The sequence below is a fragment of the Helianthus annuus genome, chromosome 2, assembly GCF_002127325.2.
Source record: "Helianthus annuus cultivar XRQ/B chromosome 2, HanXRQr2.0-SUNRISE, whole genome shotgun sequence".
In the NCBI taxonomy this organism is placed as follows: Eukaryota; Viridiplantae; Streptophyta; class Magnoliopsida; order Asterales; family Asteraceae; genus Helianthus; species Helianthus annuus.
Genome location: NC_035434.2, coordinates 110,989,600 through 111,061,688, shown reverse-complemented (window position 1 = coordinate 111,061,688; position 72,089 = coordinate 110,989,600). Strand labels below are relative to the sequence as shown.

The following is a 72,089-nucleotide window of genomic DNA, read 5'->3' as shown; positions in this document are numbered from 1 at the left end:
GTGTTGAAAACGACGTAAGAACTCTCTGTAGACGTCGACCTATAGCAAGAACAGTCCCATACCACACACTAATATCGAAACGCTACCGCAAAACAGGGTAATAACTCGATCGCTATTATGATTCATTTTCCGACTGATCAATATATCCAATGGATGTTTAAGTGCCGCCCACATAGGGTTATACTTTGTTGTTCGTCGTTAAATCGATGAATGTTTAAGTATCGCACTTTGTCGTTCGTTGTGAGAATTTGATCTCGTGAGTTATCGTAACTGCTGTATTGATCACTAACCCGGTTTTGTGTGCATTATTATTTAAATTAGGTTCACAAGGATAAAACCATATTCTGTCCGTGTTAAATCTGCAATGTGAGTCATTCTCTTTTTATCAAATGTTTTACAATACTCCAAATTATTTTCAGAATTATAATTACAGTGATTAAGTTTATGTAATCACCAAATTACAGCCGGTATGTGGGGTATTGTGCACATTACTACTGTTTTAATCACATTAGGTGGGCGAACCTAAAATTAAGTGATATACGTCATTCATTGGGGCAGCCAATGGTGATATGACCACAGTCACAGATCCGGTCGAGTGACAAATACTGTGGGTAGTTGGTAGATATCAGAAACATATGTAAAAACTCTTAATACTGTAAATTATAATAAATGAGTCATTTTAGTAAACTGAATGATTCACTCAGTATTTCCCCGCTGACAAAACCTTTTTCAAACATGTTTCAGGTGATCTATTGTAATTCAGGAAAAGTGCTGGGGAGCATTTCAAGCTTAAGATAGTGGCTCATTATAAAATAAAGAATTATGTTTTGTAAAAATAAAAGATTTCTCAGTAAAACCTTATTATTGTAAATTATCGGGGTTTTATCCCGAATTGTGAAATAAAATAATCGGGAAAAGTTTTTAGCTTTAAAACGATCCTGATGATAAAAATTCCGCTGCTAAAATCACATAAATAAATATCATGGGATTTCTGTCCCGCGGCTCCTGAAACGGGTCAAACCGGGTCGGGGGCCGTGACATAATACATTGATATTACAAACAATGGTTGAAATATAATTATCTTTATGCTTCCGCTGTGCATTCATATATTGTGTGGTTTGACTATATTGTTGCTAACTACGTCACGGTAATCCCCCACCGGTCCCACCGGTGAGACACGTGGAAATCGGGGTGTGACATTCTTTAATTGCATCAACAAGCTTAAGTTGAAGGAGAATATTGCGTGACCGAAATTATACCCTTGCCATGGTGCATATCACGATCTCAACTTGTTTGACAGCATCCACTAGACTTTGATGATCAGAAAACAAACCCTCAACTATCACCGTGTTCCTTAAGTAAAAATACAGTGTCATGTCAGTTTGTTTAACATAAAACTGAAATTATTGCGGGAAGTGTTGGTGAAGGGCAGCTTTTATTTTGGGATCTGGTGGATGCATCCGATGGTTTCAAGTTTTCGTGCTCACTCTTTAGTGGTAACAAGCGTTAGATATCACCCAAAAGATAACTATGGTTCTTGGAAGTTGTTGATCTTGGAAACTGTTGTTTTGAGGGTAGTTGGAGAAACCCTAACTTGGGTTTGCTTTCCTGGTGAGATCATTCCTTGATTTATTTTATGAATTTTAAGTCTTGCATTTTGGATTCTGTTGCCGGGGTAGTTGGACCGGTTTTGTGAATTTGGGATACAGGAAGGGTACATCCTGTTGCATTCTTGTTTATATTTGTTTGATTCCTGTTCTGATTGCTTCTTATTATTGTGTTAGATATACTTTGTGTTATATGTTGATGTTGTTTATCTTTGTTGTTTTTAGTATGTGTCTAGGTCTAATAGGCTTCCTCGATAAGGCTTGCAAAGGCACCTTTGAGTGATGAACCTCTGATCTGGTCCCTGGCGAGGTTTCGCCATTGTTGCTTACTGTTTTTATTGTTGATCCGATCGTTTAGGTCTGTGAAGTTTTTTGTGAAAAGTATAAAATTTTTTGATTGATGAAATCGTTTGAGTTTACAAATTTGACTATTGATGATTACTTATGTTTCCGTGTTGATTTACATTGATTTGATTGCATCTTTATGATTCTATATTATTTGTTATTGGCACATGGTTATTATGTTTCCAAATGATATGTTCATACATGTTGGGTCATGATTAATATGTTCTTTGATTCTAAGAATGCGGTTCTTGTAGATGCTTCTTAGTTGGTTATTGTTGTTCGATACTCGTGTTTACAAGTCTTGTCTTAGTACAAAAAGTCTTGTGACTTTATATGTTATCAGATGTGTATGTGATGATTCTCGAACAATCATGTATTCCTTCGGTTATTCGAATTGTCGTGTGATTGTGTTTCTTGTAAAGGTTATGCTATCTTAAAGATGTGGTCTTCGATAGTGTTTGCCTTTATCTCACTGGTCTAGGACTCTTCGTGGTTTGAGTCCGACTGTAGTGAGGTTTGTGTAGGATCATTATGTTGGTGATCTTATTTGTCTCTTTGAGACTTCATCGCCGATCGTAGTGTTGTTAGTTCACTGATCTAGGTGATGCTTTTTTTTTCACACTGGTCTAGGGTCGTTTGTAGATTCTTCGTGTTGTTGAGTCTAGCCCCTTTAGATCGTAGTGTTAGTTTCTATCTGTTCTTAGTATTGTCTAAAGTCTTCTTATTTGGTTAGTCGAACCGTTTGGTTCATGTGTCTAGACCAGTAATGTTGTGAAGATTATTCTCGAATATGTGTTACAGTCCTGTTTATTTCTCTGGTTGGTGGGATTTTTTTAGTTGAAAACATTCTTTGTTTTTATTCAACCGAGTGTGTTTAGCTGTAATTTGTTATCAGGTTTGTTTTATTTGAATCGTGTGATTCAAAAGGTTCAGACTTGGTTCTGGTTTTAAAAAAGGTCATGTGACTTTTCATGTTGTTGAATCGTGTGATTTAAAAGGTTCAGACTTGGTTCTGGTTTTAAAAAAAAGGTCGTGTGATTTTTCATGTTGTTGAATCATGTGATTCAAGTTTTCAGACGTTGTTCTGTAGTTGCACTGGTTTAGAGCTATCGTTAGTTTCTTGTATTGATCGAATCTAAGCTCTTATGATCATAGTGTCGATTTGTATCAGAATTTTTTATCTGATTTTATCTGCATGAATTGTTGTCCGTGGTAGAGTCACGTGGATCTCGTTTTATCGGACTTTTTTTGCTGATTGTAGAACTGTGTGTGTCGTGAATTTGACCGTATCTTGATGGGTTTTTTGTTTATCAGATCGTATCATGATGGTTTGTTTGACCTGTATCATGATGGTTTGTTTAGCTCGTATCATGATGGTGTATTTGATCCGTATGTTCTGTTTCCTAAAATGTTGTCAAGATTATTCTTGATCGTTATGACAGCCTTGTATATTTTCTCTCGTGTGAGATGGTTTTGTTTTTTGTTGCAAATTCATGTGGTTTGTATATCAAAAAAGGTTTTTGGCTGTGTGTTTGTTTTCTGATGTAGAATTTTGTAATTCTTGTTTCGTCAGATTTACTTTGAATTATGTGATTCAGTATTTTGTGATTCATGGGTTTGTGAAGTCATAACAGTTTTGGATTTACTGAAATGAATCTTGAAGTCGTTATAATGCTTTGACATGAATCTAATATTTTCCTCTTCAGGAAAATACTTTCCGTACTTGAGACTAATTAGTTTTGAGTTTTTTTAGATTTTTTTACTCTTCATTGCATCACATATGTTTGTGATATATGTGTTGGTGTTTTCAGATATTTTCACTTTGTCTCTCTCTCTTGTTTGTTATCACAGTTGGATCTAGAGTTTGTTACGTTGCGGTAATCTCCTGTTAGATCATAGTGTTGTGAGTTAGAATAGATCGTCTAATTGATGATCTAACTAGGGCGAGTGAGAGTGTTCGTATCGTGAGTTGTTATCTGTTGTAGTCTTGGGTTTGTTATAATGAGGTTTCTTGAATTGTGTTTGGTATGTTGAAAGTGTGTTTTATTTTATTTGCTATTTTTTTGCATAATACACTTCATTAAAGTTGGGTTGTTTCGAAGATGGGCTAAATGCTTGTTGCTACTAGACTGAAGCGCGGATATTGGTTCGCTTGCCAGGACACGGCCCGACACATCTATCAAGTGGTCATGGTTCAAGTTTGTTTATAGGGTTTCTATCCGGATTTATATAAAAGATGTTGGTTTTAAGTCAGAGAACCAACAGGCTGTTAAGTCGAAGAATCAACAAGCTGACATTTAAAACATAAAAGGTTTGTTTGATGTTTGGTAATACAACTGAGGGGGGTGTTGAAAGTATGCACTTTTATTCTCCAGTTATATTACAAACTATTTATTTTATGTTGTTTTAATATAATTTCTTTTATTTTGTATGTTACTAGGCCTGCTGTTGATGGACCGCTCAAGAGTTATTTTGGGCTTATAAGACTAAATGGACTGTCAAGCAGCAGATTGGACTGAGTGGGCCGGGCCCTCCGGAGTAAAGACTTGAAGCAGTGTGGAGCTCCGAATCGATCGAGTCTTGGACCAGCTATAAAAGGGTTTTTGATATCAAAGCTCATTATCGGTCAAGATACTTGAGTCCAGATATTTTCTTTTCATCTGTGTCACTCTAATTATTATCTCTCTGTAATCTTCTTACTCACTTAGGGTTTCTTAGATCTAGTTGATTCTTGTGATCTCGTGTTGAGATCTGCTATTCGTTTCTTAGATCAGAAAGTGCAGAACATCGTGTGAGTCGAGAGATTTTAGTTATGTGTATTTTCTTCACTTCTGTTCATCTTTCGATTCTTACTCATTACAGTTTGAAATAAAAGTTTCTTGGTATAGATCTATGTATTTTGACAGCCACCTAGGATTATGAACCTTGCTTTATTGTATAGGAAGATATAGATATGAAACAAACAAAGCTTATTTTCTTATAGTAAAAAGTGTTTTAAAGTTGAACGGTTGAACCCAAGACTATTCCCTTTAGAACCTGGTCAAGTCGTATACCATTAAATGGTTGCAAAGCTGCATTTTTTTTGAACGGCGGCTGCAAAGTTTTAAAATAATAATGCATTAATACTATTTCAAGTCTCACTCTCAATATTTTGAAGCAAGAGATCACTTATAATCTATCATTCTTGTTTGCAAATCATTGCATTAAGGTTATCACTTTAAATCCTTGACTAAGCCATAAGTTATTAGTCAGAGCCGGCACTGGGAATTCGTGTACCCTGTTCGAGCTTGAAAAAATGTGCTCTTAGGCCTTAACAAAATTGGATATTTGGCTCACTAAAGTTCTAAAGCTAATGCCAAAGGAGTTAATAATATTAGTGATCCTGTCTACAAGGTAAATAGAGAAAAGTTAGTGATGTCCACGGTCTATCACCCTTTTATCAATCTTTCTTTAAATGTTATTTTCATTGTTTTAGCCCATTTATATTTTATGTTCCGTCATGTAAATCACATAATTATATCAAAGTACCAAGTATTTTTCAAGAAATAAACGCGACGTTTGTAATAAAAAAAGGGAAGTGTGACAACATTAGTCTCCCATACTTGAGCTGGATTGCTAAAGAAAGTTAGAAATTTGATAAGAGCATCATTAACGGGGTCCACCAAAACTCTTGGAAGACCTTTGTCGACATGAAAAAGAGAGAGGCATGCCCATACCTACATACCATCCTTGGAAATGAAGGTGATCGACTTGAGAGGAAAGGCAAGAGAAGAGTGGGCCCGGTCCGTGAGGGTTATTGGGTCATTGGTGTTTTTGTTAGACCACCCGTAGTGGGGCGTGATTTTTAAAAAAAAATTGCAAAAAAACGCCCGGAAACGCCCACACCCCCATTACGGCCTGTGACACCCCAGGAAAACCAGTGAACGATACAACTTACCTAGCTTCCTCAGTGAGTGCGTACCAAATTTCGGGACGAAATTTCTTTCAAGTTGGGGATAATGTGACAACTCGAGTTTGGCTTAACCTTTTGCTTCTTTGTTAAGTGTGTTTTATACATTTGGGTGCACTATATTTGAATGTATGATAATAATTTCATTTGTGAATTTAATTATGTGTTTGTGAAATTAATAAACAACAAAACCCCCCATAGCCGAAAACACCCATTTGAAAACCCCTCCCCTGCGAAATCATTCTTGGTGAAAACACCTTTGTGTTTTCGTCCAACATATGCCCAACGAAAACAAAATGGGCTTTGGCCCAGTATTGATCTATTATATGTGTTAATATTTACCCTTACGCAAGAACGATATTCGGCAAGCAAACCCTAACCACCTCTCGCATCCTCCCTCTACCCTTGAACCTGACGGCAACCTTGCATTCCCCGAATCTCTCCGGATCGATCCAATCATTTATCCGTTCATCGCGGTTAGTGTTAATCCTTATGAGATTAGTTGATCACAAATTACTTTTGATTTATTTGTGGATAGTATGATGTAACTGCTATGTGTTGTGCTTGTGAACGGAATGATGATTTTGCTTAATGTTCGATTGAATTATGTGAAACAACGATATGTTAACATGTAATACATATTAGGGATAATGATTATAAGAATAAATCTGAGGATTTTTAGGCCACTGATCTGATCATGCTAGTTAATGTTTGAGAATTTTGTTAATTGAGTATTGAATGTTTATGTATTGCTCTTTCGTAAATACATCGATGATATGATTTCTAGTATTGGTTGTAACTGTTGTTGAGGATGATGATGTTGCCAGGCGAAAACACACAACTGGACGAAAACACTATAGTGTTTTCGTCATACTTCTAACCAACGAAAATCAAAGGGAGTTCGGCCCATATAGTGTTTTCGCCAACCAACTGGTTTTCGACCCAAGTATGTCTTCGCCAGCAATGGATTTCGGCCCAAGCTTGGTGTTTTCGGGCCCAAGTGTTTCCATCACCCTTATCCAAACGAAATCCCTTATTCAACGAAAACACATTAGTGTTTTCGGCAACAAGTGTTTTCGGCCCACAGTTGGTGTTCGGCCCAAAGGTGATTTCGGCCCATTAGTGTTTTTTTCGCCCAAGAGTGATTTCGGCCTAGTGATTTGTAACTTTGTATCTAGCATGTTAAATTGTTACAACCCTGTTATATGTAGTAATTTAGTTAAACGGGTTAACTCTGCTATGCATGTTTAGAATGTAAACTCAGTTAAGACTATTAACTCTGGTTGGTTTAAGTACCCAGTTAAACTTGTTTACCATGCTACGTCTTTAACTCGGTTAAGAGTGTTATTAGATAATATGCTAGGATAAACTGTGAAAGGCTGCTATGTGAAACACGAATTGTGTACATGTAATTAATTGTGATAGATGCATGATGTTAACTGCCTGACACACTCTGTGGTATTGATTGTACATGAAATCTTGAAAACATAAACTGATGATATACACGTGCGTACTATAGGTCGTGATTGATTAATTGTGAGCGTGTAACCCTTTCTAGCATACCGAGCAAACCAAGGTGAGTTCACACAGCCAAGGCATGGGTTCCCGGGTGGGAATGGGGTTGATGGATTATTGTGTATACTTAGCTGATAGAACGTATCGAATGCAAACCGACTAGACTAGTAACACCTATTGAACTGATCTTCGCACACCTGCCAAGGGTTGGCCGCGATATTATGACTGACTTCGCACACCTGCCTTTGGAAGGCCGCGAACTAAACTTGCTAACCTCTTCGCACACCTGCCTTTGGAAGGCCGCGATACAAGTAAACCTAGTCTAGAATACTCGGGATGAATATCCCCTAATATCTTCGCACACCTGCCTGGGAGGCCGCGATGGAAATATGATACATGATATAAACGAACGAACATACTATTACTCATACCATACTATTACTGAACTGTTAACTGTGAACTCGCTCAACTAGTTGTTGACTCTCTGTTGCATGCCTTGCAGGATCTTAGGTACTTATGGAGCTTGCACTGGAGGAGCGGATCGTTGTGGGACTCGGATCGCAAACATTATGTTAAACAATTGAACTTATAACTTTACTTTGGATTTTCATTATTACGCTTCCGCTATTGATACTATGTTGGTTTGGAACATCAGTCGTATTGATTTGGGTTTTACAAACTATATTAATTATATTATGCTATGTTCAATATGATTGATGGCTTAATCCTGGTCGCGTCACGCCTCCAAGCGGTGGTACTCCGCGTGTGGATTTTGGGGGTGTGACAGATTGGTATCAGAGCCATTGGTTATAGAGAACTTGGTTTTAATATGAGAAAACGTTTTTATTAAAACCAGACTATAACCAGAACAGTGCTCTCAACGATCCACAACGACGCTTCGCTCCACGTGCAAGACTCGACATACTAGGTAATAAGGTTTATGTTTATTACCTGCTTGCTAGAACAGCTTAGAACTTTGCTCGTAGTATGCTTACCTTACTTTTGCTCACTACTTGTTACTGCCTAAGAACCTCTATGTGCTTACACTCTTCTGTCATCGCACTACTCGCGAACCATTCATACTTATGATACCTTTACTGCTCGATCATGTCTGGACGTGTTAACATGACTCAAGCCCAGTTGACGGCTCTCATTAGCGAACAAGTTGCTGCGGCGCTTGCAGCCGCACACGCAGGAGGTATAACCTGCTATTCCAGACCCATCCTAGGACGTTAGATCCTACTCTCGTGACCCAACTCTCGCGCTTAACCTTGACCTATCTTTCTCGCGCACCGGGTCAGAACGCACAGCAACCTGTCTGCACATTCAAGAACTTCATGGACTGTCGTCCAAGCACATTCAGTGGCACAGAAGGAGCAGTGGGACTACTCCATTGGGTTGGGGAGCTCGAGTCTGCATTCGAGATGTGTGAATGCCCTGAGGCTCGCAGGGTCAAGAACGCCACAGGTACATTGGAAGGAATCGCGCTAACATGGTGGAATGCGCAAGTACAGATACTAGGGTTGGCAGCTGCTAACGCCACCCCTTGGAACGATTTTAAGGAACTCATTAAAAAGGGAATACTACACGCGTGATGACATCCACAAGTTGGAAGTGGAGCTTTACCATTTGAAAATGACGGGGTCAGAAATTGAAACTTATACGAAACGGTCGAACGAACTGGCCATCTTGTGTCCAACCATGGTGGACCCTCCAAGCAAACGTATCGAATTGTACCTCAAGGGGGTAGCCTCAGAGATTCAGAGCCATGCTACATCGGCTAACCTCGACAATATCCAAGACATTCAGCGTCTTGCTCATCGCCTCACGGATCAGGCAGTGGAACAGAACAGGCTACCTAGTTGTATCAGCACTATTACTACCGCTATCACTTCTACTACTCCCGCTACTCCTAGTGACAGCAACCGGAAATGGGATGGGTATTCCAGCAAGGGTTCAGCTACTGTTCGGTCTCAAGCACAGCAGCAGCGCAAGAATAGTGATCACCAGAGCCGAGTCAGCCAACTTTTGGTGGTCAAGGGCAGGGTGGATATCGGAGAAATCACCCAACGTGTAACTAATGCAACAGACACCACGGTGGTTAGTGCAACGAGGGACGTTTCCAGAGGTGTCTCAAGATGGGCCATGAAGCTTAGGATTCAGGAGTCCACGGCCTGCAAATCGGAATCGCCAGCAGCAACAGCAAGCAGAAATCCTATGCAAAGAAAAGATTGTTCGCATTCCTCGTTCTGGTCAAGAACCTCTCGAAGTTCAAGGCGACAAGAGTGGTGCTGTGGTTGGCATCACCTCTTTCTTGAAGGCTCAGAAATGTTCGCGGATGGGCCACACCGCAATTTTGGCTCTCATTACTAACGCATCAGCGAAAGAAAAGAAGTTGGAAGACCATCCAGTTGTACGCGACTTTTCTCAGGTGTTTCCTAAAGATTTACCTAGTCTACCGCCTCATCGTCAGGTCGAATTTCAAATCGAGCTCGCTCCAGGAGCAGCACCCATAGCTCGAGCATCGTATCGCTTAGCTCCACCAGAATCGGAAGAACTATCGACGCAGCTACAAGAAATCTTGGATAAGGGATTTATCCGACCTATCTCTTCGCCTTGGGAAGCTACAAGAACTATTGGATACCAATTATCGGTGAAAAAGAAGGATGGCACCTTCAGGATGTGAAATTGATTACCGTGAAGTGAACAAGGTCACAGTGAAGAACCGTTATCCTCTTCCACGCATTGACGACTTATTCGACCAGTTGCAAAGGTCGAGTTACTACTCCAAGATAGACTTGAGGTCAGGGTATCATCAGCTGAGAGTCCGGGATGAGGACGTCTCCAAAACCGCATTCAGAACTCGTTACGGCCACTACGAGTTTCTTGTCATGCCATTCGGGTTAACGAACGCGCCTGCCGTATTTATGGATCTTATGAACAGGGTGTGTAAACCCTATCTTGACAAGTTCGTCATTGTCTTCATCGACGACATCCTGATTTACTCCAAGAGTCAAGAGGAGCACGAGCAACACCTACGATTGATCTTGGAACTTCTTAGAAAAGAGCAATTGTACGCCAAGTTTTCCAAATGCGACTTCTGGCTTCGTGAAGTCCACTTCTTAGGCCATGTGGTGAACAGGGATGGGATTCATGTCGATCCATCCAAGGTAGATTCGATCAGAAACTGGCCTGCACCGCGTACACCAACGGAAATACGCCAATTCTTGGGTTTGGCGGGTTATTACAGGCGATTTATTAAAGACTTCTCCAAGATCGCTCAGCCGCTCACTATGCTGACACAGAAGGGTGTCACCTACCGTTGGGGAGATTCTCAGGAAACGGCTTTTCAGTACCTAAAGGATAGGCTTTGCAGCGCGCCTATTCTCTCATTGCCAGAGGGCACGGAAGATTTCGTGGTCTATTGTGATGCATCGATACAGGGGCTTGGTTGTGTATTGATGCAGCGGGATAAAGTTATTGCCTACGCTTCGCGACAACTCAAAGTTCATGAACGGAATTATACGACGCACGATTTAGAGCTGGGAGCTGTTGTTTTCGCGCTTAAGATATGGCGACACTACCTGTACGGTACCAGGTGCACAATTTACACCGATCACAGGAGTCTCGAGCATATTCTTAAGCAAAAGGATTTGAACATGCGTCAACGGAGATGGGTTGAACTACTGAACGACTACGAATGCGCCATCAAGTATCATCCAGGCAAGGCCAATGTTGTGGCTGACGCCCTCAGTCGGAAAGACACTCTACCTAAGCGCGTGCAAGCGCTACAGCTTACTATTCAGTCCAGTCTTCCTGCACAGATACGAGCTGCTCAGATAGAAGCATTGAAACCCGAAAACGTCATGGCTGAAGCCTTACGCGGCTCAAGGCAACGAATGGAACAAAAGGAAGATGGCGCCTACTATGTAACGGGGCGTATTTGGGTCCCACTTTATGGCGGTATACGCGAGCTGGTAATGGAGGAAGCTCACAAGTCACGCTACTCGGTACATCCAGGGTCGGATAAAATGTACCACGACATCAAGACAACATATTGGTGGCCTAGCATGAAAGCCCACATCGCAACGTACGTCGGCAAATGTTTGACTTGTGCGAGAGTCAAGGTCGAGTACCAGAAACCAGCGGGCCTACTTCAGCAACCCAAGATACCACAATGGAAATGGGAAGAAATTTCCATGGATTTCGTTACAGGCCTACCCAGATCCCAGCGTGGGAATGATACCATATGGGTGATCGTGGATCGACTCACCAAGTCTGCACACTTCCTGGCTATAAAGGAAACAGATAAGTTCTCCACTCTCGCAGACGTTTATCTCAAAGAAGTTGTTTCGAGGCACGGGGTGCCCACCTCCATCATTTCGGATCGCGATGCACGATTCACGTCGAAGTTATGGCAAGCGATGCACAAATCTTTCGGCTCACGGTTAGATATGAGCACAGCATATCATCCTCAGACGGATGGGCAGTCTGAGCGAACGATCCAGACTCTTGAAGACATGCTTCGAGCATGTGTCATCGATTTCGGCAACGGCTGGGAAAAGCACCTCCCTTTGGTGGAGTTCTCATACAATAACAGCTATCACACCAGCATACAAGCCGCTCCATTCGAGGCATTGTACGGGCGTAAATGCCGGTCACCTCTCTGTTGGGCAGAGGTGGGGGATAGTCAGATTACGGGTCCAGAGATTGTAGTGGACGCCACGGAAAAGATTGCACAAATACGACAACGCATGGCGGCAGCACGCGACCGTCAGAAAGCATACGCGGATAAGCGTAGGAAACCGTTGGAATTTCAGGTCGGGGACCGGGTTTTACTTAAAGTCTCACCCTGGAAGGGTGTGGTTCGTTTTGGCAAACGGGGCAAACTAAATCCGCGGTACGTCGGACCGTTCGAGATCATTGAGAAAATAGGCAAAGTGGCCTACAAGCTAAACCTACCAGCTGAACTCGGTGCAGTTCACAACGTATTCCACGTGTCGAATCTGAAGAAATGTCTGTCAGATGAGACCCTCATAGTTCCTTTTAAGGAACTCACTATCGACGAGCGGTTGCAGTTCGTCGAGGAGCCAGTTGAAATCACGGACCGGGATGTTAAGGTCCTCAAAAACAAGAGAATCCCTCTTGTTTGAGTTCGTTGGAACTCCCGACGTGGCCCAGAGTACACCTGGGAACGCGAAGACCAAATGAAAGAAAAGTATCCCCAGTTATTCAAAAAAACCATGCAACCACTGCTGAGGCTGAAGCTACTACTACAGAATTTCGGGACGAAATTCCAAATCAACGGGGGGATGATGTGACACCCCAGGAAAACCAGTGAACGATACAACTTACCTAGCTTCCTCAGTGAGTGCGTACCAAATTTCGGGACGAAATTTCTTTCAAGTTGGGGATAATGTGACAACTCGAGTTTGGCTTAACCTTTTGCTTCTTTGTTAAGTGTGTTTTATACATTTGGGTGCACTATATTTGAATGTATGATAATAATTTCATTTGTGAATTTAATTATGTGTTTGTGAAATTAATAAACAACAAAACCCCCCATAGCCGAAAACACCCATTTGAAAACCCCTCCCCTGCGAAATCATTCTTGGTGAAAACACCTTTGTGTTTTCGTCCAACATATGCCCAACGAAAACAAAATGGGCTTTGGCCCAGTATTGATCTATTATATGTGTTAATATTTACCCTTACGCAAGAACGATATTCGGCAAGCAAACCCTAACCACCTCTCGCATCCTCCCTCTACCCTTGAACCTGACGGCAACCTTGCATTCCCCGAATCTCTCCGGATCGATCCAATCATTTATCCGTTCATCGCGGTTAGTGTTAATCCTTATGAGATTAGTTGATCACAAATTACTTTTGATTTATTTGTGGATAGTATGATGTAACTGCTATGTGTTGTGCTTGTGAACGGAATGATGATTTTGCTTAATGTTCGATTGAATTATGTGAAACAACGATATGTTAACATGTAATACATATTAGGGATAATGATTATAAGAATAAATCTGAGGATTTTTAGGCCACTGATCTGATCATGCTAGTTAATGTTTGAGAATTTTGTTAATTGAGTATTGAATGTTTATGTATTGCTCTTTCGTAAATACATCGATGATATGATTTCTAGTATTGGTTGTAACTGTTGTTGAGGATGATGATGTTGCCAGGCGAGAACACACAACTGGACGAAAACACTATAGTGTTTTCGTCATACTTCTAACCAACGAAAATCAAAGGGAGTTCGGCCCATATAGTGTTTTCGCCAACCAACTGGTTTTCGACCCAAGTATGTCTTCGCCAGCAATGGATTTCGGCCCAAGCTTGGTGTTTTCGGGCCCAAGTGTTTCCATCACCCTTATCCAAACGAAATCCCTTATTCAACGAAAACACATTAGTGTTTTCGGCAACAAGTGTTTTCGGCCCACAGTTGGTGTTCGGCCCAAAGGTGATTTCGGCCCATTAGTGTTTTTTTCGCCCAAGAGTGATTTCGGCCTAGTGATTTGTAACTTTGTATCTAGCATGTTAAATTGTTACAACCCTGTTATATGTAGTAATTTAGTTAAACGGGTTAACTCTGCTATGCATGTTTAGAATGTAAACTCAGTTAAGACTATTAACTCTGGTTGGTTTAAGTACCCAGTTAAACTTGTTTACCATGCTACGTCTTTAACTCGGTTAAGAGTGTTATTAGATAATATGCTAGGATAAACTGTGAAAGGCTGCTATGTGAAACACGAATTGTGTACATGTAATTAATTGTGATAGATGCATGATGTTAACTGCCTGACACACTCTGTGGTATTGATTGTACATGAAATCTTGAAAACATAAACTGATGATATACACGTGCGTACTATAGGTCGTGATTGATTAATTGTGAGCGTGTAACCCTTTCTAGCATACCGAGCAAACCAAGGTGAGTTCACACAGCCAAGGCATGGGTTCCCGGGTGGGAATGGGGTTGATGGATTATTGTGTATACTTAGCTGATAGAACGTATCGAATGCAAACCGACTAGACTAGTAACACCTATTGAACTGATCTTCGCACACCTGCCAAGGGTTGGCCGCGATATTATGACTGACTTCGCACACCTGCCTTTGGAAGGCCGCGAACTAAACTTGCTAACCTCTTCGCACACCTGCCTTTGGAAGGCCGCGATACAAGTAAACCTAGTCTAGAATACTCGGGATGAATATCCCCTAATATCTTCGCACACCTGCCTGGGAGGCCGCGATGGAAATATGATACATGATATAAACGAACGAACATACTATTACTCATACCATACTATTACTGAACTGTTAACTGTGAACTCGCTCAACTAGTTGTTGACTCTCTGTTGCATGCCTTGCAGGATCTTAGGTACTTATGGAGCTTGCACTGGAGGAGCGGATCGTTGTGGGACTCGGATCGCAAACATTATGTTAAACAATTGAACTTATAACTTTACTTTGGATTTTCATTATTACGCTTCCGCTATTGATACTATGTTGGTTTGGAACATCAGTCGTATTGATTTGGGTTTTACAAACTATATTAATTATATTATGCTATGTTCAATATAATTGATGGCTTAATCCTGGTCGCGTCACGCCTCCAAGCGGTGGTACTCCGCGTGTGGATTTTGGGGGTGTGACACGGCCGGCGTTTTCCGGCGTTATTTTTGAAAAAAAATGGGTTTAGCGTTATTTAAAAAATGCCGGAACACATTTGGTTGTCCAATGAAAGCTTGCCATGTGTGTATAATATTTGTGTGTGTTTATAATTAGTTTTATTTAAAAGAAAAGGAAGAAGAGATTGGTTTTTTTTTTTTAAGTTGTAGGTGGTGGGGAAGAAGAAAGGAAGAAGAAGAAAGGAGGAAGAAGAAGAAGGGATAAAGGAGTGATGGGACCTTTGGTGGGGAAAAAACAAAAGGTAATTTTTAACTTTATTTTTTTTTAGGTTTTTTAATTTTCTGTTTTTTATTTCGGTTTCTTTTATTTTTTCAAGTAGTGTAATTTTTATTTTAAATTAATGAAGTTTTTTATGTTTTAAATTAAAAAAAATAATTGGGAAATGATTGCATGGGCGTTATTGGAATAATGCCCCACTACACCACTTTATGCTATAATGCCCCATGCTGACTGGAATGACACGTGCCCCAAAACGCCCCATGGTGGGGACATTATATTGATTTACCACTACACATGGTATTAGAAAAAGCTTAGGTGAGGGTCATTGCTTTGTCGACCCATTGGCCATTGCTGGTGCTTAAAGCCTCGAATGTACCTTTGTCCATTCTTTTATTTTTCTTTAATTAAGCAAATTAAATAAAGCATTGTATGTAATAAAACTTTTTACCATGTCAAGTACAAAAATTGATTTCATTGCTCCTTTGAAGTCAATCTCTACCAATCTTGCCATAACAACTTAATATTCCAATCACACATACAACTCTCATTTCAAAAAAAAAAAAAAAAAAAAACCCGGCCATTCCGGTCCCTGTAGTTGTCAATTGGAATCAATCAAGTCCTTCTATAAAACGTCCGTTAGTGAATCGTTAGTATTATGGTTAAATGACCAAATACCCCTGAGGGACGAAATTGCAACAGAAAAAGTATTTGCCTTCTTCAAACTCACCTTCATCTCTCCTCTCTTTATCATCTTCCTCTGACCCTAAAAATGGCATCGTCGTCATCCTGCTCTCTTCATCATCTTCCCCTTTTGATACCGCCCAAACGAACAAGAAACAAAGGAAGGAAGCAGGCATGATTGAATTCAAGAAAAAACACACTTGATATTTGACAACCGGGTCCACTGGCAGTCCATGATCCATCTGTTGAGACTCAGACACGTGTCTGAGTCTCCCAAAGCCTCCAAGAAACCATTAGATGATCACGGTGAAAGGAAGATAACCATTATATAAGGAAGGTAATATATTCGGTGAAGGTAAGCATTCAATACTCTTCTCATTAAATACGCAGAATACTCCATTCATTCAGACAACCTCGGACCTCATTTATCACCCTCATTAACTCGAGTTCACACCAAGGAGAATATTCCGGCGACTATACTCGTCGGAATAAGCTTCTCATCACCTCCGGCAAGTTTACTTACCCTCACGCCGGAGCTTGGTCACGAATTCCCCCCCCCCCCGGGGGTCCTCCGTGGCGAGGCTAACGGTTTTCTTTCTTGTAGGACAACAAGGCAGGATCTTTACAACATTGACGAGCCCCATTGACCGTCAACCGGGACTTGAGGACTCGACAATATTCCTAACTTTTTAGAAAGCAAATCGTGTGCATTGAAATGCCATTGACTATCTTTTTTGAACCATCAAGTATCATTCTACTGAGATTCAATGTTCCTGTGATGCATAATTGGCCATCGGCTATCCATTATGTAAAAGGAATTTATATGGAACCTGATTGAATTCAAGTGTGTTTTAATTTAAAATTAAGTAAAAAAGCTCAAAGATTTATAAACGGAAAATTGGTTTTTAATAAACCAACATTTGTCCCGTTGGTAAATAATAATCTTACCTACGTAATTGGTATACAATAATCCTACCTATCAACATGTTGGTACTCAATGAACTTTCGTTAATTTTTTTAACTGAAGTTAGTTTTTAAGTTTTATTTATTACACAAACAGTCGCTGTAGTTGTAATTTACTAGTTTTAACTATTTTATAAAACAAAAAAACCTCAAGAACAATTACTAGTTTTAAGTTGTCAACACTTTGATTCTCCATATGAACCGTAGATTGGAACCCACCCCCAAATCGGTCGAAAGAATCAAGAGTGATAGAAATTTGTTTGGGGCTTTTAATCACTGACCAAAACCGAGTAGTTTGATACCTGAAATTCCAATTTTGGTGGTCGTTTACTTGATCCGTTGGAGAACTCCCATGGCGGTGGCGGTGGCGATGGTAGTTGTTTAGATCGGAAATCAAAATCGAGGAAAAGGAGGATTTTCGAGTGGTGTTTGTGATAAATCTGGAACTAGTACACATATGTATATATAAAATTTAATTACATGGCCCTTGAAGTTTTTTTTTTGTTTTACAAAATAGTTAAAACTAGTAAATTACAACTACAGGGACTGTTTGTGTAATAAATAAAACTTAAAAACTAACTTTAGTTAAAAATAATTAACGGAAGTTCATTAAGAACCAACATATTGATAGATATGATTATTGTATACCAATTACGTAGGTAAGATTATTATTTACCAACAGGACAAAGGTTGGTTTATTAAAAACTAATTTTTCTAAATAAAGGAAGCAGACAAGTCCTTGGTTTTGAGTTTCTTGATCTACCTGTCAGTGATGGATTCAAGAAAAAAGTCTCAAAGATTGAAGCTTTTTATATTAACATTTCGACCCAATTGAGCTTGAAGATTCAAGAAATTTGTGGTTTTTTCAATTGCGAAATGGAATTTTGGGGAAATGAAGAAAACCCACTTGATAATTTTGAATTTGAAGTAAAAGACAGATGGGAAAAGTAGAATTGAAGTGAAGAAATTATGTGGGTGTTTGGGTTAGCTTATTTTAAGACTTATAAAAAGTTAATAAATCATTTTAATAGTGTTTGAATAAGGGTTGAGAAGGAGTTTTATAGTTTAAAAAGGAGAAAATAATAAGTTTAGAATTTATGACTTATGACTTACAAAAAAATAATAAGTCATATAAGTTAAAAGGAACCCTAACCACCCTCTATGAAATTGGAGAATGAAACCTGCTTTAGGACTTGTAAAGAGAGAATTGACGAAAATACTCTTCAATTTCTAATTAAAAAGACAACCATACCCCGATCACGAACAATTGACTAACATAATTCTAACTTCTAAGTTAAAAACAACTATACCCCGGTCAACTAATAATTGACCAACATAAAATGTTAGAAGGGACTTGATTGATTTCAATTGACAACCACAGATACTGTAATAACTGTTTTTTTTTTTCAATTGAGAGTTGTATGTGCGATTGGGTGTAATCCAGAGACTAAAGTTGTACTTTATTCTAATTTATTTAAATAGTTTTAGATAAGGATGCCAAAAAACACAAACTAAACAGAAAAACCAAAAGAACATGTAATATTGTGGAGGGTATTTGGATAATTGGATGGTTTTTGGGGTAGTTTAAGATCATATAAGATCATAAAATGGGTATAGCAATGCTCGTGAACTCGACAGATGATGTGTAACAGGTGAGACATGGTATACAATCTAGTATGAGACTTGGATTACCAAAATTCATCTCATATATCATGAGCTTTTCTATTTGATTTTGTTAAATACCACAGTTATGATTTTAAGTGTTTTTTATTTATTTATTTATTTATTATTATTATTATTATTATTATTATTATTATTATTATTATTATTATTATTATTATTATTATTATTATTATTATTATTATTTTGAGTTTAATTTTGGCAAGTGATCTAAAAACTAAAATCGAGTTTGAGGTTAAAATACAAGAGGAAAAAGACCAAACATCATAAGCACTAGACATTTAAGACAAAATCATTTTGCATAAACTTTTCAGACAAACAATATCACAAGTGAAACTTTTTAACAAAATCTAAAACTTAAGCAACAAAAATTATAAATTCGGTAATAATGTTTTCTCCACAATTTAAAGGACCACAATGGGCCCACATCTTTTGTTCGAGTTGACTAACACAAATAACAAAAAGTTGAAGATTCAAAAGCTCAGTCACATGTGATCATGTGATTTCTAAACTAGGTAATATGTAGCAACACATGTTTAACATACCAATTAAATTTATTTGAGTTTTGGTTTTTGTTTCACATTTTTTCATTTCTTTTCAAATTTTTAATCTCGATTTTAGACATATTTTCACTTACCAAACATTTTTCTTGTAAGGTGACTTGTACAAATCAAAACTTGGATATAAAAATTTTAATAAAAAGAATGATATGCAAAATTTGTACATTTATGTTGTGATAACATGCATTATACAAAAAGTAAAAATAGTTTGTCTGATTTAGATATTTATAGCAAGTGACTCAGAAACTAATTAATTAATTTAACAAACATCTACAAGGGATAGCTTGATGGTAAAGTGGTGTGTTCTCCAACGAAGTGGTTGTGAGTTCAGATCTCACAAAAGACAGGTGTAGTGTGATTTTAACCATTTAAAATAATTAACAAACGAGACATTAACTCGTATTTCACAATACTAAAGAACGTTAAAAAAAGAAGAAAATAAATATTGTATTAAAATGCGAGAAAATCATTAAAGTGTTATTTTTAGGTGTGTTATATCTATATGATTATCTCAATACATTTTGAGTTAAGCTAGGCCAACGTACAACTTATGAGTAACAATGTACAAGCAACTAATTATAGCACTATCACCTATTCGATTTTAGGATAATGTTGTACCACTTTGAATACGCATGGTCCAAAACAGAATTGTCATTAATTGCTTTACTGAATGTACAAAAGTTGTCCAAAAGATCAGGAGCTTTACCATAGCAAACATGAATGAACGAACAATTTTTATTACATAAAATACATGAGAGTTACTATAATGGTTTGAATTATCGGAAACAAGAGAATAATTATCTTTTGATTTCTCCAACGGCAAACTATCCTATTACTAAATACTTCTATAAGACCGGACGGTATGGGGCTCGTTCAGGGGCGGATGTAGCATATAGTAAGGGGTGGCGTCCGCTACGGCTTGGCGTTCCGGCGGTAGTGTAAAGTTAGTGTAAATTTTGGAAAAATTTGACCTTTTTTCGATTTCGTTACCGCTTATTTCTAAAACGTTATGGCTTGTCGCGAATCCTAGATCCGCCACTGGGCTCGTCCCCAGGCCCATCCCCTTGCCGCTGCCCCAGCCTTGCCACCCCCTTGCTCTGTCGCCGTCCAGGTGGCGTCCTCTTCGTCCACCCACAACCGCCCAAGCCGAGCCTCACCCCCTCACACACACCTATACATACACATATATAAAGGGGTTCATCCCCCACCCCCTAGGTCCATCCCCTTTAGGCCCATCCTCACACCCGCTTACGTGGCGGTCTATGTGGCGGCCCATCCTTGAAGGACTACCCTCCTCCATACCTTCCAGTCTAACTGAATCTTGCAGAATTGAACACTTCGCCTCTTTAATAGAGGAAAGACACCTTACCACCACACCATGTCTCTTGGAGCCGAATCTTTCATGTATATCTATAATTCAGGTAGAAAATGCCTTGAAATATACGAACATAGCCACATTTTATGAGAATAAAGAGAAAAATAAAGTAGATAAAAGTAGACAATTAGATGATGAAAAGACTCCTTGCACATTTTTAAACGCAAACCTTCTAAGATGTATCATAATCCATTGTGAGCTTTTATGTCAAACCTTTCACATACACCGTTCTTCATACACGTGCTTGATTCACTTGACTAATCTATCTTTAGGCGTATCGATGAAAACATATATACAAATACCTTTGTCTGAGATTGTACCGGTTCCTAAGTGATTGTTTTCATTTTGATTTAAACATAGTCTTTATAGATTGGAGGGTATTCTTGAGTTTTTCTTTTATAAGTGTATGTGTAATTTCAATACTTAAACTACAATTCCTTATTATATAGTAACAAAGAGTTATATATAAAACATAAAACATTCAATTCAATGGTACCAAACGAGAACTTGAACCTCAATATGGATTATCAAAAATTTAAGATGTTTAAGCTTATTTTGTTGTAAAATCAAGCTTTTTTGGGTCACGTAATACATTAAGTTTTAAATTTTGTACGTCACTTGACGTTAAATATTTAAATCTACATCATTTGAATCACGTGTTTGGTCACCACTTGAAACCGCGTTTGTTTTAAGTTAAACGCGAAAATAATTTAAATATGTGTATATAAAGATTCAAAAATATATAATAGTCGTTAAATTTTTAAATCTACGTCATCTGAATCACGTGTTTGGTCACCACTTGAAACACGCTTTTTAAAGTTAAACGTTAAAATACTTTAAATATGTATATATAAAGATTCAAAAATATAAAACATTCATTAAATATTTAAATCTACATCATTTGAATCACGTGTTTGATCATCACTTGAAATTACGTTTGTTTGAAGTTAAACCAACGTGAAAATAAATTAAATATGTGTATATAAAGATTATTAAAAAATAACAACTTTACACAATGTGCAACTTCCAATGCACCTATCTAGCATTATGAAAGAAGAGTGTTTATATGCCACCACAATTTTTTCCAATAAAAAAGAAGCTAAAAAACACACAAAGCCAAGATTACATAAACAAACCCTTCAAACAACCATCATATATCACACATTACTAAAATTTGACGCCTTTCCAAGTCTTTAGAAACAAGTAGTTTCCAAAAAAGTAAATATCATATCCTTCAAAGTTTTACCAAATATAATAAGTTTGGAGGATTATTTTTAAGGAAGTTTAGGATGATACAATATTTCTTTTCCCAAAATCCCTCAAACCCAACCATTCCCATAGTTCTCACCAAACCCTTCATAAAACCTAAGTTCCAACCTCCCTCCAACCGGATCTTCATCGTCTTCATCATCATCGTCGTCATCCCATAATCCATCATCCAAGCTTTCATAATCAAATAACGAGTCCGAATCCGAGCAACTATGACCCTCGAATTGATCCACGACATGTGGGCCCAACACCTTGATCATTAGAGCCCGCTTCTCGAGCCAATCTTGATCCAACTTCACATCCCAACACCCTCTAACATCCAAAAACTCTAGTCGGTCACACCGGTTTATAATCTCCACTACGCATTCGGTGTCTATACAATTATACGCCAGTTCAAGGTGCTTCAACTTGGACATGGTGGTAGCGATGGCCACCGCCTCCTCCACCTGTGGCCACCGCTCTTTTAAGTCTATAGGGTGCATATTGCGGCGGAACCCTACAAGTGCCTTGCAAGACTCTCCTATTGCCGATAGTGAACGAGCACTTATCTTGCAGCAGTAGCTTAAGTCCATGAATGTGACCGCTGAAAGCTTGCTTGATACTTGTTCCACTATCGTATCCGTGATGTTACATCTTGGAATCTGCAATGTTTGTAGCGATCGCGCACTGATATAGCAAACAGGATGCCCCAAAAACCAAACCAAACATAACATTAAAATCAAAATCAAACAATCAACTGCCATAATAAAAGATGATTACAAGCAAATGCGCCAACTATAATCCACTTAAAGAAAAAGCTACTCAAAAGGTCCGACCCCGGCTCTTAAAACCGCCGTACTGTATTCGTACTCGTACCGATTGTACCTATTTGCTACCCGTATGACTGCTGAAAAAAATAAATAAATAAAGTGGTACCAAAGCGGGTACCATACCGAAATACCCGTTAGGGGTGAGCATGGTGCGGTTTGGTTCGGTTATTACCTATAACCGAAACCATAATCGCACACTGCGGTTATCAAAAAATCATAACCGTTCGGTTTCGGTTAATGCGGTTACGGTTAATCGGCTATTGCGGTTAATGCGGTTTCGGTTCGGTTATTATTAGTGTAAACTATAATTGGGCCAATAAGGTTGGGTCATGGTTAAAAGTTAAAACATTCAAATACTTCACCAAAGATAAATATAGATTAGGCCATGGTTAAGCATTTAAATACAAACTTAAAGATTTATGGTGCTACGGATTTGGCTATGTTTAAAATATTCGGTTCAGTTCGGTTATTTGCGGTTATGAAAATAAGAATAACGATAACTGAACCGCAAGAATAACGGTATTACCCGTACCGTACCAATATATTCGGTACCCAGTTTTGTTAAAATTTGGTACCGGTATTTTCAGTACCGGTACAAGTATAGGTACCGTACCGATCCCATCCCTACTATAGACCCAGTTTTGTTAAAATTTGGTACCTGTACTTTTCAGTACCGGTCAAGTATAGGTACCGTACCGATCTCATCCCTACTGTAGACCATAGTAAATCAAGTAACACAAAATATGCCATGAAACATGATTGTGCTTAGTAAATTAGTAATAATCACCTTTGAGTGTAAATTGTCTTACAAGTTATAAGCATAGATATATTACCCAAACACTAAAACTGTAAAAGATTATTACTTTAAAATTACACATCTATCCAAACAAGCCATCAATATTAAACTGTAAAAAGAGAGTTCATGGGACTTACTGATCTGCAAGAAATGAGAAAGTGAGATCATTCAGAATGCCTGAGACGGTGACCTCGCGGAGGGCACCACCGCTTCTGGTAACAAGTAGCCGGAGCATATGGTCAATGTGATCCGGGTTTGACCGATAACTCCAGTCAAGAATGTTGATATGTTGCCAACAGTAAGGACCCGAGACCGCTTGGTTCCATGATTTGCACACTCTCGGAACAACTGTGAGTGTTTCTTGAAGTGATAAGTTGCTAAATATTAATCCAAGTGCATCAGGCAATAGATCTGCCCAGTTCCTCAAATTCACCCCTCCTTCCATCTAATTTCTATTTTTCACAAAAAAATAAATAAATAAATAAAACTAAAATGAGTTCTTTAAATGTTTCCCATTCAAGATTTTAGCTTTTTAGGTTAATTCTTTTTTATATGATACCATTTTAGTAGTTTAAAACTGGGAAGTTCATGTTTTTATTTATAATCAAACAAACTCTAACATTGTTTATGTCAAAGTTATTACATTTGACCATAAAAGTCAAAAGTAGTAAACTGTAAATCCTAAAGCTTTCTTTAGCTTCCATAATGTGGAGTAAGTTGTAAGCATTTCACAAGCACTTGTGAATTGTTGTTAACAAGTCAAAAAAGGTCAAATCTTGACCACTTTTTTCAACATTATGTGGAGTAACTTGTAAGCATTTTACAAGCACTTGTGAATTGTTGTTAACAAGTCAAAAAAGGTCAAATCTTGACAACTTTTTTCAACATTTCAGAGAGATCTTGAATCCAAGAGTTGTTGGGAGCCTGATTAAATTAAATATTATTAATCAAAACTAGACATGTGAGGCTCACATAAAGTTCTTGAATTTTTTATTAATTTAACCAATTATAGATTTGAATCAACAAAAAGGGATTTTTACATTATCAATTAGAAAAAAAAAAAAATATTAAAAAAAAATCCCATATTTAGGTGGGATAGAACATAGAAGAGATTCACATTTGAGATCTTGAAAGATAATAAAGAATCAATATTTTTAATTTAATTTAAGACAAAAAGTGATGCTTCAACAAATAACATTCCAAATATCTTGAATCAATGAAAGTTAAGTGAAATGACATTTTCATACCTTTTCAGACCCATCTGAAATCTCAAAAATTTCTTCCAAATTTCTACTCAAATCCACATGAAACCCAAATTCAAATCAGGATTCATAAAAACAAATAAAAAAGATTCATACCCAGATGAGATATTCAAACATTGCCCTCATTCCCATTCAAATCAAGCAAAAAAATAAAATAAAAAACAGATTTTGATCCTAATCAGGAACCAAAAAACCATAAAAACTATAAGATGTATTATTACCTTGCAAGCAGAATGTGTCTGAGTTCTTGTGCTGAAAAGGGTATATAACGGATCAAACAGCTAGCAATCTAGCAGAACCCATGTGGGTTTCTTGCAAGAATCAGAGAAAGATAGAAAGATGTGCAAGAAATCCAGAGATGGAAATGAAAAATGAGCAGAAAACAAACAAGAAAAACAGGGGGTTACAAAGTGTGAAAGAAGGCACAAAAGTAATAAAAGCTTTGTGTTGTATATGTAACTTGTGAGGATAGAAGTTTACTTGTTGTTTTCTGTTTTTTAGTGAATGAATGCCCCCCAAAAATATTGTTCATCAGAGAGGAGTAGGTGGTGATTTTATTGAGCTTGTGTTATTTTCCAATGTTAAAGTCTTGAAATATAGAATGATGTACAAGTTTTAATGCGTAATGTACTGGTTTTGGAAGCATTGTTGTGGTGTGTTGAGTAAACTTGGTTGGTGAGAAAGGAATTATCTTTTATTGTGATAGCTAGCAGAGATAAATGTGAGAGTGGGGTTGGGTGTCCTTATGTGTGTGCCAATTCAATTAATGTAGAATTTTTGACTATTTGTCAACAAATGTCAAAGTTTGACTTTTAAGGTTCATAGCATTTACGTTAGTTTTGATTGTTATGAACTTCATAGTCCATACCCATGCAAATACGGTTTCTTCTTTGCCTTAATTGTCATAATTGTTTTGTGACAATGTTAAGAATATATTATCTAGAGTAAATTACGTTTTTGGCCCCTGTGGTTATATCACTTTTACTATATTAGCCCAAAATAAGAATTTTTAACATATCTGCCCCTATAGTCTCTATAACTAACCATTTTGGTCCCTAAGTCTAGAGATCATGGGGGCCAAAATGGTTAGTTATAGAGACCATATGGGCCAAAATGGTTAGTTATAGAAACCATGAGGACAGATATGTTAAAAATTCTTATTTTGGGCTAGTATAGTAAAAGTGATATAACCACAGGGGCCAAAAATGTAATTTACTCTATTATCTATTTAAACATTTAACATGAGTTAAACACAACAAAGTGTTTCTTTTTTAATAAAACTAGGGTTAAGACTCGCCCGCATTGCGGCGCGGGTATATCATAAACATTAAATGGATTAGTCCAAACGTTATATGATGCATTAACCATATGAAAACACACATTTCGACGTATCCAATTGAACTCAGTGTAACCTGTATAAGCATTGTGATTGGATCAAACGTAAAGTAAATCAAATTCATATCGAGCAATCATAACGTATTATATGTGATCCGACTCATCCATAGAAAACGTAACAGGTATGAAGGAAAATATGCACATGTAATCGAAAGGGATTGGTTCGAGCTTTTGAAAAAAAAAAAAGAGAAAAGGAAACCATAATTTGACTCCACTGGGTTCGAAACAAACTTTATGAAACATACATAAAATAAACACGAAAACATATTATATTTGACCTGAATCATTTCCTAAAAAAGTTTACGTCGAAACGTAGAACAACTTGAATTTATACCAAAACGTACATAAAAATATGCACGTAAAAATGGTTTCTTTAAACGAAAACGTATTATATTTGACCTGACTCGTCTATAAAAAAAAGTTTACGTCAGAATATAGAACAAATCATATTTATACATAACCATAAATAAAATATGCACGTAAAAAATAGTTTTTAGAGTAAATTACAAGTTTTGTCCTTTATGTTTGTCCCAAATTTCAGGCGATGTCCTTTACCCTTAAAATTGATGAGTTTTGTCCTTAATGTTTCCAAATCGTGCACGTTATGTCCTTTAAGGCAAACCCAGTTAATTTTTTTTGTTATATCTGATCACCCAGGGGTATTTTAGTCTTTTTACCCTGTTTACTTAGTATTACTAAAAAATAAAACAAAATAATTTTAGTCTTATTATTATTATTATTATTAATTATAAGTGTATATATATCGTATATCGCCATCTCCACCACCCTTCACCGCCATATCCACCACCACCACCCTCCATCGCCACCGTCACTACGGCCACCATCACCACCACCCTCCACCCTTCACCGACATCATCACCACCCTCCACCAAACACCCTTGTTAAAACCCCTCCAATCCTTTGCCTTCTCTCTCACCTGCCGCCACCTGCCGACCTGCCACCACCACCACCACCACCATCCCGCATAACCCACCTCCACCGCTTCAATAGTGCAACCCCACCATTACCACAGCTGTACCTACACCAAAACCACCCACACAACCCACCCACCACCATCGATTCTCTCTCTCTCTCCTTCACCCACCACCGTCTCCACCATCACCACCTCCACTAGAACCCTAACCCCAACCTGCAACAACCCAAACCAGCAACAAACACCATTAAACCCACCACCCCCAAAAACCCTAACCCCAAGAACCTGCAACCACCCAAATCAGCAACCCACCACAAAGCGACGGTGAGGTCAGAGGAGCACAGCGACGGTGATGAGCACAGAGACGGTGTGAGCACAGCGACGGTGATGAGCACAGTTACCGATCTTCATACTGTTTTCGAAGGAGCAGATCGCTGGAGAAGACGGATGAGACGGTGATGTCGCCGGAATCTCTGGAGGAGCTAACCGCCGGGATGGTGGTGGTGGTGGGAGGTGGCGGCAGGTTAGAGAGAGGGGGAGATGTCACACCCCTAAAATACCACGTGCGGAAACCCCCGCGAGGCGTGTGACATACCAGGATCCAAGCCACCAATCACATTGAACTCATAATTATAATTAAATAAAACTTTCATATATTAACATAAAGCTTTACAAACGTTACATATCATTCATTGTGTACAGCGGAAGCATAAATCATTTGTTAAGTGTTTAGTAAACCAAGAGTTCATAAACCATTGAGCTTGTATTGAGATTCCATGTATCTCGACCCATGACCACTCCAGCTTCCCAGACAGCAAGTTCCAATTGATATGCACCTAAAGGCCTGCAAGGCATGTAACAACGAATCAACAACAAAGTTGAGCGAGTTCACATTTGGGTGTTCGTGTTAAGTTATTTCAAAAACATAGTTTTTCTTTAGCTGGCTTACTTGCCGTGGGGGTTACCCCATAGTTGAAAATATGATTAACCAATTCCTTCATTCCCAAACCATAACCAATGGGGGCTTCCCCATGTGAACCACTAGACCCGTTTACCATATCGACCACTGACTAAAGTAAGTTGGTGTCCTGACGTCAATGTCTATCATCATTGACTACTGCCCAGATCCATTAGTTCACGCCCGTCCTCTGAGGCACGGTGTGAGGCTTGTCAAACCTAAATAGCGCTATCTAACTAATGACCCGCTCGCCATTGGCTCGGCGATTAAGTCGATATAAAAAGGAGGGACTTCATGATAGAGAGTTTTGGTCTAGTATCTGTGTTGTCACCCTTCAATAAAGAGGGTGTGTACGTAATCCCCAAACCAGGAGATTACGCAGATTCCGATTGTATTCTTGTCACGTGTTGTCACCCTTCAATTAAGAGGGTGTGTACGTGTTCCAAACTAGGAGATCACGCAGTTTCAATCCTTTACCCTTTCCCAACCCTTGGGAATCCCATGCCTTGTGAAAAGTGTGAACTCACCTTAGATTGCTCGGTAGCTAAATATGTTTATCCTAAACTTGGTCAATCGCGTCCTATAACGGTTACCACTGGTTAGGACCGTATGAAAGTAGTTCACGTATAACACAAAGTTCATACACGGATCAAGTAATCACGTATTTCATACACAGTATTTAGTCAAGTAATCGTATAGTTTGATAATGCACACTAATGAGTATTCAATACAGTATCAGTTAGTCATGTATTCAAGTAGGTCACGCATGTTAGTCAAGTAGGTTTGAATTTCAAACAGTGCATGACTAACACCCTGGCCAAGTTGTGCAGGGTAATTCTAATCCTAGGTATGTATTCACTTCACCATTAAATAATAAAATAAAATAAAGAAAATGTTAAAAGCTTTTCATTCATGTCGTTTAGTGGGCATTTATACCCATAATTTGTTTAAACATCTAAAATTTAGAATCTCATAAGAACATGACAATACAACATTATACACGAACACTTAAACATTTCCCATATGAAATTAATTACTTGTTAAAGATGCTTGTTGAGTTTTGATATTCTTTGAATTGTCTATTCTTCTCTCTTATATTTCTCAACATATTCAGTGAATGAATTTATGAGATTTAGTTCTAAATCTCTGTTTTGATAATTCGTTTCTAGAACGAATACAAAACTATCTCAACATATACATGCATGCACCAAACCAACCCATATACATTAATTATCTCATATATGTGTAGCGTTTATTCATCCTACCAGTCACACAACAAGTCACTGTGAATCACAATTCATCCAGTTATTATCACAAATATTCATATCTCGTGTCCATGATCCCCAACGTACACATAACGACACTCGCCATATGGTCGGTTCACATGGTACATGTGTATGGAGTTCGTACATATAAGCACATATATTAGCACAGTTTCCATACCAAGTCCAAGTCACAGTTTCCCTACCAAGTCAAGATCTAGCATCATATATAAGCAGATCACAACAATTTGTCTATAATTCATATAGTTATCTTATAACAAGTTAAGATCATGCCACGAATGCACATAAAGCTAAGGTCGATATCGAACTGTGGCATATAAAACTAACAGCTTCATGTATAACTCTACTTTCTAGCAAAGCTTAAAGTCAAGATCGAACCGAAACCGCGACGAGTCTATTACTAAAACTACGGACGAGAGAGAGAGATCTTACCGGTGTTCGCCGGAGATTGAACTCGCTGGAGAAGAAGCAGGTTCGTTGTAGAAATTTCGAGTGAGGGAGGAATAGTTACGACGTGAGAGGGGTGGGTCTTCTTGCTGCCCTAGGGTTTGTGGGGGAAAAATTATTATGCGAATATACAACCTACGTAGCCTAATAAACCTGAGGGTGAAGGCGGTGGAGTTGCAGTGGGCCGAGAACCATCATCACGGTTCCGTGTTGGGCTGATTTCTTGGGCCGCACCTCACAAAAGATCCCAAACATAATACGTGAAAGGGATTTAAGTTGGGTTGCGAATCACATGGGTAAATGAATAAGGGGGGTGGCGGTTGAACTGACTAAAAGTGTAGACAATTTAGGAGGTAAAAGTGGCTATGGAGTTTTGAGGATTTTAATTGATTTACATGTTGTACATTATCGTCATATTTTACTTTCTTTCTTTCTTTATGTCACACCCCAACCGATGGCGGAATCATCGGGGCGCGGCACTGAGCGAAACAGATTGTTCAGAAGTTTCCATAACAACTAACATACAATTCAGTTACACAACACGTCCCATACCGTGTCCCAAACAATATCAAGTTATCATAGAAATCGACTAAACAATATGGGAACTGTTCCGACAACTCAAATTCTTAATTATTACAAACCGAATGTAAATATTGTTTTAAGACTTCTAGACTGCTAACTATAGATCTTACTGACTACAGGTGCCAGTGCAAGATCTACAGATAATTATGGCCCTGGAACAGGTACGTGGACACTGTCCTAAGGTCACAAACTCCTAGAAGCTTATTATTGCCTCGCTTCCCTAGCACGCTAGCAGCTTAAACACCTGTCACATACGTTAAAATAACAGTCAATACATATAATGTAAAGGTGAGTACACAAGTTTGATATAGCATATAAAGTTCGAATAGTTTACGCATAACCAAGCACGTACACAAGGGCAAACGATGCATGTAAATTATCAACATGGGACCATCGATACCAACGACTTCGAGTTGACTGTCCGAGACAGTTCGCAATACATGATTACCACCGTAATCCATGCAAGTAATTGTCCTTAGCAACCCCCGTGTGAACGGGTGCTGAGTCCAAACTATAGTACTACGTTGCTAAAGCAGGCAGATAGCACTCCACGTGTAAACATAATAAACAGCAATCATTTAGACAAGTAATACATGCAAGTAGGTTAGCGTTCAAATAGTTTGTGTTGATTGTGATTTTGATAGTTTACGTATGTAACACCCCAAAAGTGCTGAAAGCAAAAAGGGATCGAGTATACTCACAGTGGTTGGTTGTGGATTGAAGGGAGCACTGAGAATAGGTTAGCCTGAATAGTTCGATAACACAATGATGAGTAACGCGGAAAAAGTAAACAATGTACTTGGATCGAGTAGGCCATTCGATCGGACAGCAGTTCGATCGAGTGGGCTGTTCGATTGGTTTGAAAGTCCGTTCGAACATCCATTCGGTCGGCTGGCTGGCTCGATCGGCTGGTTCCTTCAAGTGGATTGTTTCTTCCTTTAATGTGAAGGATGTGTTTGTGTATGATGGTTTGTACTACCTTTCAAGTTGGTCGATCGAACAGCTGTTCGATCGGTTAGCCCAACCGATCGGTTAGCATTGTATCGTTTTCAAATATGTCACTCGATCGGCTGGCATGCTCGATCGGGTGACATTCCAATGTTTCGAAAAGGTTAGATGTTCTAAAGTATAGTATCTCATGATCCGAGCAGTAATGATTACAATCGAGTGGCGTAGTCGATCGAACAGTACCTCGTCAATACTACACTTTTGGTGAGTTGGTGGGTCTAAGTGCTAGTCGATCGGTTAGCCTAACCGATCGGCTGGCATAGTCGTTCGGTTGGGCTGTTCGATCGAACAGCCTAGCCGTTCGGCCAGCTTCTCGATTTGGTTAACCTATCACTTAACACTTGTTTCTTCCCGTGAATTGTTGATGTTTTAGAGATATTTTGACTACGAGTTGAACCACCAAGCTGAAGTTCCCACTTAGCCTACTGACTCGAGCAGGAATCACCCAAATTCGGTCAGAGACGGTTTGGAACCCAAGTTTAACGTTTAACCCGGAATCGGTATATCTCTCGGTAGAACCCGAATCTTGAACCATGTGTTTGTTTAGATTGATTTGTAAATCGGTTCAAGTCCCGTTTTCACCTTTTTGAGTGTAAAAGAGTTGAAAGATAGATGAAAAACCCGTCTTTCAATCCTTTTCTACCGTGAAATGTTAAGATCTTTGGAGGATTTTAGGTTATTTATGTGGAAATCGGTTAGATCTAGCTTGCTCATGGTTGAATGAAGTCAAAAACATGAAGTTCTTGATGAACACCAAGAACACCATGATGACATCACTCAAGAACACCTAGATCTTGGTGATTTCATGGATGAAATTCAGATTTTGAAAGATAGAAAGGTGGAGAATCAATTAATGAACAAAAACATACAAGGATTAGAGCGAAATACTTACCGGTTTGAGAGAAATCTGAGATTTAGTGAGAAGAAGAGGCTGGTCGGTCAGAGCTTTTCCAAAAGTGGAAAGCTTGACAAGGACAGCCCTATTTATAGGCTTCCAAAAGAGGAAAGGGTCAGCTGATCGAACAGCATCCCTGATCGAGCAGCTGTCCGATCGAACAGCCTGTTCGATCGGCTAGCCTGTTCGATCAGGTTGCCCTGTTCGATCGGCTCGCCTGGTTTTTGAGTGTTTCGCGATGATTCTCGATATTTCGAGTTCGATGAACGATGATTTGAGGATGATAGAATTTCCTAATCAAATTACTTTTAGTCCTAACTACTATATCTAACATACAAGCATCCTTACAACCATTTCGAGTTCGATTTCCATTGAGTTTGATTCACCTTTGAGTCTCGATTGATTTGATTGATTCACCACACACTTTAACATAAAAGTAAACATGCACAAGTAACACATAAGGCACACACACACGTATAAAAGCTTTAAAATCCCCACACTTGAGTTCGATGATTGATCTGATTAGCTTGATTATTGTTTGACTAGCTTTATTGCATTGTTACTTCCTATCATTTACAGTCGGTCGTTGATTCACAGTTCGATTACCGGTCGATTAGTTTGATTATACAACACTTACTCCAAATAATACGAAAATCAAAATGAAACTAAAATGAAATTAATCTTTATTAATCTTTAATTCCAATAACAGTCAACACTTGACTTTGACTTTGACTTTTGGAAAACACGGGGTGTTACAGTCTCCCCTCCTTTAGGGAATTTCGTCCCGAAATTAGGCCGAGAACCGTACATCGCCGTGTGATTTTACCAATTTGATGCTTCAGATCTATCTGAATAACTGCGGGTACTTGGCCTTCATGTCACTTTCGAGTTCCCAAGTGAACTCCGCGCCTCGTTTGCCTTCCCATCGTACTTTTACAATAGGGATGCGAGAGCGTCTGAGTTGCTTGGTCTGTCGGTCCATGATTTCGACAGGCTTTTCCACGAAGTGTAGCGTCTCATTGACCTGAAGATCGTCGAGTGGTATTATTGCGTCGTGGTCGGCTACGCATTTTCGAAGGTTTGAAATATGGAAAGTCGGGTGGACATTGCTGAGTTCCTCCGGTAATTCGAGTTTGTAGGCAACTTTACCGATCCTTTCCAGAACCTTAAAAGGTCCAACAAATCGAGGCGCAAGTTTCCCTCTCTTGCCGAATCGGACTACTCCCTTCCAAGGTGATACCTTTAGGAGCACGTAGTCGCCAACTGCAAATTCGCGGGGCCTGCGTCGTTTATCGGCGTACATCTTTTGTCTATCCCGGGCCTTTACCAAATTTTCCCTTATCTGGTGGATCTTGTCAGTCGTTTCTTGCAGAATCTCGGGCCCATTCAATTGTGAATGACCGACCTCGTGCCATACAATAGGCGAGCGACATCTCCTACCATACAAGGCTTCGAAAGGTGCCATTTCGATGCTGGAGTGATAGCTATTATTGTACGAAAATTCGACTAACGGTAGGTGTTTGCTCCAACTACCACCAAAATCGATAGCACACGCACGGAGCATGTCTTCAATAGTACGAATCGTTCTTTCAGTCTGCCCGTCGGTTTGCGGGTGGAATGCGGTACTCAAATTCAGCGTCGTACCAAGAGCTGCTTGAAAAGTTTCCCACAATCTCGATGTAAACCGAGCATCGCGATCCGAAATGATGTCTCGAGGCGTACCATGATTCTTAATGATTTCGTCGGTGTAGATTTGGGCTAGTTTGGCCACCTTATAGTCTTCTCGTATTGGCAAAAAGTGGGCTGATTTGGTTAGACGGTCGACTATAACCCAAATACTGTCGTGACCTGATGGCGTGGTCGGAAGCTTAGTTATGAAATCCATAGCTATGCTTTCCCACTTCCATACGGGTATCGGCGGTTGTTCGAGTAAGCCTGAAGGTCTTTGGTGTTCAGCCTTGACTCTTGCACAAGTTAAACAGCTACCAACATAAAGAGCAATATCCCTTTTCATCCCAGGCCACCAGTACTTGTAGCGAAGGTCCTGGTACATTTTGTCCGCACCGGGATGAATGGAATATCGGGATTTGTGGGCTTCGTTCATGATGATCTTTCGCAAATCTGTCCTCCTCGGAACCCAGATTCGGTCCAGATAGTGGAATATTCCGTTGGCTTTGCTCACGAGCTGAGTTCCATCGTGATAGATTCGTTCTTTCTTCAACGTACGCTCGTTAAAGCATGCGTGTTGCGCTTCGCGGATGAGAGCTTCGAGGTTATACTGAGCCTGGATGTTTCGAACACCTATCACGTAATTCTTTCTGCTGAGGGCGTCTGCAACTACATTCGCCTTGCCTGGGTGATAACGGATCTCACAGTCGTAATCGTTGAGAAGTTCTACCCATCGGCGTTGACGCATATTGAGTTCTCTCTGGTTAAAGATATGTTGTAAGCTCTTGTGATCTGTGAAGATCGTACACTTTGTACCATACAGGTAGTGTCGCCAAATCTTTAAGGCAAAGACAACTGCGCCTAGCTCGAGGTCATGGGTTGTATAGTTCTTCTCGTGGATTTTGAGCTGTCGAGATGCGTAAGCTATAACCTTGTCTCGTTGCATGAGAACACAGCCAAGTCCAAGGTTTGAAGCATCACAATAGACAACGAAGTCATCGCTCCCGTCCGGCAGTGTAAGAACTGGTGCATGGCACAGCATGTGTTTGAGGGTTTGGAAAGCAGTCTCCTGCGCGGTTCCCCACACAAAAGGCTTGTCTTTATGAGTAAGGGAGGTAAGCGGTACAGCAATCTTCGAGAATCCTTCGATGAATCGCCGGTAGTAACCGGCTAATCCGAGAAAAGAGCGAACTTCTGACGGATTCCTTGGCGTAACCCATCCCTTGACTGCCTCAATCTTTGTAGGATCAACGTGTATACCCCGACTATTCACAATGTGACCCAGAAATTGAACCTCCTCCAACCAGAACTCACACTTGGAGAATTTGGCGTAGAGTTGGTTCCCCTGAAGCAACTCGAGAACCAATCGCAAATGCTGCGCATGTTCGGCCCTCGATCTAGAATAGATCAGGACATCGTCGATAAATACAATGACGAAACGGTCTAAGAACGGTTTACACACACGATTCATCAGATCCATGAAGACCGCGGGTGCGTTGGTCAGACCAAAAGGCATGACAACAAATTCGTAGTGGCCGTATCGGGTTCGAAAAGCGGTTTTGGGTATGTCTTCCTCTTGAATCCGCAACTGATGGTAGCCTGAACGTAGATCAATCTTGGAGAAACACTGTGCACCTTGTAATTGGTCGAACAGATCATCGATTCTTGGTAAAGGGTATCGGTTCTTGATGGTCAGCTTGTTCAATTCCCGGTAATCGATGCACATTCGGAACGACCCGTCCTTCTTTTTGACGAAAAGGACTGGCGCGCCCCATGGAGAAGTGCTCGGGCGAATGAAGCCTTTTTCAAGTAACTCTTGGAGTTGGTTTGAGAGTTCTCGCATCTCAGATGGAGCGAGTCGATACGGAGCTTTGGCCACTGGATTGGCTCCTGGAATAAGGTCGATTCGAAAGTCGATATCACGACTTGGGGGTAATCCAGGAAGATCATCAGGGAACACCTGAGGAAATTCTCGGACAACGGGGACATCCTTGACTTCAACTTTCTTTTTCTTGTCCGTCTCAGCTACAACAATGTTGGCCAAGAAGGCTCGATATTCCTTGCGGAGATATTTGCGAGCTTGAAGACAGGACATGAGCTTGAGATCTTTCGCAGTAGTTTCACCATAAACACATAGAATATCACCACTAGCTAACACAAATCGAATCATCTTATCGGCACACACAACTTCAGCATGGTTTTCACGAAGAAAGTCCATGCCTACTATGACATCGAAACTTCCGAGCTGCATTGGAATGAGATTAATCGGGAATACATGATTGTTGAGCTTGAGGGTACAATCACGGAGCACAGAATTGACAGCAATGGTTCTTCCGGTAGCGACTTCTACTTCGAAGGGTGTCGAAAGATAAGAGCGCTTACGTCTAAGAAGCTTCTCAAATTCAAATGACACAAAGCAGTTATCGGCTCCAGTATCAAACAAACATGATGCATATATACCATTCACAAGGAACGTACCATTGACCACGTTGTTATCAGCTTGAGCCTGGCGTGCATTGATGTTGAAAGTTCTGGCGTGAGCGGCTTGTTGTTGAGGCTGTTGTTGTTGTTGCTGGGGTTGTTGGGCTTCTTGTTTCACCACCCTGTTCGGGCACCGGTTTGCGAAGTGGTTAGGGTCACCACATGCAAAGCAGGTCCGAACATTGTTTGCCGGGGCCTGTGCAGCTTGAGGAGCTTGAGGAGCAGGGAGTAGAGCTTGGTTGGCAGTGACTTGGGCTTGAGCTTGACGGGGACCATAGCGGCAACTCGCAGTGAAGTGTCCGTAAACGTTGCAGTGGGCACAGAATCGGCAGGCCACACCCACCGGGTGATGATAGGAACATGTAGCACAGAGTGGGTGGGGGCCGGTATACGCACGCTTCGCTGGCGGCGCATTGATCACTGGTGCAGTGCGCTGTGGTTGTTGCTGTTGTGCTGGCACAGACTGAATGGGAGCAGCAGTGGTTGCGGCAGCGCAACTTTTGTTCTTCTTTCTTCTTCTCGAAGACTTGGAGGCTTGGGCAGTGGTGTTATCGGTTGATGCTGCGGTGACTTGATGCAGAGACTTGGTTTGTTTATCCCAGAAACCAGCTTTCACCCGCTTGTCGTTAATCTCAGCGGCGAGTAGGTAGGTTTCCTCGATCGTTGCGGGCTTGGAGGCGTGAACAAAATCTGCGACACAATCCGGAAGAGCACGGATGTATTTCTTGATGGTCATGTCAGAAGTCTTGACCTGGTCGGGACATATGATACTCAATTGCTTGAAACGGGCAGTGAGACCAGCATTGTCTCCCTCCTTTTGCTTGATACCCCAGAACTCATCCTCCAACTTTTGGCGTTCGTGGGGAGGACAGAACTCGTCCATCATGATTGCTTTCAATTCCTTCCACGTCAGCTCGTATGCAGCGTCGTTCCCGCGCTTGTTCCTTTCTGCGGTCCACCAGTCTAAAGCTCGTGACTGGAAGACACCGGTAGCATTGAGAGTACGGAGGTGATCTGGGCATCCGCTTTGACGAAGGGTGACTTCTACCGAGTCAAACCAATGAAACAGAGCCGTAGGGCCATCTTCACCAGTAAACTCTTTTGGCCCACATGCCTTGAATTGTTTGAAGCTAAAAGTAGCTTTGTTGGGATCTTTGGGCGTGAGGGTTCGGGATTCCTCAGATGACTTGCTTGCGTTCTCGAACACATCACTGACGGCTTTTGCCAGGGTCTTAGAGATGATAGCAGCCAGACGTCGATCCCTTTTCTCCTGGCGGGTAAGACGTGAGCGTGATCTAGGTTGTCCAGATGACGACATGGTCTGCAATAGACATCGTCACAGGCTCAACACAATGAATTCGAGTCTCACACGTTCTTAGATCTCTAAAGCTTAGAATCACGTCGCATCTCTCGTCACGTAACACATATAATCACATAAGCACATAATCATAGAGGCACATAAGCACAGAAGCAATTAAAGCAAAGAAGCAATTAGGCAAATAGAGCACTTAATTTCCTAAACACGTACGCAATTTTTATCACAGAGGCGGTCAGAAAACAGAAACCTATAACCACAAGTCGAGTGTCGTTCGTTTCGCGTATCGGATAGCATCACATTGTATCGTCTATTTTAGTCGTATAGCGTAGCATAGCACACTGGTTTCGTTTAGATCACGTCAACAGAGATTCGAATCGAGATAGAATAGCAACAAAGTCACGTAGACTGATAACAAATGGAGCAATCAACGAATCTTAAAACACGTAAACAGGTAAATCATATAAAATCAACAAAACAACACTCAAAATCGGAAAATGGATTGTCTGCGGCTACTAGACTTTGACTAACCATGGCAATTTAACTATTCACAGTTGGCTTGTCGTCACTTTCGACTCTAGGGGACATGTTTCTGCCTCGATTCTTGGGCATTATGCATGCGCATTCTAGGCCATACTCGTGGGTTCAGGTCGTTGAAGTCCGTCAATTGCCTTGGCGAGATAAAATAAAGTTGGAATAACTGCCAAGGTTAGGGTTTCACCCCTAGCTTAGCAATTTCTTCCTTGTTTTAAGAAAATTTAGAGGAAAATTTTCATCAAATTGCGGGTTTCAGCCCTAATTTGGTATAATTCTCCCCCGTTTGTTGATAGAAAATTGTGCAAAATAATTGGCAAAATTTGTAATTTAGGCAGGAATTTGCGGGTTTCACTCCTAATCCCGTCCAAATTACGAAATTTGGCTCGGAGTTCGGATGTAATGATACAACATAACATAAAAATAAGCACATAAACTTGGTCTCTTGGTTCCTGACTATAGTCTAGGTCTCTAAGACAGCGATCCGGACTAGATCGTGCCCAACCTAATTCCCTATAGTTATGGCTCTGATACCAATCTGTCACACCCCAACCGATGGCGGAATCATCGGGGCGCGGCACTGAGCGAAACAGATTGTTCAGAAGTTTCCATAACAACTAACATACAATTCAGTTACACAACACGTCCCATACCGTGTCCCAAACAATATCAAGTTATCATAGAAATCGACTAAACAATATGGGAACTGTTCCGACAACTCAAATTCTTAATTATTACAAACCGAATGTAAATATTGTTTTAAGACTTCTAGACTGCTAACTATAGATCTTACTGACTACAGGTGCCAGTGCAAGATCTACAGATAATTATGGCCCTGGAACAGGTACGTGGACACTGTCCTAAGGTCACAAACTCCTAGAAGCTTATTATTGCCTCGCTTCCCTAGCACGCTAGCAGCTTAAACACCTGTCACATACGTTAAAATAACAGTCAATACATATAATGTAAAGGTGAGTACACAAGTTTGATATAGCATATAAAGTTCGAATAGTTTACGCATAACCAAGCACGTACACAAGGGCAAACGATGCATGTAAATTATCAACATGGGACCATCGATACCAACGACTTCGAGTTGACTGTCCGAGACAGTTCGCAATACATGATTACCACCGTAATCCATGCAAGTAATTGTCCTTAGCAACCCCCGTGTGAACGGGTGCTGAGTCCAAACTATAGTACTACGTTGCTAAAGCAGGCAGATAGCACTCCACGTGTAAACATAATAAACAGCAATCATTTAGACAAGTAATACATGCAAGTAGGTTAGCGTTCAAATAGTTTGTGTTGATTGTGATTTTGATAGTTTACGTATGTAACACCCCAAAAGTGCTGAAAGCAAAAAGGGATCGAGTATACTCACAGTGGTTGGTTGTGGATTGAAGGGAGCACTGAGAATAGGTTAGCCTGAATAGTTCGATAACACAATGATGAGTAACGCGGAAAAAGTAAACAATGTACTTGGATCGAGTAGGCCATTCGATCGGACAGCAGTTCGATCGAGTGGGCTGTTCGATTGGTTTGAAAGTCCGTTCGAACATCCATTCGGTCGGCTGGCTGGCTCGATCGGCTGGTTCCTTCAAGTGGATTGTTTCTTCCTTTAATGTGAAGGATGTGTTTGTGTATGATGGTTTGTACTACCTTTCAAGTTGGTCGATCGAACAGCTGTTCGATCGGTTAGCCCAACCGATCGGTTAGCATTGTATCGTTTTCAAATATGTCACTCGATCGGCTGGCATGCTCGATCGGGTGACATTCCAATGTTTCGAAAAGGTTAGATGTTCTAAAGTATAGTATCTCATGATCCGAGCAGTAATGATTACAATCGAGTGGCGTAGTCGATCGAACAGTACCTCGTCAATACTACACTTTTGGTGAGTTGGTGGGTCTAAGTGCTAGTCGATCGGTTAGCCTAACCGATCGGCTGGCATAGTCGTTCGGTTGGGCTGTTCGATCGAACAGCCTAGCCGTTCGGCCAGCTTCTCGATTTGGTTAACCTATCACTTAACACTTGTTTCTTCCCGTGAATTGTTGATGTTTTAGAGATATTTTGACTACGAGTTGAACCACCAAGCTGAAGTTCCCACTTAGCCTACTGACTCGAGCAGGAATCACCCAAATTCGGTCAGAGACGGTTTGGAACCCAAGTTTAACGTTTAACCCGGAATCGGTATATCTCTCGGTAGAACCCGAATCTTGAACCATGTGTTTGTTTAGATTGATTTGTAAATCGGTTCAAGTCCCGTTTTCACCTTTTTGAGTGTAAAAGAGTTGAAAGATAGATGAAAAACCCGTCTTTCAATCCTTTTCTACCGTGAAATGTTAAGATCTTTGGAGGATTTTAGGTTATTTATGTGGAAATCGGTTAGATCTAGCTTGCTCATGGTTGAATGAAGTCAAAAACATGAAGTTCTTGATGAACACCAAGAACACCATGATGACATCACTCAAGAACACCTAGATCTTGGTGATTTCATGGATGAAATTCAGATTTTGAAAGATAGAAAGGTGGAGAATCAATTAATGAACAAAAACATACAAGGATTAGAGCGAAATACTTACCGGTTTGAGAGAAATCTGAGATTTAGTGAGAAGAAGAGGCTGGTCGGTCAGAGCTTTTCCAAAAGTGGAAAGCTTGACAAGGACAGCCCTATTTATAGGCTTCCAAAAGAGGAAAGGGTCAGCTGATCGAACAGCATCCCTGATCGAGCAGCTGTCCGATCGAACAGCCTGTTCGATCGGCTAGCCTGTTCGATCAGGTTGCCCTGTTCGATCGGCTCGCCTGGTTTTTGAGTGTTTCGCGATGATTCTCGATATTTCGAGTTCGATGAACGATGATTTGAGGATGATAGAATTTCCTAATCAAATTACTTTTAGTCCTAACTACTATATCTAACATACAAGCATCCTTACAACCATTTCGAGTTCGATTTCCATTGAGTTTGATTCACCTTTGAGTCTCGATTGATTTGATTGATTCACCACACACTTTAACATAAAAGTAAACATGCACAAGTAACACATAAGGCACACACACACACGTATAAAAGCTTTAAAATCCCCACACTTGAGTTCGATGATTGATCTGATTAGCTTGATTATTGTTTGACTAGCTTTATTGCATTGTTACTTCCTATCATTTACAGTCGGTCGTTGATTCACAGTTCGATTACCGGTCGATTAGTTTGATTATACAACACTTACTCCAAATAATACGAAAATCAAAATGAAACTAAAATGAAATTAATCTTTATTAATCTTTAATTCCAATAACAGTCAACACTTGACTTTGACTTTGACTTTTGGAAAACACGGGGTGTTACACTTTATTTTTTTATTAACACTCAACTAATATAATTATATAATAAATTAGTAATGATAATATGTAATATACAAATTACGGTTTAGACCTTCTAGGCCTCGGGTTTCACGAGTGGGTTGAATCGACAAGCGAGACATGTACGTTGGTTCAAACGGTTCGGATCAATTCAACACAATATGGATTTGGTTTTGACCACACATTTGTATACTATAAATTAAATGATGATAGTTTTTACCTCGAAGTTACGGGTTGTCACAGGAGAGAAGAGAGAGAGTGACGGTAGGTTAGGGAGAGAGAAGGTAATGTTTGTTTCTATATATATTTTTTAGAGTAATACTTACACAATAGTCCCTGAACATAAGTTCTTTTACACAATGGTCCCTGATAAGATGAAATGACAACAATGCCCTCATGTGCAAGGCACATGATCAGATTTAACAAAAAAAATTAACTGGGTTTGCCTTAAAGGACATAACGTGCATGATTTGGAAACATTAAGGACAAAACTCATCAATTTTAAAGGTAAAGGACAGCACCTGAAATTTGGGACAAACGTAAAGGATAAAACTTGTAATTTACTCTAGTTTTTAAGTAAAGGAAATATAAGGGTAAACCGAAACAAAATATTAGTAAAAAATTAATAGGTTAAAAACGTTCGTAAAACCGTGCCAAGTAGAACCAGTGCCACAACGACATCGACTCTCAACATCGTAAAAATCAAATAGATAAAATGGTAAAAATTACACTGAGCGAAAAGCAGACTAAAATCGTTGAAACACGCACACCCCTTACAGTGTGTAATTGCGAAAAAATTAACCAGAAACGTAAAACGTAGAAAATAATAACTTAGTCGATCTAGGACCCGCCCGTTGCGGCGAACTTTTCCAAAAGGGAAAAAATGGACACGTTGCGACGGGTCTGCCAAATATGAAAAAATCGAGCAAAAAACGTTGAACCTCACATGCACGCTACGACATGTTAACTCGCAAAATTTAGAACGAAACGGGAAACGAAAAACTTGCGAAAGATAAAAAGTATGGGGGGACCAAAGTTGTAAATAATAAAGTGTTGTGTTAAATTATAAAAGAGGGAAAACTTTAGGTTAAAAGTAAAAAAAATAACAAAAGGGGTTAAAACACAAAATATGAAATGTTTCGGTTAAAAGTAGAAAATCAAGTTTTTTTTTTTTTTTTTTGAAAAATCCCCCAAGCTTAGGGTACAACTCCTAATGCACAAAAAAGATGCTTCTTTATAGTGTAATAATAATAAGGAGCATAGCAGATGAATTTTTTTATTAATAATATCTCAATATACTAAATAAATGTCAACTAGTATTAAGCACCCCCGCGTGGCGGCGGGAGCGTAAAACCATGCCAAATAGCACCAATGTCACATCACCGTCAGCAACCACCAACACTGAAGTTGCAGCATGTTAATGCGAAGAAATTAGACGAAAGCGTAAAATATAGAAAATTATAAATAAGTCGATCTAGGACCCGCACGTTATGACGAACCTGTCATACGGGAATATTTAGATGACATAAAAACGTTGAACCACACACGCACGTTGCGTCGTGTTAACTCACAAAATTTAGAACGAAACGTAAAAACGTTGAGCCACACACACACATTGCACTGTATTAACTCGAAAAATTTAGAACAAAGCGTAAAACGAAACATTTGCGAAAGATTAAAAGTATAGGGGACCAAAGTTGAGCCACACACACATTGCACTGTACTAACAGGGCCACCATAAGTCTCTCTCTCTCTCTCTCTAAACACCACCAAGAACCACCCTAACCATCACACACCACCACCGTACAACACCTCATCCTGCTGACCACAACCACCTCACCTGCAGGCTACAACCATACACCACCATCACCACAATAAACCACCTTCGGCCCCACCTCCGACGGTACCATCACTGAAACCCTAAAACCGCTGCTGCTACTGAAACCCTAAACCGACATCACCGCTGTCACCGTCAAAGCCGCTACTGAAACCCTAAAAACACAGACTTTATGTAAGAAGTTGAACAGAATATCAAGATTTGAAAGATCTTGAAACAATGGAATATTTGACCAGTAAAAGCTGATATTTCATTTCTGGGTTTTTCTAAAACAAGATTATCCCCATATCTAAAAGCATTCAATCAAGAACCCTAAAAATTATTCAAAAAAAAAAAACATCTATCCACTTCAGATTGATCAAAAATCAAGTGGGTAATCATAAAAACACAGACTTTGATGACCACAAATTAAAAAAAAAAAAAAAACTTAAAAACATTATCCCCAAATCGGAAATTATTCAATCAAGAACCCTAATAAAGATGTACAAAACTGAAATTAGATGGTTAAAGATTAACCCCTAGATCAAACAAAAGAAAACCCCATAACAAAATCAAGTGAACCTAGCGAAAAAAACCAAAAAATATTTACTAATTTAAGAAAAAAATGACAAAAAACAAAATAAAAACAGAGTAAACACATTAGAAAGAAAGTAACATTACCTTAGCTTCATTCACGTTGATTTCATTACTGCCAGCCATGAATAATTGTGTTGTGAAGATCACATGGAATTGAAGCTGGAGCCTGGAGGATTGAGAAGACGATGAAGAAAGGGATCTGGTACAGAGTGGTGTTGTCATTGGGAGATGCTCTCATTTGAGAGAGAGAGATAAACGGGGGAGAGAGAAGGGTAAAGAGAGAAATCTAAATAAATTAGTTCTTTTAATTACAGGGGTAATTTGGTCATTTAACAAAACTTAACAATAGAATTCTAACTGTATTAGAAAATTGGACTCAAATGGTTAAGAAAAGTGGCTATAGAGACTCAGAGCGTTAAACATTTTGATTTTGGACTCAAGTGGTTAAAACCCCTAAAACACAGGGACTCAAAAAGTAATTTACCCAATGTTTTGGGTTAAAAGTAAAAAAACATATATTTTGGGTTAAAAGTAATTTATCAAATACTTTTAAGTTAACAATAAAAAAACATTTTTTTTTTGAAAAACCCCCTAAACACTTAATATAACAAGTATATGCCAAAAAGTGTTGCTAATTTATAGTGTATAAATTTTAAAGCAGATTCATAATATTTAACAGCCAAATATTTGGTCTTTCACAAACTTTAGTTTTTATCTTTCAAAATATACTATAAACTTTTGCGTTGTGAACACTTATACGTTGCTGGAATGGTTTGTTTTTGGTGTAGATTTAGCAAGTGGTTCAACGCACAAACCATGAAAGGTGAGTCGATTCATACCTATACAACTGTAACCATGGTCCAAAATCGAAGTAACAGAATAATCTCTCGGGTTTGATCATGGGCATATATGATATATCACACATCAATCGAGGGGACTACTAAAATTCCCATATGTATCAATTTATTGATTGAGTGGACAAAAAAAAAACACATGTTTTTTTATTCTATAAAATCTAGTTGCGTGTTGTATTTTACTTGTATTTGCGCCCTTTTATTCTTAACGGCACACAGGACATGCTCAATCATGTATATTATAGTCAACAACTCAACAACATGTGTTTATAGAACAATTGATATATTTCACTTAAACTCCATGCATTATTTTACATTTTTTAAAACCTCAAAACGCTCTTATAATAATAACAATAATAATAAACATAAAAATGTTCCAATGATAAAACAACAAAAACTGGATAACCAATCCATTAGACTGCGGGGTATGGGGTGGGAGTTTGGGCGTGGGTAGGGGGAAAACGCCCAAGCCACCACCCCGGGGTGGGCATAGGTTTCGGCGTTGCCCTTGGGGCATGGGTTTCAAGCCGGGCGTGGGGCGGTTTGGCCATCCTAGTTGGCTGAATATCATTGGCTCACCCGCCACGTCATAGCGGGCCATCCCAAAAGTTTTGAATTTTTAAATTCAAACCGTTGGCTTGGCCAAGCGGTCACCCCAACCGGTCACCCAAACCCCAACATCCTCTATAAATACCCCCAAACCCCAACCGGGTGGTCCATCCCAACCCCCACCGTGGTCCCAAAAATTCGACAAAACCCACCCGCTGCCCCAGCCGGTCACCACAAACCCAACATCCCACGAACCCGCTATGGCATCCTGGACCCACCACGAAGAACTTGCCCTAGTCACAAGCGTCGTTGACGCTATGAAGGGGCGGCCACCGGGCCAAACCAAATATTGGCCGGAAGCTTTCGCGGCCTACCGACTAAACGTCGGTAACGACCGCCACAACATGAACGCGTGCCAACATAAATGGCGCGAGCTACGTCCCAAGCTCGAGCGTTTCAAGGCTTACTACGAAGCCGTTCCCGGGGGCGAGTTAAGCCACGAGGACCGGGTGGCGGTGGCGAACATAGAGTTTCGCGGCAAGGAAAAAAAGGCGTTCGACAAGATCGACCTTTTTGAAATTTATTTAACGCTTTAGGTTTCTTATTTTGTAACTTTTAGGTTTATGTAATTTTATAAATAATGAAGTTGTATGTTTTTTTTTATAAATGTTTGTGTGATTTTTTTAAATTTTGTATATATATATATATATATATATTTTTTTTTATAAACTACCCTGCCACGCGGTGCACCCAACCCAAGCCCAACCCACGCCCCACCATACCCCGTGAACACGTACCAGGCAGTGGGGGAGGGCTCCCATTCCACGTGTCATCACCCGGCCCAACCCACGCCCAACCCAAGCCCCACCATACCCCGCAGTCTTACATCCTTGTGTCTATAATTTTAGACCTCTTAATGGCCATTTCAAGGTCACAGGTATTTTCCAGAGAACGGCAAAAAAAAAAAAAATGTTTAGTCACTAAATATAAACTCTTAAACAAGCTTTAGTAAACAATATTTCAATTCAATCCACCATATATGTATATGCATGAAGGATTTAGGTCAAATACAACCAAACCAAATTATAAAATGTGAGAATAAATAAATATGTTTTAACAATTCCTATATTATGTAGGACAAATAAATATGTGAGCCCAATTTTGGTTACATTCTATTCTATATCCTTACATTTACAAAACTTGTACAGTAACTGTAACTTGCTTTTTGTTTTTGTGTGGTTTTTTTTTTTCTTTTTTTTTTTGTGTCTTTGTCTTTTTTTGTTTTGATTTTTGATTTTCTTTTGTCCTTTATGTTTTTTACTTCTGTATACTTATACCTTTCAATTTTCTGCGTTAACATTTACAACCCGTTAACTTTCTAAGAACTTTGTAATTAAGTTTTACGTGTTTATTTTTATGTATGTATTGGTATAAATTAAAATTAATTTACGTTTAGACATAAATTTTTCTTAGAAATGAGTTAGATCAAATATAACATGTTTTTATACTTATTATTGACAGAGTAAATGGCGATGAATTTCATTGACTACTGAATAATACAAGGACAAATATATAGAGATAAATGTTACACTTAGGTACAATAGAATACAAGAATAGACAATATAAGATATAAAGTGTTCATTATCTAATATCCCCTCTCAAGATGAACAGTGGAGGGCCGATGCGAAGCATATCCCGAAAGATACTGAATTGAGAAGCTGGAAGACTCTTAGTGAAAATGTTAGCCACCTGAAGCTTGGTCGAAACAAATTTTGTAACTAGTTTCCCTGCAGCCACTAATTCACTAATTCACGTAGAAAGTGATAGTCAAGATCAATATGTTTGGCCCGTTTATGGGACACATGATTCTGAGTAAGAAAGATGGCACTCTGATTGTCACAAAGAATAGTTGGTCGTTCCATCGGCCAGGCAAGAAGTTCCTTAAGGAGATGTGTGATCCATACAATTTCCGTAGCAGTGTTAGCCATAGCCCTGTATTCAGACTCGCAACGCAAGTATAACAACCCTCCCAAAATATTTTTGACAACTCTAAAATATTTAGAGTGCCCCTATACGTCCTAAAGTACACCCCGTATACGAGAAATGGCCCAAAATACTTTTATTTTTATTAAAATTAATTAAAAATCAATTTTTTGAGTCTCTGGCGGGCCGCGAAGACCTATCCTTGGTCTTACGCGGGCCGCGAGAACCTGGCTACGAGGCCAAGCCCGGTGCCGCCACGTGGCACAAGCGTGTCAAGGCTAGTGGGGTGACCGGACCAAGCTAGGGCCTACCCACCCTAGCTCGCGGAGCGCGTAAGCCCCCTTTGAGTTTTACGCGGGGCGCGAGGGACTGCCGAAGTGTAACACCCATTCTAATTTAACGTTAATATATCAATAAAGTATGCATTTTATATAAAAAAATGCGACTTAATAAAAACTTTTGCATCAAGTGTATTCACACAAGTTTTAAACATTCATAATACTAATCTTAAGTGTTTCCATAATTTACATTTTAAAATCAAAACAAGATTTAACGCGGAAGCTTCATTATCATGTGTTCGGTTCTTGTTAGACGCTTGATCTTCATCCGGAAGGCTGACATAATTCACCTGTAATCAAAACCAACTCAAACGTTAGTTTTGACAAATTTATAACATGTTTCATCAAGTTCCTTGAGCCAATTAAACAAAACAAACAAAATCTGCAGGTATTACCCCTGTCGCGTGCCGCGACGGGGTTCCCTAAATCCGTCGCGTGCCGCGACCGTTATCTGTGTCGCGACTATGTTTTACCTTGGCCGTCGCGCAGCGCGACCCCATCATTTCGACAGAATGTTTCCCTCTTTCAGCTGCATATTTGCCAGCTATGTTTTTAACCAATTTTCCAACTTCAAATTAGCATAACTTTTGATCTAGACCTCCGTTTTGTGTAGTTCTTATTCCTACGCGACCGTAATTGGATTCTCCATCTTATAGAGTTAAAACATGATATCTAACTTCTCAAAATATAGAATTTCAAGCCCTCGGCTTGAAATTATTTTACTAAAACTTTTGACCCGTTTAAGTTTAAAACCACTAACTTGTTTCTAAGTAATCAAAATACATGCTCCAATGCATTTAACACAAATTCTTTAGCTCGGGTTCATAATTCTTATGAATTACGCAACTAGTACGCAAGCTATGCGCATAGATCCGTTTTGACCCGTTTAGGGGATTTAAGCAATTTAGTCTAAAACTACCTCTTTTCTTTTCAAACTTCGCAATTCCATATCTAAGTATCTACCTATATTCCAATTCACCCATCGAGGGCTTTTTGGTCAATTTTAGTCCTTCATTTTACGACGAAGGACTTTCGCTAGCATTTGACCAAAATATCACTTCTACAATAATTCTAAATATGCGTACCTGGCTCGGGTCATAGCATCGACCCGTATACATACTTTTTGCTTTAAGTTTTTTAGTTAAAGTATCGCAAACACATGTTATTTCTTGTGATAACAAAAACTCAACAAGTAGTCGTCAGTTATTATTGTCAAATGGTATTAACACACCATTTGACCCGTTTAATCGATATGACCATTTATCAATGTATGATGGTAGATTAATACCATCATGCCCCATGAACCTATTCCGGTTCGTGCCGTGAGTTCTTATTACTTAAATACAATATTCTTAAATTGTTCGACCCATTATAACTTTTACCAAATGGTGTCTTTATTTTGATCACTTTTATTTTAACTATTAATTTGACGCATTTGGTTGTCGAGTGAATTCCATCACTTCAATGACATACCAAACACCAGCATTTTTGCTATATCAACATTACACATATTTAAACTAAGCTTGTCTACATAAATGTAACGAAATGACAAGTCGCGTACCTTTCAAAGCTTATCCTTCAAGCGCGCTTCCGCTCCGGCTTATCCGCTTGAAAATTCAATTACCTTGCCTATAGAGTTCAACCAACAACGTGTTTAGAACTCATATCGCTTCATTTTACGCGTAATTTTGCCATATTATTCAATTACACGTTTCTTTCAAAAGTTCAACATATTAGTATTCGTTTAGACATTCTAACAAACATCTTGTGGGCATAATTTTCATACTTTCATCAATCAAGTTTCTCAACTAGTTATTTGCCAAGTTTCAACATCATTCACAAGTCTTTATGTCTAGCATGCATAACAACACCTAGACTTATGTTGGATCTGAGTTTGATTTTGATTGTATTTTATGTTTGTAAATAAGATGAAGATGGATGAGTGTGCAGCGGAAATTAAGATGAAAACAAACTTTGCATACAATCAAACGAGAGTAATACTTTTATCAAGCATCTTTACACAATGAACCGAAAGATTGAATTTATTTCAAACACGATTACAATGATTGTTGAATGATTGCAAACTTCCCCTCAGCCAGAGCTCAGTAGTTTGTTCGTGCAAAGAAGACGAATGATGCAAAGAGCTAATAGAACAGTACCAAGTACTGAACTATTTATAGGCACTTGCAAACTACTGAGCATATTTGCTGACGTCACCATGAAAGTGACATGTAACCTCCTAACAAACTCTAACCTCTGATCTATACAGACACTGCTTGTGTTAACTACTGCTAATACATTCTATTACAAAAAAGACTTTAGAACAGCTGCTGCAACTTCTACTGCTGTGAACCCAGCAACACTTGTCCGAATCAGCAGTGCTTGACTCAAGGCAGTAGATTGAATCAGCAGGACTTTAGTCTTCCATCAGATCTTTAGTTGAGCAGCAGTTATGGGTCAGCAGTTTAGCAAGATCAGCAGATAGGAGGTCATCAGTAGTTGTAATCACTTTCAAGGGGAGAGATTTGTATATCAACATCTGCTTATTCAGGATCCACTGCTCTGATCCAGTTTTGGCTTTAATTATCTGTTCCTCTGATAGGGTTCAATCCCAACAATCTCCCCCTGGAACAGATAATGCCAAAACCCTTCATTATTTGTGGACATTTTATTGCCTCATTAACAGCTCCCTTATCTGACCTTTAAATTGTAACTCAAAGTCAAGGGCATCTGTATCTTCATCATCCCTGCTAAGTGGAAGATCAAGGAGATCCTGCAAATCTTCAAGACTCAGGCCAAGAGCTTGTTCCCTTGATATTTTCTCCACTTCTCCACCAGACCTGAGCAAAGTCAATACGCAGGTCTGTTTGTCAGTTTCCCACTTTTGTATTTTTGAGCCTGGTGGGTTTCTTGGGAGATGCTTATTTGCAGAAGTATTTGGTGAGGCTGGCCTGTTCATCACTGGCTGAGCAGTGGTAGCAGAGTTTTCCTGTTCAAGTTCTTCTTTTAACGTTCTTAACAAGCCTTCTTTTACAACAGCATTTCCAGTAAGAAGTTCTTGAACTGTTTCAGCTCCTAACTGGCTTTGTTTCCTTCTTTTGTAAAAGGCAGTACCAGTAGGAGCAGTGGCTTTCCTGGTGTGCAGCTTTGTTGGCCTTTTTGAAACCTTTGCTTCAGGATAGTCAGGTTTTTGAGGAATTTTTGGATCTTTCTTTTTTAATTCCTCCAACCTTTTGTAGGTTGACCTGACCACATCTTCTTTCCATCTAGCAATTTGTCTTTTTGTACCAAAGTCAGCAACAACCAGTTCTTCTTTAATTCTCTTCAGTTCCATTTGCTTATCAGGTATATTCTTTATGAACTTTGCCCAATCAGGAGGAGTGTGAGTGACTTTCCTTTTTATCATGTCTTGAATTCTTGCAGCTTCAACTTCAAGCTCAGGAACAGTCCACTCTTTGTACATGTGTCTCTCTCCTTTGTATCTTTTGTGAAACATAATGCTTTCAATGTAGTCTTTCTTCAAAGTTTCAGCTGCTCTTTCTGAAATTTGTTGACTGACATTCTTTGCAAAACGTTCTAAGGAACTGACTTGTGTGAGCAGATATTGGTAGTATCTTGATACTTCTTTGTCAGATTTCCCTTGTGTGTTTCTTTTCGAGATATCCTCTGCTTGCTTGGCCTTTATCTTCAAATATTCATCAATATTTTTGGGCTAGGGATATCCTTTGATTGAAGGCAAACTCCTTTTGGCAGGGTCATCCTCAGTATAGAAAGATTTTATTTCTTCTCTAACAGCTTCTAGTTCAAGAGGAAATTGAACACCCGCAGGAGGTAAGGGTTTGTGCATTGGAACAGAAGAAAGTGGAACTGGTTTTGGTATATTGACAAGAGCTAAAGGTTTTGAATCTGTTTGGGATGGTGCAGTGACATCATCTTTAGGAATTAGCCTTCTCCTCTTTATTTGAGGAGGGACTGATGATGTTTTGGATGGAAAGGTGGTTGTAGTGGCAGTGGTGGGTGATAGACTAACAGCTGTTGAAACAACTGGTGTTCCAACCACTGTTGTCTTTACAGCAGAAATTATAACAACATCTGTCTTCTGCCTTTTGACAGGAGGTGATTTTGATTTTGGTGGTGATGGTGGTAAAGCAGTGGATGTAGTGTGTGTTGAGATGGTGTGTGTTGAAGTGGGAGCAGATGTTGAAACTACTGAAGTACCAGCAGCAGCTGATACAACAGGAGTTACAACAGCTGTTTTAGGTGGTGGTTTTTGAGCAGACTTTGAACGTCTAACTGGAATGGATTTGGGTAGCCTTACTTTTCTTGTAGGCTTCTTCTTTTCATCAATAAGATTTTCATCATCTCTTGACCCTAAAGTACCCTGATCCGGGTAATCCACCCTGGCTTTCTTTTTGGCCTCTCTATCCCTTTTCACACATGCAAGTGCTTCTGCAAGTGCATTTGTGGTCACATCAATTTTCTTACTCCCATCTGGAAAAGGAATCTGTTTGGTCATATTTGAATTTTCTGGTGCAAGGTAGAGACCATCTGTTATTACTTTCCTTCTCCACTCCTGAATTTTCTCCCCCTTTTTGGCATTATCTTTGGGAAGTTGATCAATGAAGAACACTGGTGGAGGAGCAGTGCCAGAGTTGTGCAGGATCTGAGTTTTGAGAGCCTTTAGATCAGCCTGAGTGTCTTTGAACCTAGACTCCATAGCATTTCTCAGCTCTTGAACATGTTTTTCATGTTGCTGATCTGCTACTTGTGCTTGATGATGGAGAAAAGGTTGAAAAAGATTCCAGAGCTCATTTGTAGCAGGTGCCTGTTGGAGAGCAGGTGCTTGAGGTGGAACAGCAGTGGATTGTACCTTTTGTACCTGTAACAACTGTTGGAGCATATCTTTGAGCTCTGCAACAGAGTTATCAAGGTTTTCAACACGAGCCGTCAATTTCTGGTACTTTAAATCATCACCCAATTTAATGGGATCATCTGATTTCCCACTAACAGTGGTTTTATCAGTGGTTGAAGTAGGGAGTTTACTCCAAACATTAACCACTGATTCCCCTTTTTCTTGGTACTGGGGTCTTCTTCCTTCAACACTTGACAACCTTTTGATGTTGCCAGCAGGATAAATAAATCCACTGGTGGTTGGCAGAGGTGCTATAAAAGGAATTGTCTCCAAGGAAGTCTTATTGATGTAACCACTGTCCAACTGTAAACCAGTGGGTTCAACAGTTGTAGTGGCTGCTTCAGTTGGATTACCACAAAGAGTTACTTGTAACTCAATGGGTGTAACCTCCTCAGGTTGTGTTGGTGGGTTAGCAATGAATGATACAGCATGCTCAGTCATTTGTTGAGGCATATTCTCATTGACAGGTGATTGAGAAGGACTGAGTAATGCCTGGTTCAAATCAATTGCATCCAACAGTAGTTGTGTTTTTGGTGGAATAGTGGATGTGATGGTTGGTGTAGAAGGCGGACTTGCTCCGGGCATTGAGCTGTGGATGATGGAAACGAGTGTATCCAGAGCATCATAATGTGGTGGCCCTTTGTGTACAACCTGTTCTTTTTGTGAAGAAGCAGGAGGAGTTATGGTTATGGGTTGAGATATTTGTACCAACTGCTGTGAGGAAGAAGCAGTAGTGGTTTCTTGTGACATTTGTGTTGTCACAGGCATTAACTCTGGTATCTCATCCTCCAGAGTTGCCGTTTTGATTGGTTTGGGTTTTTTTTGATTTTTCTTTTTGTAAGGCTTTTTGGGTTTTGTAGGTGTGGGTTTCAAAACAGTTGGTCTGCTGCTTTGATCACCTAGAGCAGTAGGCTCAGCAGCAGATACCTGAGGAGCAGTGGTAGCTGCTAAATTCTGCTCAGATACCCCTGCTTGTGTTTTGCAAGGTGCTAACATACGTGAAAAAGTTTCAGATGTTAGGCAGTTTATTACAGTTATCTCACCTTGGTTTATTAAAGCTAAATCATCCTTACTGAATTTCTTTTCAAAATAGTAACTTAAAAACCTTGGAAATAGTAAGAATGATTTGGTTTCAACATTATTAACAAAATTTTTAAAGATTTCCCGAGAATAGTTATAATTTTCTTCTTGAAGAATTGCATATCCCAGATTTTGAATCTTTATAGGGATCTCATTAAAAGAAGTGGTTTTGTTTGAAACACATAGTAGGAGGGTATGAAATAGGAATCTGGGTGCAGGAGGAAAATAACCTTTTTCTAAGGTTAGTTTCGTCATCATTGTGGCTTCATACCCTCTTTCAATGAAGTCAATGTGCAACTCGTTTTTAGTGAAGGAAGTTTTACCTGCCTGATCATCGAGTTGAAAGACTTCGGAGATGGATTGTGGCATGATTTGGACAGTTTTACCCTTTATAGAAGAGTGAATGGCGGTTGCAATGTCTCCTTGTTTTTCAAGGGTTGCATTTTTCCAAAACTCCCTTTGGGTCGCCAAATAGATTGGTGCATCGGCGGTGAGCAAAGTTTTGTACTTTGATTTTGCCATGATGGTAATAATGGAATCGAAAACATCTGTGGTTCCTGGTTTTGTGAGAAGACCCAGGAGATTGTGAGATTTTTTTGAATGGAATTTCAGTGGAGGTTGCCTTTTGAGAGGCTGTTTTCGATGATTTTGATGTGGGTTTTGCAGATGACTTCGATTTTGTCATTTTTGAAACGAATGATCGAAGGAATTTGTGAGAGATGAGAAGAAAAACTGCTTTGAGAAAATTCGACAGTAAAACCCTGTTTTGGTGGTGAGTGGGGAATTTTATAGGAAAGAGAATGAATGCTGACGTGGCAGCCGTTACAAAAGGTCTGACTGCTATGTACTGCCCACGTGACAACCACTGGTGAAAATGAAGGACAGTACTTTTGATGAAAGCAACTGATGAAAGCAGTGGAAAGGGGGCAGTGGATGATTTTCACTATCAGTGGATAGCATATCAGTGGATAAGACACTGCTTTTGAACAACAGAGGTTATCAAGAAATGAGAGAATAGAGGTTGCCTTTCAGCAGTGGGTAGGCTTTTTGAAGTAGTGCAGACTTTTGAACAATCAGTGGTTATGGCAGACTTTTAAGGATTTTAATGAAATTTTCATTTTTAGCTATTTTTAAGGATGGATTTTTGATTTTCTGAAAACATTTTGTTGCTTTTATTCATAGAAAAACAAGATGTTGCTTGTTATTCCATGTTTAGCATCCCAATCCTAGAGACCAAGCTTTCAAAAGTGGCTGTATCAAGTGCTTTTGTGAGCACATCTGCCAGCTGGTCTTTAGTTGGGACATGATGCAGAGAAATCAAACATTTTTCATAGCAATCCCTCACAAAGTGATGTCTGATGTCGATGTGCTTTGTGGTAGAGTGGGAAACTGGATTTTTTATGATATTTTCTGCTGCCTGGCTGTCCAACATGAGTGGTGTCTTTAAGGCAGTGATACCAAAATCCAGCAACTGATTTTGAAGCCACAGGAGTTGGGCTGTACAGCTTGCAGCAGCAATGTATTCAGCCTCAGCAGTGGATGTTGAAACTGCTGCTTGCTTTTTGCTTTGCCAAGAGACTAAGCAATCACCTAGAAACTGGCACCCTCCTGAAGTGGACTTCCTTGTGGTGTGACATCCAGCAAAGTCACTGTCTGAAAAACCTGAAAGCTTGATATTCCCATTAGCTGGATACCAGATACCAAGTGTGGGAGCACCTTTTATGTATCTGAGAATCCTTTTTACAGCAATGAGATTTGATTTTCTGGGAGCTGATTGACTTCTTGCACAGACACATGTTGCAAACATGATGTCTGGTCTAGATGCAGTTAGGTACAATAAAAACCCAATCATGCTTCTGTAAAGTGTTTGGTCAATCAGCTCATCCTTTTCATCAGACATGACCAGCTTATTTGTGGCCATGGGTGTGCTGCATGGTTTACAATCATTCATATCAAATTTAGTTAAAAGTTCTTTAGCATATTTGCTTTGATGAATGAAGGTTCCATTTTGCAATTGCTGTACTTGGAGACCAAGAAAGCATTGCAGCTCACCCATTGCACTCATTTCAAACTCAGCTGTCATGAGTTCTCTAAACTCTTCACACATTTTGGTACATGTGCTTCCAAAAATAATGTCATCCACATAAATTTGGACAATCATTAAATCTTTCCCTCTCCATTTAAGAAACAGTGTTTTATCAATGGTACCTCTTTTGAAACCATTTGAGAGTAGAAAGTTGGAAAGAGTTTCATACCAGGCTCTTGGTGCTTGTTTCAGGCCATACAAGGCTTTGTTTAGCCTGTAGACATGATCAGGATAAAATGGATCCTCAAAGCCTGGAGGTTGACATACATACACCTCTTCTTGCAATGTACCATAGAGGAAAGCACTTTTGATATCCATCTGAAACACCTTCATGTTGTGGTTGACAACAAAGGCCAGGAACAGTCTGATAGCTTCTAATCTTGCAACAGGGGCGAATGTTTCATCATAATCAATCCCCTCTTCCTGTCTGTAACCTTGAACCACAAGCCTGACTTTGTTCTTGACAACAATGCCCCTTTCATCTGTTTTGTTCTTGAAGACCCACTTTGTGCCAATGGGACTAACCTCTTTTGGCAGTGGTACAAGCTCCCATACTTGTTGTCTTTTAAACTGTTGGAGCTCCTCTTGCATGGCTTCTACCCAGCTGTTGTCTTTTAGTGCCTCTTGGTACTTGACTGGCTGATGGAGTGATAGAAAACCAGCAAAAAGACAAATGTTTTGGGTTTGGCTTCTTGTGAGCACCCCTTCATTTATGTTGCCAATGATTTGATCAGGTGGATGAGATCTCAAGAAGATTAAGTCTCCTTGGTATGGTATGATGGCATTTGTTGGTGAAGGCTGCAAATGTGTATCATCTGAGCTAACCATTGCTGGAGACTTTGATGACCCAGCAGAGGCTTCAAAAGGTGGTGGAATGGGTGGCAATGGAGTGGACCACTGCTGGCTTTTATCCACTGTTTGAGGACTTTTGTCAGCAGTGTTTGAGGATGTGAAAGCAGTGGTAGATGGGCTACTTTGGTCAACAACTGTTGAGGTAGCAGTGGTTGAGCTTTGGTAGCTGTTTTGAATAACTGGTGCTTTTCCCTTTGTGGCAGACTTTTGAGGGATGATGATTTCATACCCATAGTCTGGTGATGTATCCTCTGATGGACCTGCACTGTTAGTCTTGATAGTAGTATTTCCAAAGGTGAATTTTTCAAGATCAAACAGATCAGCAGGATTTGCTGGGATTTTCATTGATGAAAGTTCATTGAACTTTACATCCAAAGTCTCCTCCACTACCTTGGTCCGTGCATTGAACACTTTGTAGGCCTTGGCAGTGGTTGAGTATCCCAGAAATTAACCACAATCAATTTTGGCTGCAAATTTTGAAATGGAATCTTTTAAGTTCAAAATAAAGCATGGGCAGCCAAACACCTTGAAGTATGAGATCAGTGGTTTGATTTTATACAGAATTTCATAGGCAGTCTTTTTGTGCCTGGGGTTTATTAAAACTCTGTTCTGGACATAGCAAGCAGTGTTTACTGCCTCTGCCCAGAAAGTTAATGGCAAACCTGAATCTGCAAGCATAGTTCTGGCAGCCTCAATCAAAGTTCTGTTCTTTCTTTCAACAACCCCATTTTGCTCTGGTGTTCTAGGGATGCTGTACTGCCTTACAATCCCTTTCTTCACACAGAAGGCATCCAACTCCTTATTTTTAAATTCTGTGCCATTGTCACTCCTAAAGCTTTTTACTGGAAGATCAAATTGCTTTTCAACCTGTGTCACAAAGTCTTGCAAAATGCCTGCAGTTTCATCTTTAGAGTGCAAAAAGAAAGTCCATGTAAACCTAGAAAAGTCATCAACTATAACCAAACAATATCTTTTCTTTTTGAGGCTCATGACTTGAACTGGGTCAAACAAATCCATGTGTAACATTTGCAAACACTGGGTTGTTTTGGACTCTTCAATGGACTTGTAAGAAATTTTATGCGGTTTTCCTTTTAAACAGGAAATGCAATGTTCAGGACATGAAAACAATTTTTGTGGTAGGCCTCTTACCAAACCATTTTTTGAAATTTCTGTTATTGTCTTAAGATTTGTGTGCCCCAGTCTTCTGTGCCAAAGTTCTGTCTCTTTGTTAGAGGCAGCTGAGAACAGACAGGCATCAGCTCTGGGACACTCTTTAGACATGTCAACAACATAAACATTGCCACTTCTTTGAGCAACAAGTTTAGTTTGACCATTTTTGATTATTGCTTCAATCTTTTTGACCATTTCTGGTCCAACAATCCTACAACAGTCTTTTGTGAAGAATGACCCAAACCCTTTGTCACTCATTTGAGATACACTCAGAAGGTTGAATTTTAGATTGTCTATTAGATTGACATTTTCAAATTTTACATTACCAGATTGCACTGTTCCAGACCCCAGAACTTTCCCTTTACTATTATTTCCAAAGGATATATCACCCCCTCCATGAATTTTAAAGTCTTTGAGGAGGGCTTTACATCCTGTCATGTGCCTGGAGCCACCACTATCTACATACCAAAGACTATCAAAGCATCCAGAAGCGCCCTGCACATGAAGTAAAAGGATTAGTTCATTAAGGGCTCGAAAGCCAACAGGGCTTTGGATGGGGATTCAGCAGTGTCTGGTATGGATGCAGTGTGATGAGCAGTGGTTAAGTCAGGGGTTTGGACAGTTTTAGTACTGTTTCTTGCTAACCACTGTTGAGGGTCTTGCCCAATCACCTGCTGATAAGCAAAAGGATGCCTATTCACTCTGGGTTTAGAGGGCCTTTTGTAGACCTCATAAACGTGTGGAATCCTTTGGTAAGACTGTTTTTCCTTGCCTTTTCTGAATTGAGTGGCAGGAGGTGCATCAGTAACCTGAACATCTCTTTTGACAGATGTTTGGTTCAGCTGTTTTGTGACAGCTGTTTGAACTGGCACAAACAGTGGTTGTTTCTTTGTGAATTTGACCGATGGTGATGCTGATGGACTCAAGGATGTTTTAGCAAGGTACTCATTCTTTTTGATATCAAAGTTTTTGAGATACACACATGCTTGAGTTTTGTGGTTTGTTTTACCACAAACAATGCAACTTTCAGCTGAAACTATGACACTTGTTTTGTTTATATCATAAGCTTTTAAATGGAAACAATCTTTTGTTAGATGGTTCCTTTTCTCACAGAATTCACAAAACAAGTTATCAATTTTTCTTTCTTCTTCCTCTTTTCAGACTCCTTTGCAGCAGAGGTTTTGACCACTGCTTGGATGTCCTTAAGAGGAATGACTTTAGCTTTTGGAGCTTTAACACCATCAGTTGATGTAAAGTCCATTGGCTTGAAATTTTCAAGAATATCACACTCATCAGACCATTTTGGTTTAAATTGATGATTTTCAATCTCCTCAAAAACAAAGGGGCCCATAGGTCTGCAAGTGTGATTTTGTTACCAAGTTTGTCAGTGATTTTCACTTCTTGGCCATTCTTGTTTGTGGGGATGAACTCAGCAGTTACATCAGTGGTTGAAACAGATTTTTCAAAAGCAGTGTTTTCATCATCATGTTTTCTATAACCAACCCCAAATTTCATATTGCTTTTTATCTGTTTCTCAAGCATAACTTCATACCCTTTGCATGATTCCACCCATCTCTCACATGTGATCTGGGTGGATTCTAACTCCTTTTTGCAACCTTGGTATTTTTCTACCAAGGTTTGAAGTTGGGTTTTGGTTATGCTTTGCTCTTCTTTCATGCTGTAAATCTCTTTCTCTTTTTCAGCCAATTTGTTTTTAAGTTCTTTTAGAGACCTTTCAAATATGACTTCATCAGATAAGATTTTATCACGAAGGTTTTCATTCACCTCTTTGATGTTAGCAAAAGCAATAATGCAATTGTCAGAACACAGTTTTTCAACAACTTGAGGTGATACCTTTGCAGCAGCCATCATTGCACAATCACATTTAGGATTTTCCTCATCTTCAGCTCTCTCTTCTATCTCACCTGTCTTTTCTTCTTCGGACCATGGATCTGTCAGTGGTTCAATCAGGGTGCCTGAACTTTCTTCCAACAGTACTTCATTTGCCACAGCAGTAACCACTTCTTCAATCACCTCATCCACTGTTTCAGAGGCCAGCTGACTCTTCAGATTCAACCCCCTCCTTTATTGACTCTAATGCCATCAAACAAAATTCATCATGAGAAGAAACATTAGAAGCATAGAGTGCAAAATTTTCATCACTGAGGTCTTCAGGCATACTGCTCCAGTCAACAAATTCTTGAGTAAAGAAACTTTGTTGATCTGGTTGTTTTGCTACTGGAGCAGTGGTTTGTGGTGCAGGTTGCACTTGTGCCTGGGGAGCAGGGGTTTGAACATATTGGATCTGTGGAGCAGCTGTTTGGACATAATGCACTGGCACAGGAGCAACATCATAGTGAGCAGTGTTCACATGTGCTGCTGGGGCATATTGGGCATAGTGCACAGTGTTTTGATTTTGAGGTCTAGGATTTGAACTAGGGTGAGTGATTATGGGACCAGTTGTTTGACTCCTACACTCTCTAGCAAAATGTCCTAACCTGTTACACTTATAACACTTGATTTTCGATTTATCCAACCCAACCCTTAGATTCCCATGCAACCCTGGGAATTTTCGCCCTGTTCTTTTATAAAACTTGCTAGTTCTAACACTTAGCAAGGCCAGTTGGTGCAGGATGTCCATTTCCTCTAGATCAGTGGGGTCGAAATGCTGTAGATCATTGAGTTCAAAGCTTAAATTGTCTGACATCTGGTTTTCATTTGCAGTGAATGCATAACCTGTAGAGTGAGGATCAGGGTTGTTAAAATTTGCACCAGCAGTTATGTCAATGAAGTGATCATAACCCTGATCCTTACCATTACCACCAGATTCTTCTTGACCCAAAAGAGCAGTGTTACCGAATGAATAATCATCAACGGTTTTCCCTGACTCTTGTAACTTCCTTTTCTGGTTCAACTCCCTTTCGTAGGTCAGGAGTCGACCATGGAGTTGGGTCAAGGTCAGATCCTTGAACTCAGGTGAATTTCGGGTGACAAAAGCTATTGTGTCCCATTTTTCTGCCAGTGACCTGAGGAACCTGCTGTTTTGAGTTGAGTTTGTAAAAGTGGTTTTAACAAGCCTCAGTTCATTGATGAGACAACTGAAACGCTCAAATTGTTGCGTCAGTGATTCACCTTTAACATGACAAAATGTTTCATATTGTTGGTTCAGGATTTCCCTATTGTTTTCTATGACTTCTTCGGTACCTCCAAACTGTTCCTTAAGCGCGTCCCACAACTCATTTATTTTTAGCATAGGTGGTTTAAAAAGAGAACCAATGTTGTTTTTATCGTCCTGAGATTGTGACGTCATTCTTGTTGTTTTACAGGTACTGAGAAATCAACTTTAATGGTGATTAATCCTTACTCTGTTTTTCAACGACGAACAAACGATCAGTATCAACTGTTTTGAGCTGAACTATTTACGTCAAAATGATTGTTAAATCAAATTTGACTGTCCAAGCTCTGATACCAATTGTTGGATCTGAGTTTGATTTTGATTTTGATTGTATTTTATGTTTGTAAATAAGATGAAGATGGATGAGTGTGCAGCGGAAATAAGATGAAAACAAACTTTGCATACAATCAAACGAGAGTAATACTTTTATCAAACATCTTTACACAGTGAACCGAAAGATTGAATTTATTTCAAACACGATTACAATGATTGATGAATGATTGCAAACTCCCCCTCAGCCAGAGCTCAGTAGTTTGTTCGTGCAAAGAAGACGAATGATGCAAAGAGCTAATAGAACAGTACCAAGTACTGAACTATTTATAGGCACTTGCAAACTACTGAGCATCTTTGCTGACGTCACCATGAAAGTGACATCTAACCTCCTAACAAACTCTAACCTCTGATCTATACAGACACTGCTTGTGTTAACTACCGCTAATACATTCTATTACAAAACAGACTTTAGAACAGCTGCTGCAACCTTCTACTGCTGTGAACCCAGCAGCACTTGTCCGGATTAGCAGTGCTTGACTCAAGGCAGTAGATTGAATCAGCAGGACTTTAGTCTTCCATCAGATCTTTAGTTGAGCAGCAGTTATGGGTCAGCAGTTTAGCAAGATCAGCAGATATGAGGTCATCAGTAGTTGTAATCACTTTCAAGGGGAGAGATTTGTATATCAACATCTGCTTATTCAGGATCCACTGCTCTGATCCAGTTTTGGCTTTAATTATCTGTTCCTCTGATAGGGTTCAATCCCAACAACTTACTTCATAGGAATCAAATAACACCCAATTTATTATCAAAATTCTAGTGTTCTTCACCATTCTACAAAAACGCATTTAACAACTAAGTGGGTGATTATCAATTTCATCATTATGAACATCAATTCATCAATTTATTGACTAGGGTTCGTTCCTAAGCATGTATTCATCCTAGTTTCATCCAAACATCAATAATTCAAACTCAATTTCTCAATTTCATAAGTTCACCCAGAATTCAAGAAGTAACCAAAAGACGAAATTCGACATACCTTGTGATCCCTTCACTTAGGTGATTACTAATTTGAGCTTGGTTTTCGATTTAGACTTGATTTGGTTGATTTTGTGTATTTTAGGGTTCATTAGACAGCCCCTTTTTGCTCCTGTAGAGACTCACGACCAGAACACACACTGAAGTGTGTGTTTTGGTGTTTTTGTTTTATTAAATTAAAACCAACTTTGTTCTTTGTCAACTTTTAGTCCCTCATTTATCCAAGTTCTTATAAGGGTGTTCTAAACCATGTTTTCTTGTTATTTCCAAGACTTATGATTAACTAGGTTATTCATTCCTAGTTATTTTATCTTGACCGTACCAGCTTTTAATTAATAATATAAAATCTATATTTTCAGGGTGTTACACGAAGCAACCCTATAAATGGAGGCCATCGGCCTTCAGTCCCAAATCGTTCATTTCTTTCAATTCTCTCTCAACTTCTACCTAGCAATTATAATACCCGGGCATTATACCCCCTAATTAGCGAAGCTCTGCCTTGTTGTAAGTATTTTAACCCCCGGTTACATATTAGACACGTTGCCTGATTGATCTAGCGCTCCGTAACGGCTGTTGAGGCTCTACCCGACGTAGTCCTTGGAGTTCTGTCTCGGGGAGGGTATAACTAATGTAAATTTAGGTTATTATACTAACACGTGTGCATTATTTAAAATTTATAGATTATAGCCAGGAAGCCACAGCCCACAGGAAATAATCTAAGATAGCAATGTGAGTAATCCTCCTTTTTTGCAAACTGTTTTACAAAGCCTCAATGTTTTAAATTATATTTCACAGTGATTGAGTATTTGTATTTCTACAATTATCGTCGGTGTGAGTAGTAACATTACCACAAGTCGGGTTGACAGTACCATGGGTGGTAATTAAAGTAGAAAAATAAATAAATATAATTGCGCGATCGCCCTAAATACTGTAATACTGATAAAACCTGTGTTGATTAAATTGGGATTTACTCACCAGTATTTCCCACTGACAAAATGTTTTTAAACGCGTTTCAGGTAACAAAATGTGAAAGCCAAATAGAAGCCAGCTGAACAACACTGAAGGCTTGAGAAAAGTGGGTATAAAAGTTACCTAAATAAAGAAGATGGTTTATTTTAATAAAATATGGGTTATCCCTAGAAACTTGTTTGTACTGAAAACTTGGGTTTCATCCCAATATGTTTATTATTATAAAATATGGTGTTTTACTCTGATAAAATATTTCCTAACTACTGTCCTGATGAAATTTCCGCTGCCAAATAATGATAAACACCGATACCACCATTTCTGAGTAGGCCGCGGCCGCCCGCCTCCCGAGGCAGGGGTCGGGGGTTGCGACAGAAGGTGGTATCAGAGCTACAGCCACTGATTTCAGCCACATAAGTGTTCTGCTGAAACCAAAATTTTATTTGTTATGTTAGGAAATTATCTACGGAACTACGTGCATATTTTATTGTTTTGTGTTATTTGACAATTTGTTAGTTTACAGTATGAGTGACCAAGGAACTTCAGATGCTGACCATCAACTATCTAGTTCACCTAAGGACGAAGGAACTTCTTCGCAGCCTACCCCCTCGGGGTATTCGGCTGACACCGAAGAAAGGATTTTCGTATTCAAAGCACAATCTGAAGAGCCATTCCCTCCCAAGAAGAGAGGATGGTTCAGCAGAGGAGCTCATGAGCGTAGAAAAAGGATGAGAAAACTTCAGTAACAGCGGGCCTTAGCAACGGCCAATAGAGAAATGAATGCTCACACTCAGGATATGCTCAATAGGAGATTAACAAAATTTCATATCTTAGCAACCATAGCTGCAGACCCGAATCTAGAACAACCCATGATTGCACCCCAACCGTTACCACTATTTCCCACACAACCTATGGAAATTGAGCCAAACCCAGTAGACCAAATTCCAGCACCTGCTTTTGACCCAGCTGAAATTCCTAGAGTCCCAGCACCCCATCCCCCAGATTATGACCCATGGTTTGATGACCATAGAGATTATCAGGAACTGTACCCAATAGAGGAACCCATACAGAACCCAGTAGTACCCTATCCCAACCTGGACCCACTAGATCCATATCGGGATAATGACCAGTATATCAGGGAAATCTAAGAAAACTCGTACCCACACGAAGAACCGATGCCCCAGTTTCCTGACCCAATACCAGCACTAGCACCAGCCCCACCCATGAATACTGAGAATGTGCAAGAACTCCGAACCTTTGGTGAGGAGATATTAGAAGGAAGTGAGAGACTTAGACAGATAGGTGAAAGGCTCGTTTGGAAATATGACGAGCGTAACATGCAGTTTTGGATGAACCCATATCATTAATAGTAATATATATATATATATATATATATATATATATATATATATATATATATATATATATATATATATATATATATATATGGGAAGGTTCATTTGAGAAGAAAATTTTATTGAGAAGAAAAAGAATAAAAGGGTATAATTGTAAAACATTAAATAGTTTCTTTCTCATCTCATTTATTATTATGTTTGACTAATTACTTAGTCATTAAAACTATAATCCTTCACACTAAATATTTTTGCATACACACATAAAAAATTATCCTACACATTTCGGAATTTATCCTACACATATTGAAATTTATCCTACCCAACTCGTAATTTATCCTACACAATAAATGAATTTTTATTTTTATTTTTTTGTGAAAAATATATATCTTAAAATTAAGTTACAAATTCAATATAGTTAGTTATTAAAGATGAAACTACCAATTAATGATGTATGTAAGTTTACTAATATACCCTTATAGTTACATTAAGTACAAATATTAAATGAAGTCTAATGAAGCATTCCTATTGGTTGAAATTTCTTCCTTTTTCTTCTTACAAAAAATTTTTTCTCATTTGAACCCTCCACTATATATATAATATCATAACCAACTAAAATAGATAATAGCTACGGATGCATATTAGTATTGTATTTTTGATTTCAGTTCCAGTTTGTACTAGACGCATATATATATATATATAGGGAGAAGATCATGCGAGAACCACCTCTTATTGTGAGAACCGCGAGAACCAATGTGAACACACCAAAAATGCCTAAAAATAGCTAAAAATCACACAAAAATTTTTTATAAAAAAATCGCTACTTTTCGAAGCCAAAAAAATTTTTTTTTTTGCTTCTAAAAGTAGCGATTTTAACATGAAAAATATTTAAAAATTCAAAAAAAAATTTTTAGATTTTTTTTTGATTTTTTTAGATTTTTTTAGGTTTTTTGGGGGTTTAGTTTTTAGCATTTTAGCTTGGGGGGGGGGGGTTTAGGTTTTTGGGTGGCGGGGCAGGGGGGTGTAGGTTTTTTAGGGGGGGGGGTGGGGTTAGGTTTTTTTTAGGTTTTTTTTAGCATTTAGCTTGGGGGGGGGGTTCGGTTTTTTTTTTTTTTGGGGGGGGGGATGGGGGGGTTTAGGTTTTTTTTTTTTGGGGGGGGGGTGGGGGTTAGGTTTTTTTAGGTTTTTTTAGCTATTTTAGGTTGTGTTCACATTGGTTCTCAAGGTTCTCACAATAAGGGTGGTTCTCGCATGAGCCCCTCCCTATATATATATATATATATATATATATATATATATATATATATATATATATATATATATATATATATATATATATAAAATAGAGTAAATGTCGCAATGTTCGACGATTTTGACCAATATGCTTGTTGTGTGATTGTTTGCATTGGATCTTGTCTTGTGATATTAATATGTGGTAAATGTTTAAAATCCAGATTGTAGGATCGTTGAATTGATCTAAACGAGATGTTCAGAAGAGTTCTTGACCAAATCAGAGGCGAAATTCATTGATTTGATCTTCATTCAGCTTGATATGCACATAGTATCAATTTAACTCTCTTTTGTATTGATTTGACAAAGATACACGTGCTGGAGACACTTCGGCAGAGCTTCGCTACCGGAATCCAAAGTTACAAATGAGAAACTCAAGACACCTATTTATAGGAAAGCCACTTCGCACGAAGCAGCATATGCCAGTTTGCACGAACTGGTGAGTTCGTACGAACTGGCCACTTCGTGTGAAACTGCTGGTTCGGCTCAGTTTCCCGTTTTCCACGTACTACATGTCCTAGTCTATTGTCACACCCCCAAAATCTGTGACAACTGGCACAAAACCGGTAACTTCCGTACATTTTAATTATTATTTAATGACTGCAATTATGAGCTTAAATGTCAACATTGACTGATTAGAAGCTAAGCAAGTGAATTCATGCACGTTGTATACTACAAAATATTGCTTTATGCAAAAACGAGAGCGTTGCGTCAGAAATATTAGTAAACTCACCGGTAAGACACACTGTGTCAACGGAACTGCAGAAAGCAGTCAGACATTAGAATTGAGGCCTAGGTGTAGGTCCTACGACAAAGGTACATTAAAACCCAAGAGTACATATCAGGGTTTAATTTATGGTCGTTACGAAAGCTAAAACACGCACTAAAAGGCACCCGAAACACACTTTAAGTGCAGAACTAATTACGACAAAACTGCGAAACGAACGTTGGTGGCCGCTCGGATAATATTTAATCCCACAAATATTCTGTTATGATTAAAATTTTATTTTAATCAGGTTCGTGTTGAAAAATAAATTGAAACGCTTAAAAACGTTATTTTTCAAGTTTAAGCGCGTACCGTGAGTTCCTACGCGACACAGTGCTTACACTGCAAAACGCAGACAACGCAGAAAACCTAGGAATATGCCAGGAATATTCCAGGAATGTACCAGGAATATGCTAGGAATATGCTAGGAATATTCCAGGAATATGCCAGGAATATGCTAGGAATATTCCAGGAATATGCTAGGAATATTCCAGGAATATGCTAGGAATATGCTAGGAATATTCCAGGAATATGCCAGGAATATGCTAGGAATATTCCAGGAATATGCTAGGAATATGCTAGGAATATTCCAGGAATATGCCAGGAATATGCTAGGAATATTCCAGGAATATGCTAGGAATATTCCAAGAATATGCCAGGAATATGCTAGGAATATGCCATTTGGAATGTCTATAAATACCGTGAGATGGCACATATGAACTTTCACACTTCACAACACCAAACAACTCTCCTCTCTCCCTCTAGAAAGCTCACGGCCAAACATCCCTAATCACCCATCAATTTTTCGAGCCTTGTTCAAGCCATTCCAAGCATACCCAAGCATCAAGGATCACGTATTAGGAGGCTTGGTGCACTCGGAGCACGAAGGACCTTTTTCTCTAGCTTTTATCCACCACATTCGCGTCTAGATTCTTCCCTAGCCTCGAGCTAGTGGTGAGTTACTTAAAACACATTCTTGAACTAATCTAGAGTGGTTAATATGATAGATAACAGTTAAAACTTGGAATCTTGCAATTTGATACATTAAAGTCTACTAAAAGACACTTAAATGATGGATAAAAGCTCACATGATGTGTAAATGTTGTAGTATTTGATTTGTGGGATTATTTAGGCCCGATCTACGTTGTGGTAGCTCGGATCACCGTTTAACCCGACTTTGTTAAGATCATAGATCTTGACATAAGCTTGTTTCAGACGGTACAAGGGTTAAAAGGTGAAACTCTACCACACGAGAAACATGAACTTGTGTAAAAGTATTTTTACTTGTAAAATAGTGTTTAAAACTTGCCGATCTATGTATCTACAAGTGGTATTTTCAAAAGACCAAGCGTCAAAAGGAACCACATGTTCTAAACCGGATCTTACACAAACAAAAGTGATTTTTGTGAACAAACAAGTGTATGGACACTTGCGTAACAAAAGTTTTAACAAAGAAATAATTTTCGTAGAAACCGACTAGAAGTTGTGAAACTTTATATTCTTTGAAAATAAGGTTTTTAAGAAACTAAACTTATTTTTAAAGATAACAAGACTTACTAAATGTGCTAGTAAGTTACTACACAATTTTAGTAAATAACCAAGTTCATGAAATGGAGAAATTAGTGATATTCATGGATGATTATTGTTGATAAGTGTTGTTGATGATTGTTGACGATTTAAAAGAAAATAAACACATGTTTTGAAAACATGGGAAACCTCCATTTTTAGGGGAAACTCTGCCAAAATTTTTATAAATTTTGATACTTAGAAAAATATAAGTTTTTGAGAAACTTATTCCCTAAAAATGTATTTAAGAGTATTACCAAGGTTTCCCTAATTTTTGGTGATAAGAAATGAGGATTTCTTCAAGAATAAAAATGGATATAAGTATGTATATTTTTGAGAGAAAAATATATATTATTTTATCACCAACTTCTGTGCTAAGTGTATATAGTATGTGTTATACGTGCTAGCGTATTAAGACGTAAAAATACACTAAATACTCATGAGGAGTATAAACATGAAAATACACATACAATATACAAGACACATAATTCGGGTGCAAAGTGCAAAACACAAGATACTTATATTAATTTGCGAAAAATAATATAAGTAAGATACTTAGTTAAAAAAAAAATATGAAATATTTTTTTAACACGACAATACGAATACAAAAGTAAGTGACTGAACTTGTGCGACGCAAGTCTAGTGACTAACGTTAAGAAAACGCGTATAGGTTACGACGTTAAATAAGCAAACCCGGTGAAGTTTACGACGCACAGGAACGCAAAGTTGTGAGTTCATGCTCCCCCTTTTCTCTTAACTGTTTTCAGTTTTATAACTTCGGGGGTGAAATACATGTTACAGATATTTTTATGTTTAACAAATGGTATGATAATAAAAAGCACACTTGGTGAGAACGAGTACCAAGTGTGTAGCGATATAAGAATACAAGAAGCGCACTTGGTGAGAACGAGTACCAAGTGTGTTGTGAAATAAGACAACGAGAAGCGCACTTGGTGAGAACGAGTACCAAGTGTGTTGTGAAATAGGAATATGAGAAGCGCGCTTGGTGAGAAACGAGTACCAAGTAGGATGCGCTATGAAAAATGATGCGAGGAATCGTGTCACGAATAGGGTACAGAAGCACCATTAATCAACAATATACCTAGACCGCAGAACAAAAGGTTAGATCTAACGGGTGCCGGGCAGCCACACTCTCGATGAGGGCGAGTATCGAGTAGTGCTTTTGTGTCTCAGAATATACCAATTAAATGCCTAAGGTTTGGTGACTTCCTATGTCGTGTCACATGTTAATGGCTTTGCAACCCATTAACAACCCTGATACCTACAGGAATACTTAATTTACATAAAAACTCATACCATTCTAAAACTTGATGAATACTTGAGTACGTGGGGTACTCAAGAAAAGCATGGATTATACTTGAGTACGTGGGGTACTCAAGAAAAGCATGGATTATACTTGAGTACGTGGGGTACTCTAGAAGAATTTGAATCATACATGAGTACGTGGTGTACACATGAAACTGGATTTTATGAAAACTCGATTTATTCACAAAATATGTTTTCATACAAAGTATACAAAAGTGCAAAACAAAACGGCATGAATTCACACCAACATTATGTTGACGTTTTTCCAAAACTCACATGTATTTCAGGTAACTAGGATGGATGTGCGCGTGGTCTCTCTTATGCTCGTGGATGTCGCTTGTGTTTGTCTTTAAATAAAGTGTAAACCCTTTTAAGACAATGTTTTATGTTAACTCGCATTGTAAACGCTAACTTATGATTTCAAGTTATGGTATTTGAAGTTATTTTCATGAGCATGTAGTATGTTTACCTTTCGTATGCAATGAGAACCTTTCATGATCACACTTCGTGCTTCCGCCGCAGAAAGGGGTGTGACAGATTGGTATCAGAGCTGCGATTGTAGTGAACCAGGATTCCTTCTCGAGTCTAGTCTACAATCTCTAGGATCCTATCACGAAAACAATTTTCAAAGAGTTTTCATTGCATAAAACGTCCCGCGACATCCACTACCTGAAACTGACTACACGAGTCTAGAAAAGACACTACGAGACTTAGGGTGCACAGGAGTAGCACTTGTCTTAACTGAGAAATTACTTGCAAATTATGTGTGATAATTAGCATATACTAGATGTAGGATGTCACAGGTATACGTGACTTTACCTGCAACGATGGCCCATCTGAAGGAAGAGATACGAGGATGAAATGAACTGTGCGGACTGTGCAAGGAGTTACGTAATTATGGATGCATACATAATTATGGAATTCAGTGCACAGAAATCACAGCAAGTCTTGTCACGTATAGATTCCCTCAGTACAAGCCTACTAAGTACTCTGCTAGAGTAATAATTATTTGATGTTAATTATGTGGTATATACCTGTGAATATATACTACTACTGTCCAGTATGACGACGTCAAAACAAATGCCTAACCCTGCTGTGTTATGTTCTGTCAGAACATGGCACCCAGGAAAGCTGTGAATGCTCGCAATGATGATCAACCTCCTCCTCCCCCACTACCAAAAACTGCTGAAGAGCTGAACGCTCTACTGGAAGAGAGAATCTCTGCTGCTATCGCCCAGTACGAGGCGAACCGTACCCAAGACAGTGGAGGGCCAAGCAGTGCCAGGCGTAACGGACATGGAGATTCGTCCGGTGGAAACGCAGTTCAAGGCTGCACCTTCAAGCAGTTCCTCGACTGCAAACCTATGAACTACGATGGCACTGGAGGAGCAGTAGCCTTTGTGCGTTGGACGGAAAAGACTGAAGCCACAATCCGCATGAGCAAGTGTACCGCAGATCAGCAAGTCACTTTTGCTACTGGGCTGTTTGTCGACGAAGCACTGACATGGTGGAATTTGCAAGTTCAAACGCTGGGCGATGAGGCTGCATACGGCATGACTTGGGATGAATTGAAGGAGAAGATGAGAGAGAAGTATTGCTCTCGTGCCGAACTCCAAAGGTTGGAGACAGAGTTCTGGCACTTGACTATGGTAGGAGCTGACATCACTGGGTATACTCGGAGGTTCCATGATTTGTCTAGGGTGATTCCTTACATGGTGACTCCCGAATTCAAGCGCGTTGAACGCTACATTTGGGGATTGGCCCCAGAATTTCGTGGCATGGTGACGTCGGCCAAACCACAAACAATCACTGAGGCTGTAACTCTGGCTGTCAGTCTTACTGAGGATTGTGTTCGTATGGAGAAGTTATTGTTGAACCCAACAGAGAAGACCGAGACACATGTTGAGTCGTCCGGTGACAAGAAGAGAAAGCATTCGACCCTGAATCAAGTAACTCGCAACAACAAGGGTTCCAACAAGAAACGTGACACCAACCCCTCTAAGGAGTCAAAGACTTCGGCCAAAGGATACCAAGGCACCATGCCTAAGTGCCAAAAATGCAAGTATCATCATGATGGAGCTTGTCGCATTCCAAGGTGCGACAAGTGTGGTAGATTGGGTCATCGAACAGAAGACTGTTGGAGTAAGGGAAAGAATCAAAATGGAAACGGTGCTGGTAACAGGAATGATAACGGGAAAGGGCGAAACCAAGGATGCTTCAAGTGTGGAAGCAACGATCATTTCATGAGAGACTGCCCAAAGAAAGACAATGCTCAGGCTCGAGCATTTGTGATTGGAGCAAGGGACGCACGCGAGGACCCTAACGTGGTCACCGGTACGTTTCTAGTTAACAATCACTATGCATCCATATTATTTGACACTGGTGCCGACTATAGTTTCATGTCTGTGGAATTTAAACGTACGCTCGGAATAGAATCTAGTAGATTAGAAGTCCCATATTCCATAGAATTAGCCAATGGAAAACTTGTTGAATCGGGCGAAGTAGTTAGAG

The 72,089-nt window shown here is 39.3% G+C and overlaps 1 protein-coding gene and 1 long non-coding RNA gene across 3 annotated transcripts; both read right to left on the bottom strand.

The window, feature by feature from the left end:
• Positions 1 to 21,719: 21,719 nt before the first annotated feature.
• LOC110919705 (F-box protein FBW2) lies at positions 21,720 to 25,276 on the bottom strand. 2 transcript variants are annotated; one of them, XM_022163975.2, is made up of 4 exons: positions 24,955 to 25,276; positions 24,719 to 24,761; positions 23,609 to 23,923; positions 21,720 to 22,532 (listed from the first exon to the last, which is right to left on the bottom strand). In XM_022163975.2, exons 3-4 carry the CDS (start codon positions 23,914 to 23,916, stop codon positions 21,917 to 21,919), a joined length of 924 nt encoding a protein of 307 aa, XP_022019667.1. In that variant the 5' UTR covers positions 23,917 to 23,923; positions 24,719 to 24,761; positions 24,955 to 25,276; the 3' UTR covers positions 21,720 to 21,916. The 2 variants fall into 2 exon arrangements, with proteins under 2 accessions (XP_022019667.1, XP_022019661.1); XM_022163969.2 differs by lacking the exon at positions 24,719 to 24,761.
• Positions 25,277 to 43,180: 17,904 nt separating this feature from the next.
• Positions 43,181 to 44,294, bottom strand: LOC110919718. The gene is made up of 2 exons (XR_002581599.2): positions 44,089 to 44,294; positions 43,181 to 43,583 (listed from the first exon to the last, which is right to left on the bottom strand). It is a non-coding gene; the product is annotated as an uncharacterized LOC110919718 (long non-coding RNA).
• Positions 44,295 to 72,089: the final 27,795 nt, after the last annotated feature.

Coding starts and splice junctions, on each gene's coding strand:
- LOC110919705 (XM_022163975.2), bottom strand. CDS start 23,916: ATGGAAGGAGGGGTGAATTTGAGGAACTGGGCAGATCTATTGCCTGAT. Junction 22,533..23,608: donor TTCTCATTTCTTGCAGATCA/GTAAGTCCCATG, acceptor TTGCTATATCAG/TGCGCGATCGCTACAAACAT.